At 44.9% G+C, this 72089-nt stretch overlaps 2 protein-coding genes across 3 annotated transcripts; one reads left to right on the forward strand and one right to left on the reverse strand.

Moving 5' to 3' along the window:
* The first annotated feature begins 16316 nt into the window (after positions 1-16316).
* On the forward strand, positions 16317-19576 carry LOC125510281 (PRKR-interacting protein 1 homolog). 2 transcript variants are annotated; one of them, XM_048675421.1, is made up of 3 exons: positions 16317-16566; positions 17315-17625; positions 18932-19576. In XM_048675421.1, the coding sequence occupies exons 2-3, from the start codon at positions 17341-17343 to the stop codon at positions 19238-19240; spliced, it is 594 nt and encodes a 197-aa protein (XP_048531378.1). In that variant the 5' UTR covers positions 16317-16566; positions 17315-17340; the 3' UTR covers positions 19241-19576. The 2 variants fall into 2 exon arrangements, with proteins under 2 accessions (XP_048531378.1, XP_048531379.1); XM_048675422.1 differs by having other exon boundaries at positions 16319-16566; positions 17311-17625.
* Positions 19577-22623: 3047 nt separating this feature from the next.
* On the reverse strand, positions 22624-25623 carry LOC125510280 (protein CWC15 homolog). Its single transcript, XM_048675420.1, has 7 exons — positions 25336-25623; positions 24226-24332; positions 24037-24078; positions 23851-23935; positions 23220-23310; positions 23021-23127; positions 22624-22921 (listed from the first exon to the last, which is right to left on the reverse strand). Exons 1-7 carry the CDS (start codon positions 25464-25466, stop codon positions 22798-22800), a joined length of 687 nt encoding a protein of 228 aa, XP_048531377.1. The 5' UTR covers positions 25467-25623; the 3' UTR covers positions 22624-22797.
* Positions 25624-72089: the final 46466 nt, after the last annotated feature.

A 72089-nucleotide genomic window follows, 5' to 3' on the forward strand; every position in this document is an offset into this window, starting at 1 on the left:
CGAACGGCTATGCATTAATGTCGGTTCGTGTTGAACCTTTAGTACCGGTCCGTGCCACGAACCGGTACTAAAGGGGTGGTGGCAGGCTGGCGTCAGGCTGGGGCCCCACGATCACCTTTAGTACCAGTTCGTGGCACAAACCGGTATTAAAGGGCTAACCTTTAGTACCGGTTCGTGCCATGAACCGGGACTAAAGGGGTCTGACCTATAGTCCTGGTTGGAGATGTAGGGAAACGTAGCAATAATTCAAAATTTTCCTACGGGTCACCAAGATCAATCTATGGAGTCATCTAGCAACGAGGGAGGAGTGGATCTACATACCCTTGTAGATCGCGCGCGGAAGCGTTCAAGAGAACGGGGTTGATGGAGTCGTACTCGTCGTGATTCAAATCACCGATGATCCTAGCGCCGAACGGACGGCACCTCCGCGTTCAAGACACGTACGGAGCAGCGACGTCTCCTCCTTCTTGATCTAGCAAGGGGGGAGGAGAGGTTAATGGAGATCCAGCAGCACGGCGGCGTGGTGGTGGAAGTAGCGGGATTCCAACAGGGCTTCGCCAAGCGCTGCGGGAGGAGGGAGATGTGTCACGGGAGGGAGAGGGAGGCGCCAGGGCTTAGATGCGGCTGCCCTCCCTTCCCCCCACTATATATAGGGCCAAGGGAGAAGGGGGGCGCAGCCTTGGCCCTTCCTCCAAGGAAGGGTGCGGCTAGGGAGGAGTCCCTCCTCCCCAAGGCACCTAGGAGGTGCCTTCCCCCTTTAGGACTCTTCCTTTCCTTATCTCTTGGCGCATGGGCCTCTTGGGGCTGGTGCCCTTGGCCCATATAGGCCAAGGCGCACACCCCTACAGCCCATGTGGCCCCCCGGGGCAGGTGGCCCCACCCGGTGGACCCCCGGGACCCTTCCGATGGTCCCGGTACAATACCGGTGACCCCGAAACTTGTCCCGATGGCCGAAATAGCACTTCCTATATATAATTCTTTACCTCCGGACCATTCCGGAACTCCTCGCGATGTCCGGGATCTCATCCGGGACTCCGAACAACATTCGGGTTACCGCATACTAATATCTCTATAACCCTAGCGTCACCGAACCTTAAGTGTGTAGACCCTACGGGTTCGGGAAGCATGCAGACATGACCGAGACGTTCTCCGGTCAATAACCAACAGCGGGATCTGGATACCCATGTTGGTTCCCACATATTCCACGATGATCTCATCGGATGAACCACGATGTCGAGGACTTAATCAATCCCGTATACAATTCCCTTTGTCTAGCGGTACGATACTTGCTCGAGATTCGATCGTCGGTATCCCGATACCTTGTTCAATCTCGTTACCGGCAAGTCTCTTTACTCGTTCCGTAACACATCATCCCGTGATCAACTCCTTGATCACATTGTGCACATTATGATGATGTCCTACCGAGTGGGCCCAGAGATACCTCTCCGTCACACGGAGTGACAAATCCCAATCTTGATTCGTGCCAACCCAACAGACACTTTCGGAGATACCCGTAGTGCACCTTTATAGCCACCCAGTTACGTTGTGACGTTTGGCACACCCAAAGTATTCCTACGGTATCCGGGAGTTGCACAATCTCATGGTCTAAGGAAATGATACTTGACATTAGAAAAGCTTTAGCATATGAACTACACGATCTTTGTGCTAGGCTTAGGATTGGGTCTTGTCCATCACATCATTCTCCTAATGATGTGATCCCGTTATCAACAACATCCAATGTCCATGGTTAGGAAACCGTAACCATCTATTGATCAACGAGCTAGTCAACTAGAGGCTTACTAGGGACATGGAGTTGTCTATGTATCCACACATGTATCTGAGTTTCCTATCAATACAATTCTAGCATGGATAATAAACGATTATCATGAACAAGGAAATATAATAATAATCAATTTATTATTGCCTCTAGGGCATATTTCCAACAGTCTCCCACTTGCACTAGAGTCAATAATCTAGTTCACATCGCCATGTGATTAACACTCACAGGTCACATCGCCATGTGACCAATATCCAAAGAGTTTACTAGAGTCAATAATCTAGTTCACATCACTATGTGATTAACACTCAATGTGTTCTGGGTTTGATCATGTTGCTTGTGAGAGAGGTTTTAGTCAACGGGTCTGCAACATTCAGATCCGTATGTACTTCGCAAATCTCTACGCTATATTTGGAGCCATTTCAAATAACTGTTCTACTTGGAGCTATTCCAAATTGTTGCTCCATTATATGTATCCGGTATCTCTACTCAGAGCTATCCGGATAGGTGTTAAGCTTGTATCGACGTAACTCTTTACGTCGAACTCTTTTACCACCTCCATAATCAAGAAAATTCCTTAGTCCACTAGTTACTAAGGATAACTTTGACCGCTGTCTTGTGATCCATTCTTGGATCACTCTTGTACCCCTTGACTGACTCATGGCAAGGCACACTTCAGGTGCGGTACACAGCATAGCATACTGTAGAGCCTATGTCTTAAGCATAGGGGACGACCTTCGTCCTTTCTCTCTATTCTGCCGCGGTCGAGCTTTAAGTCTTAACTTCATACCTTACAACTCAGGCAAGAACTCCTTCTTTGACTGATCCATCTTGAACACCTTCAAGATCACGTCAAGGCATGTGCTCATTTGAAAGTACTGTTAAGCGTTTTGATCTATCCTTATAGATCTTGATGCTCAATGCTTAAGTAGCTTAATCCAGGCTTTCCATTGAAAAACACTTTCCCAATAACCCTATATGCTTTCCAGAAATTCTACATCATTTCTGATCAACAATATGTCAACAACATATACTCATCAGAAATTCTATAGTGCTCCCACTCACTTCTTTGGAAATACAAGTTTCTCATAAACTTTGTATACACCCAAAATCTTTGATCATCATCAAAGCATACATTCCAACTCCGAGATGCTTACTCCAGTCCTTAGAAGGATTGCTAGAGCTTTGCATACCTATCAGCATCTTTTAGGATTGACAAAACCTTTCGGTTTGTATCACATACAACCTTTCCTCAAAAACCGTCGAGGAAATAATGTTTTGACATCCTATCTGCAAGATTTCATAAATAATGCAGTAATCGCTAATATAATTCCAACAGACTCTTAGCATCGCTACGAGTGAGAAAGTCTCATCATAGTCAACTCTTTGAACTTGTCGGAAAACATCTTAACGACAAGTCGAGCTTTCTTAATGGTGACATTTACCATCATTGTCCGTCTTCCTTTTAAAATCCATCTGTGCTCAATAGCCTTACGACCATCAAGTAGTTCTTCCAAAGTCTACACTTTGTTTTCATGTATGGATCCTCTCTCGGATTATATGGCCTCGAGCCATTTATCGGAATCCGGGCCCACCATCGCTTCTCCATAGCTCATAGGTTCATTGTTTTCTAGCAACAAGACTTCCAAGACAGGATTACGTACCACTCTGAAGTAGTACACATCCTTGTCATCCCACGAGGTTTGGTAGTGACTTGATCTGAAGTTTCATGATCACTATCATAAGCTTCCACTTCAATTGGTGTAGGTGCCGCAGGAACAACTCTTTGTGCCCTGCTATACACTGGTTGAAGTAACGGTTCAATAACCTCATCAAGTCTCCACCATCCTCCCACTCAATTCTTTCGAGAGAAACTTTTCCTCGAGAAAGGACCTGATTCTAGAAACAATCCCTTATTGCTTTCGAATCTGAGACAGGAGGTATACCCAACTGTTTTTGGGTTGTCCTATGAAGATGCATTTATCCGCTTTGGGTTCGAGCTTATCGGCCTGAAACTTTTTCACATAAGCGTCGCAGTCCCAAACTTTTAAGAAATGACAGCTTAGGTTTCTCTAAACCATAGTTCATACGGTGTCATCTCATCGGAATTACATGGTGCCCCCTTTTAAAGTGAATGTGGTTGTCTCTAATGCCTAACCCATAAACTATTGTGGTAATTTGATAAGAGACATCATGGTATGCATCATATCCAATAGGGTGCAGTTATGATGTTCGGACACACCATCACACTATGGTGTTCCAGGCTGTATTAGTTGTGAAACAATTTCCACAATGTCTTAATTCTGTGCCAAATTCGTAATTCAGATATTCATCTCTATGATCATATCATAGATCTTTTATCCTCTTGTCACGACGATCTTTCAACTTCACACTGAAATTACTTGAACCTTTCAATAATTCAGACTCGTGATTCATCAAGTAAATGTACTCAACATCTACTCAAATCATCTGTGAAGAAAGAACATAACGATATTCACTACATGCCTCAGCACTCATTGGACTGCACACATCAAAATGTATTACTTCCAACAATTTGCTTTCTAGTTCCACTTTACTGAAACCGAGGCTTTCAGTCATCTTGCCCATGTGGTATGATTTGCATGTCTCAAGTGATTCAAAATCAAGTGAGTCCGAACGGTCCATTTGCATGGAGTTTCTTCATGCATATACACCAACAGACATGGTTCGCATGTCTCAAACTTTTCAAAAATGAGTGAGTCCAAAGATTCATCTACATGGAGCTTCTTCATGCGTTTTATACCGATATGACTTACGTGGCTGTGCCACAAGTAGGTGGTACTATCATTACTATCTTTTGGCACGAACATGTGTATCACTACGATCGAGATTCAATAAACCATTCATTTTAGGTGTAAGACCATTGAAGGTATTATTCAAATAAACAGAGTAACCATTATTCTCCTTAAATGAATAACCGTATTGCTATAGACATAATCCAATCATGTCTATGCTCAACGCAAACACCAAACTCGATGGTAGAGGGAGCGTGCGATGCTTGATCATATCTGCATTGGAAATACTTCCAACACATATCGTCAGCTCACCTTTAGCTAGTCTCCGTTTATTCCGTAGCTTTTATTTCGAGTTACTAACACTTAGCAACCGAACCGGTATCTAATACCCTGGTGCTACTAGGAGTACTAGTAAAGTACACATTAACATAATGTATATCCAATATACTTCTATCGACCTTGCCAGCCTTCTAATCTACCAAGTATCTAGGGTAATTCTGCTCCAGTGGCTGTTCCCTTCATTACAGAAGCACTTAGTCTCGGGTTTGGGTTCAACCTTGGGTTTCTTCACTAGAGCAGCAGCTGAATTGCCGTGTCATGAAGTATCCCTTCTTGCCCTTGCCCTTCTTGAAACTAGTGGTTTCACTAACCATCAACAATTGATGCTCCTTCTTGATTTCTACTTTTGTGGTGTCTAACATCGCGAATATCTCAGGGATCATCATATATGTCCCTGATATATTATAGTTCATCACGAAGCTCTAGCAGCTTGGTGGTAATGACTTTGGAGAAACATCACTATCTCATCTGGAAGATCAACTCCCACTTGATTCAAATGATTGTTGTACTCAGACAATCTGAGCACAAGCTCAACAATTGAGCTTTTCTCCTTAGTTTGCAGGTTAAGAAAATCGTCGGAGGTCTTATACCTCTTGACGTGGGCACGAGCCTGAAATCCCAATTTCAGCCCTCAAAACATCTCATATGTTTTGCGACGTTTCAAAAACCGTCTTCGGTGCCTCAACTCTAAACCGTTTAATTGAACTATCACGTAGTTATCAAAACGTGTATGTCAGATGTTCACAACATCCACAGACAACGTTCGAGGTTCAGCACACTGAGCGGTGCATTAAGGACATCAGCCTTCTATGAAGCAATGAGGACAATCCTCAGTTTACGGACCTAGTCCGCATAATTGCTACTATCAACTTTCAACTAATTTTTCTCTAGGAACATATCTAAACAGTAGAACTATAGCGTAAGCTACGACATAATTTGCAAAAATCCTTTTGACTATGTTCAGGATAATTAAGTTCATCTTATGAACTCCCACTTAGATAGACATCCCTCTAGTCATCTAAGTGATTACATGATCCGAGTGAGCTAGGCCGTGTCCGATCAACACGTGAGACGGACTAGTCAACGTCGGTGAACATCATCATGTTGATCGTATCTTCCATACGACTCATGTTCGACCTTTCGGTCTCTGTGTTCCGAGGCCATGTCTTCACATGCTAGGCTCGTCAAGTTAACCCTAAGTGTTTTTGCATGTGTAAAACTTCTTACACCCGTTGTATGTGAACGAAAGGATCTATCACACCCGATTAACACGTGATGCTTCGAAGCGACGAACTGTAGCAACGGTGCACAGTTAGGGGAGAACACTTCTTGAAATTTTAATGAGGGATCATCTTATTTACTACCGTCGTTCTAAGCAAATAAGATGTATAATCATGATAAACATCACATGCAATCAAATAGTGACATGATATGGCCAATATCATGTAGCTCCTTTGATCTCCATCTTGGGGCTCCATGATCATCTATTACAAGAACATGATCAATCTCATACATTACATATATCATTCATCACATCCTTTTTGGCCATATCACATCACATAGCATACCCTGCAAAAACAAGTTAGACGTCCTCTAATTGTTGTTTGCATGTTTTACGTGGCTGCTATGGGTTTCTAGCAAGAACGTTTCTTACCTACGCAAAACCACAACGTGATATGCCAATTGCTATTTACCCTTCATAAGGACCCTTTTCATCGAATCCGATCCGACTAAAGTAGGAGAGACAGACACCCGCTAGCCACCTTATGCAACTAGTGCATGTTTGTCGGTGGAACCGGTCTCACGTAAGAGTACGTGTAAGGTTGATCCGGGCCGCTTCATCCCACGATGCCGCCGAATCAAGATAAGACTAGTAACGGCAAGCATATTGAACAAAATCAACGCCCACAACTACTTTGTGTTCTACTCGTGCATAGAATCTATGCAATAGACCTAGCTCATGATGCCACTGTTGGGGAACGTAGCAGAAATTCAAAATTTTCCTACGTATCACCAAGATCTATCTATGGAGAAACCAGCAACGAGGGGAAGGAGAGTGCATCTACATACCCTTGTAGATCGCTAAGCGGAAGCGTTCAAGTGAACGGGGTTGATGGAGTCGTACTCGTCGTGATTCAAATCACCGATGATCAAGTGCCGAACACACGGCACCTCCGCGTTCAACACACGTACAGCCCGGAGACGTCTCCCATGCCTTGATCCAGCAAGGAGGAGGGAGAGGTTGATGGAGATCCAGCAGCACGACGGCGTGGTGGAAGTAGCGGGATTCCAACAGGGCTTCGCTAAGCGCTGCGGGAGGAGGAAGATGTGTCACGGGAGGGAGAGGGAGGCGCCAGGCCTTAGATTGGTTTGCTCCTCCTTTTCCCCACTATATATAGGGCCAAGGGAGAGGGGGAGGGCAGCCCTTGCCCCTTCCTCCAAGGAAGGGTGCGGCCAAGGGTGGGGAGGAGTCCATCCTCCCCAAGGCACCTCGGAGGTGCCTTCCCCTTTTAGGACTCTCCCCTTTTTCTCTTCTCTTGGCGCATGGGCCTCTTGGGGCTGGTGCCCTTGGCCCATATAGGCCAAGGAACAACCCCTACAGCCCATGTGCCCCCCCGGGGCAGGTGGCCCCACCCGGTGGACCCCCGGGACCCTTCCGGTGGTCCCGGTACAATACCGGTGACCCCGAAACTTGTCCCGATGGCCGAAATAGCACTTCCATATATATAATTCTTTACCTCCGGACCATTCCGGAACTCCTCGTGACGTCCGGGATCTCATCCGGGACTCCGAACAACATTCGGGTTACCGCATACTAATATCTCTACAACCCTAGCGTCACCGAACCTTAAGTGTGTAGACCCTACGGGTTCGGGAGACATGCATACATGATCGAGACGTTCTCCTGTCAATAACCAACAGCGGGATCTGGATACCCATGATGGCTCCCACATGTTCCACGATGATCTCATCGGATGAACCACGATGTCAAGGACTTAATCAATCCCGTATACAATTCCCTTTGTCTATCGGTATGTTACTTGCCCGAGATTCGATCGTCGGTATCCAATACCTTGTTCAATCTCGTTACCGGCAAGTCTCTTTACTCGTTCCGTAACACATCATCCCGTGATCAACTCCTTGGTCACATTGCGCATATGATGATGTCCTACCGAGTGGGCCCAGAGATACCTCTCCGCTTACACGGAGTGACAAATCCCAGTCTCGATTCGTGCCAACCCAACAGACACTTTCAGAGATACCTGTAATGCACCTTTATAGTCACCCAGTTACGTTGTGACGTTTGATACACCCAAAGCATTCATACGGTATCCGGGAGTTGCACAATCTCATGGTCTAAGGAAATGATACTTGACATTAGAAAAGCTATAGCATATGAACTACACGATCTAGTGCTATGCTTAGGATTGGGTCTTGTCCATCACATGATTCTCCTAATGATGTGATCCCGTTATCAACGACATCCAATGTCCATGGTCAGGAAACCGTAACCATCTATTGATCAACGAGCTAGTCAACTAGAGGCTTACTAGGGACATGGTGTTGTCTATGTATCCACACATGTATCTGAGTTTCCTATCAATAGAATTATAGCACGGATAATAAACGATTATCATGAACAAGGAAATATAATAATAACCAATTTATTATTGCCTCTAGGGCATATTTCCAACAGTTTTACACATGCAAAAACACTTAGGGTTAACTTGACGAGCCTAGCATGTACAGACATGGCCTCGGAACACAGAAGACCGAAAGGTCGAGCATGAGTCGTATAGAAGATACGATCAACATGAAGATGTTCACCGACGTTGACTAGTCCATCTCACGTGATGATCGGACACGGTCTAGTTAACCCGGATCATGTAATACTTAGATGACTAGAGGGATGTCTAATCTGAGTGGGAGTTCATTAATAATTTGATTAGATGAACTTAATTATCATGAACTTAGTCTAAAATCTTTACAATATGTCTTGTAGATCAAATGGCCAACGTAGTATTCAATTTCAACGCGTTCCTAGAGAAAACCAAGCTGAAAGACGATGGCAGCAACTATACGGACTGGGTCCGGAACCTGAGGATCATCCTCATAGCTGCCAAGAAAGATTATGTCCTACAAGCACCGCTAGGTGATCCACCCGTCCCACAGAACCAAGACGCTATGAACGCTTGGCAGACACGTACTGATGACTACTCCCTCGTTCAGTGCGGCATGCTTTACAGCTTAGAGCCGGGGCTCCAAAAGCGTTTTGAGAGACATGGAGCATATGAGATGTTCGAAGAGCTAAAAATGGTTTTTCAAGCTCATGCCCGGATCGAGAGATATGAAGTCTCCGATAAGTTCTTCAGCTGTAAGATGGAGGAAAATAGTTCTGTCAGTGAACACATACTCACTATGTCTGGGTTACATAACCGCTTGACTCAGCTGGGAGTTAATCTCCCGGATGACGCGGTCATTGACAGAATCCTCCAGTCGCTTCCACCAAGCTACAAGAGCTTTGTGATGAACTTCAATATGCAGGGGATGGTAAAGACCATTCCTGAAGTATTTGCTATGCTAAAATCAGCAGAGGTAGAAGTCAAGAAGGAACATCAAGTGTTGATGATGAATAAAACCACTAAGTTCAAGAAGGGCAAGGGTAAAAAGAACTTCAAGAAGGACGGCAAGGAAGTTGCTGCGCCCGGCAAGCAAGCTGTCGGGAAGAAGTCAAAGAATGGACCCAAGCCTGAGACAGAGTGCTTTTATTGCAAAGGGAAGGGTCACTGGAAGCGGAACTGCCCCAAATACTTAGCGGACAAGAAGGCCGGCAACACCAAAGGTATATTTGATATACATGTAATTGATGTGTACCTTACCAGTACTCGTAGTAACTCCTGGGTATTTGATACCGGTGCCGTTGCTCATATTTGTAACTCATCGCAGGAGCTGCGGAATAAACGAAAACTGGAGAAGGACGAGGTGACGATGCGCGTCGGAAATGGTTCCAAGGTCGATGTGATCGCCGTCGGCACGCTACCTCTACATTTACCTACGGGATTAGTTATAAACCTCAATAATTGTTATTTAGTGCCATGTTTGAGCATGAACATTGTATCAGGATCTCGTTTAATACGAGATGGCTACTCATTTAAATCCGAGAATAATGGTTGTTCTATTTATATGAGAGATATGTTTTATGGTCATGCTCCGATAGTCAATGGTTTATTCTTAATGAATCTCGAGCGTATTACTACACATGTTCATAGTGTGAGTACCAAAAGATGTAAGGTTGATAATGATAGTCCCACATACTTGTGGCACTGCCGCCTTGGTCACATAGGTGTCAAACGCATGAAGAAGCTCCATGCAGATGGACTTTTAGAGTCTCTTGATTATGAATCATTTGACACGTGCGAACCATGCCTCATGGATAAAATGACCAAGACTCCGTTCTCAGGAACAATGGAGCGAGCAACCAACTTATTGGAAATCATACATACTGATGTGTGCGGTCCAATGAGTGTTGAGGCTCGCGGTGGCTATCGTTATGCTTCTCACCCTCACTGATGACTTGAGTAGATATGGTATGTCTACTTAATGAAACACAAGTCTGAAACCTTTGAAAAGTCAAGGAATTTCAGAGTGAGTTGAAAATCAACGTGACAGGAAAATCAAGTTTCTTGCGATCACATCGTGGAGGAGAATACTTGAGTCACGATTTGGCACACACTTAAGAAAATGTGATTAGTTTCACAACTCACGCCGCCTGGAACACCTCAGCGTAACGGTGTGTCCGAACGTCGTAATCGCACTCTATTAGATATGGTGCGATCTATGATGTCTCTTACCGATTTACCGCTATCTTTTTGGGGCTATGCTTTAGAGACTGCTGCATTCACTTTAAATAGGGCTCCGTCGAAATCCGTTGAGACAACACCGTATGAATTATGGTTTGGGAAGAAACCTAAGCTTTCGTTTCTAAAAGTTTGGGGATGCGATGCTTATGTCAAGAAACTTCAACCTGAAAAGCTCGAACCCAAGTCGGAAAAATGCGTCTTCATAGGATACCCTAAAGAAACTATTGGGTATACCTTCTACCTAAGATCCGAAGGCAAGATCTTTGTTGCCAAAGACGGACTCTTTCTGGAGAAAGAGTTTCTCTCGAAAGAAGTAAGTGGGAGGAAAGTAGAACTTGATGAAGTATTGCCTCTTGAACCGGTAAATGGCGCAACTCAAGAAAATGTTCCTGAGGTGCCTGCACCGACTAGAGAGGAAGTTATTGATGATGATCAAGATACTTCTGATCAAGCTCCTACTGAAATTCGAAGGTCCACGAGGACACGTTCCGCACCAGAGTGGTACGGCAACCCTGTCTTGGAAATCATGTTGTTAGACAACGGTGAACCTTCGAACTATGAAGAAGCGATGGCAGGCCCGGATTCCGACAAATGGCTAGAAGCCATGAAATCCGAGATAGGATCCATGTATGAAAACGAAGTATGGACTTTGACTGACTTGCCCGTTGAACGGCGAGCCATAGAAAATAAATGGATCTTCAAGAAGAAGACAGACGCGGATGGTAATGTGACCATCTATAAAGCTCGGCTTGTCGCTAAGGGTTATCGACAAGTTCAAGGAATTGACTACGATGAGACTTTCTCACCGGTAGCGAAGCTAAAGTCCGTCCGAATCATGTTAGCAATTGCCGCATTCTACGATTATGAAATATGGCAAATGGACGTCAAAACGGCATTCCTTAATGGTTTCCTTAAGGAAGAGTTGTATATGATGCAGCCGGAAGGTTTTGTCGATCCTAAGAATGCTGACAAGGTGTGCAAGCTCCAACGCTCGATTTATGGGCTGGTGCAAGCATCTCGGAGTTGGAACATTCGCTTTGATGAGATGATCAAAGCGTTTGGGTTTACGCAGACTTATGGAGAAGCCTGCGTTTACAAGAAAGTGAGTGGGAGCTCTGTAGCATTTCTCATATTATATGTAGATGACATACTTTTGATGGGAAATGATATAGAACTCTTGGACAGCATCAAGGCCTACTTGAATAAGAGTTTTTCAATGAAGGACCTTGGAGAAGCTGCTTATATATTAGGCATCAAGATCTATAGAGATAGATCGAGACGCCTCATAGGTCTTTCACAAAGCACATACCTTGATAAGATATTGAAGAAGTTCAATATGGATCATTCTAAGAAGGGGTTCTTACCTGTGTTACAAGGTGTGAAATTGAGCTCGGCTCAATGCCCGACCACGACAGAAGATATAGAAGAGATGAGTGTCATCCCCTATGCCTCAGCCATAGGTTCTATTATGTATGCCATGCTGTGTACCAGACCTGGTGTAAACCTTGCCGTAAGTTTGGTAGGAAGGTACCAAAGTAATCCCGGCAAGGAACACTGGACAGCGGTCAAGAATATCCTGAAGTACCTAAAAAGGACTAAGGAAATTTTTCTCGTTTATGGAGGTGACGAAGAGCTCGTCGTAAAGGGTTACTACGACGCTAGCTTCGACACAGATCTGGATGACTCTAAGTCACAAACCGGATACGTGTATATGTTGAATGGTGGAGCAGTGAGCTGGTGCAGCTGCAAACAGAGCGTCGTGGCGGGATCTACATGTGAAGCGGAGTACATGGCAGCCTCAGAGGCAGCACATGAAGCAATATGGGTGAAGGAGTTCATCACCGACCTAGGAGTCATACCCAATGCGTCGGGGCCAATCAAACTCTTTTGTGACAACACTGGAGCTATTGCACTTGCCAAGGAGCCCAGGTTTCACAAGAAGACAAGGCACATCAAGCGTCGCTTCAACTCCATTCGTGAAAATGTTCAAGATGGAGACATAGAGATTTGTAAAGTACATACGGACCTGAATATAGCAGATCCGTTGACTAAACCTCTCCCTAGGGCAAAACATGATCAACACCAGAATTCCATGGGTGTTCGATTCATCACAATGTAACTAGATTATTGACTCTAGTGCAAGTGGGAGACTGTTGGAAATATGCCCTAGAGGCAATAATAAAAGTGTTATTATTATATTTCTTTGTTCATGATAATTGTCATTATTCATGCTATAACTGTATTATCCGGAAATCGTAATACACGTGTGAATACATAGACCATAATATGTCCCTAATAAGCCTCTAGTTGACTAGCTCGTTGATCAACAGATAGTCATGATTTCCTGGCTATGGACATTGGATGTCATTGATAACGGGATCACATCATTAGGAGAATGATGTGATGGACAAGACCTAATCTTAAGCATAGCACAAAGATCGTGTAGTTCGTTTGCTAGAGCTTTTCCAATGTCAAGTATCTTTTCCTTTGACCATGAGATCGTGTAACTCCCGGATACCGTAAGAGTGCTTTGGGTGTATCAAACGTCACAACGTAACTGGGTGACTATAAAGGTGCACTACAGGTATCTCCGAAAGTGTCTGTTGGGTTGACACGGATCGAGACTGGGATTTGTCACTCCATATAACGGAGAGGTATCACTGGGCCCACTCGGTAATGCATCATCATTATGAGCTCAAGGTGACCAAGTGGTTGATCACGGGATCATGCATTACGGTACGAGTAAAGTGACTTACCGGTAACGAGACTGAACAAGGTATTGGGATACCAACGATCGAGTCTCGGGCAAGTAACATACCGATTGACAAAGGGAATTGTATACGGGGTTGATTAATCCTCGACATCGTGGTTCATCCGATGAGATCATCGTGGAGCATGTGGGAGCCATCATAGGTATCCAGATCCCGCTGTTGGTTATTGACCGGAGAGTCGTCCCGGTCATGTCTGCATGTCTCCCGAACCCGTAGGGTCTACACACTTAAGGTTCGGTGACGCTAGGGTTGTGAAGATATGTATATGCAGTAACCCGAATGTTGTTCGGAGTCCCGGATGAGATCCCGGACGTCACGAGGAGTTCCGGAATGGTCCGGAGGTAAAGTATTATATATAGGAAGTACTGTTTCGGCCATCGGGACAAGTTTCGGGGTTATCGGTATTGTACCGGGACCACCGGAGGGGTCCCGGGGGCCCACCGGGTGGGGCCACCTATCCCGGGGGGGCACATGGGCTGTAGGGGGTGCGCCTTGGCCTATATGGGCCAAGGGCACCAGCCCCTATAGGCCCATGCGCCTAGGGTTTCCATATGGGAGGAGTCCCACTAGTGGAAGGCACCCCTAAGTGCCTTGGGGGGAGGGAAACCTCCCCTGGCCGCCGCACCTAGGAGATTAGATCTCCTAGGCTGCGCACCCCCCCTTGGACCTCCTATATATAGTTGAGGAGAGGGAGGACTTCAGACCTCAGCCTTTGGTGCTTCCCTCTCTCCCTGTTACATCTCTCCCTCGTAGTATAGGCGAAGCCCTGCTACTGTGACGCCCTGCATCCACCACCACGCCGTCGTGTTGCTGGATCTTCATCAACCTCTCCTTCCCCCTTGCTGGATCAAGAAAGGAGGAGACGTCATCCGTTCCGTACGTGTGTTGAACGCGGAGGCATCGTCCGTTTGGTGCTAAGATCTTCGGTGATTTGGATCACGTCGTGTTCGACTACATCATCCCCGTTCTTTGAACGCTTCCGCTCGTGATCTACAAGGTACGTAGATGCATCTAATCACTCGTTGCTAGATGAACTCCTAGATGGATCTTGGTGAAACCGTAGGAAAATTTTTGTTTTCTGCAACGTTCCCCAACACCGGTTGCAGCCCCAACGAACCGCCCAGCCGCCTCCCGCACCGGCCCAACTGCCCACCCCCTTTCCCCGCGTGCACTGCTGCGCAACCACGGATTATTGTTGCGCCCCCACACGCGCCATCTCCGACCAAGCACTGTGTTGGCGCTACTCCATCCCGTTGCTGCCTCCACCTACACTCGCTGGTCGGACATTGAAGACCCCTAACGCCGCCTCCTAGGCTCCAACGAGCAACCACCACAAGCAACACCCGTTGTAATCGACTGTGTCTCCAATGAGCTCCCCCCGGCATGCATGTTCCATTTGTATGCTTGTTAAATGGGAAACAGAAAAAAAATACTACCTCCAATCCATAACAAGTGTCGCATTTTTGAACTAACCCCAGTTCAAGTTGTGGCACTTACTTTGGATTGGAGGGAGTAGATTTTAGGGGAAGAAGTTTACGGGAACCGAGAAAATACATCACGAGACAACTTCTCTAAATTATGTGGACATTTTATGAGGAGTTTTTTACATAAACTGTTGGAGATGCTAGTAATATGGAGCGTACTTTCCCTCGAAGGCCCCTCGGGGTAAACTTCTGTGCTGGCTTCTTCTTCTCCTGCTCGACCTGTAGCCTAGGCAAAACTAGCCCTTTTCCCATCTTCTCGCTCATATGGATTTGCCCAAGCAACAACAAAAAGAACAAATCAGTATGTATTAGAAATTTAGAACTGAATCTGCCCTCACACCCCCCTACCACCTCATGGATGACCAAAATAGCAAAATCAGATGATGTTTTTTCATGCATTAGGGCATCTTCAATGGCATACCTTAAACCAGACACTAACGTCCATGGACGCGTCTGCGAACACTGATACAAAAGCCGGTCATCCAACCTTGTGCACCAGACGTCCGCCTCTATTTTCTTTTCTCTATGTCCGCAACACTCAAAATAACTATAGATATATAGCATAAATAATTCTTCAAGCAGTGCAAATATTCAAATGCAACAATAGTTCAAATATAAATATTACAATCCAGACATCAAGTTGTCAAATAAAATAATTCAAGTTGCACATTTTTACTCGTTCATTATCGATAGATGAGGGCTCATGTTCGGCGCCTTAAGCACTAAGTTTCTCAACTGGCGCTCATGCGCCTCCTTGCGTGGGCCGACCCAACACACCCGAATTCCTTGATTTGGGAAAAGGTTCACAAATTTTAAAAATCATGAATTTGAAAAAAAATGTGGATTTGGGAAAGATTCGCCATTTTTTAAAAAAAATCGTGAATTGGAAAAACTTCTTGGATTTGAAAAAAATTCATGAATTGGGAAAAAGTTCATGAATTTGAAAAAAAAAATAATTTAAAAAATGTTCACAAATTTTAGAAAAGTTCATGTATTTGAAAAGTAAAAACAAAACCCAACCTGAAAAACCCAGAGAAAACCGCCTAAAAAAGGGTGAAACCTTCTAGAAGGTTCCTGAAACCGGTGTAAAGAAACCTACATGGGCCGGGCCATATAGCATCTATTGTCTACGAGTTAGCTGGCGCGGGGGGTCTGGAAGAGGAGATAAAGAAGTAACTGGGCCGAGCCCAAATGTGAAGAGGGGAGGAGTGTGCGTCATTTGGCAGAAACGGGCACTCGTGCCCTGGCACGGCCCAATTGTAAACGTCCCGGCCCATTTGGCTTTGATCCTGGCTCTCCGCCCCTGCCTCCTCTTTCCTGTTGGTTGGGTCCTCCTATCCGTCGTCCTCCAACCAGCCGCCGCCCGTCGCCCTCCTCCACGCCCCCACCGGCGGGCCTCCGCCGCGTTCCCCACCGCGTCCACATCTTGAGCTCATCGATCCCATCCCGTCCGCGGCGGTGACCAGCTGCAGCCTCCTCCTCCCAGGGGCCGCGCCTCTCTCTGCTCAGCTGCACTGGACTGGGCAGGGGATCCATTCAGCCTGATTTATCTTCTCGGCGGTACGAAAGCCCTAACACTCTACGATTCTTTTCTCTCCGGGTTGCTTCAGGCCATCCCTCAGGTGGTGGCGGCCTGACCTGACTGCTCTGATAGAAGCTCGTTTTCTTTCTGAATAAGTAGTTTAGGAATCCCTCAGGCCTTGCGCTTCTCATTTAGCCAGCATGTGAACTTGAATCAAGTTGAATTAGGGATGCTTTGCCTGGTTAATGTGATGCCTCTCCTCTCTAATTGTGCACCACGCTGCAAATCTTGTGCTTGCTGGATGCAATTGCAGTTATAAATTAGTACAAACCAGGGATCTTGAATTTCATTGCCACATATAGTTTACTTCTAGTCCAGATGTAACAAGGCTCAGAGGACAGATAGGTAGGGTCACATCTTAGGTACATTAGGAGAGGGTACCTGCTTCATCTGCGTTGGACATGGTCCATGTCTTAATGTGTATTTGCTGGCTGTACTAGCCAGAACAAATTATTCCATTTTTCACGAGGTTGGAGGATGGAAACGTATTAGTTGTTACTGTACACTCATTTGATACTTAGATTTTGTTATGTTCAGTACATTGCTCCCTCCCAGTCATCAATCTATTCTTGCTATTTCCAGGTCCATTATGGCATCTGTTATCTTCTGTAGCCCCCAAAGACAACTAGGAATTTCAATTGCATAAAAGAACATGTCCCACATAAACTTTGAAGTGAAAATTCCTATCCTTAGCTCATGCTTTAACACTCTGTTCTATCTAGGCAGATCCACAGGTGGAGCTAGTATCAACAATGTCAGATCCTGGTAAGGATGGCAATATGCAGCAGCTAGTCCCAATGGCACCACCACCGGCAAGGGCTTCTGGTGGTGAACTAGTGGCAAAGGCTGCTGTTGGTGACAGTGGAAAGCAGCTGGTGCTGGTGGAGGGTGGAGGAAAGAGCTCGGGAGGGGTCAAGCTACGGGAGGATGTGGAGGACATAGAGGTGAAGCTGAAGCGCATCATGGACAATGTCCCTGTCCGTGCCAGCAACACCTCTGGGTCCTCTGCTGGTTCTGGCTCTGGCGACTTCCACCAGGTACTCTTTCTCTCTCCCACCCTCGTACAAGTGGAGAATTCAGCTAAAATGAGTGTCAGGGTGAACCATTTTTTTCTTTTCCTTATTATGCGGATAGGACTCACACATAACTCTACATTATGGCTATGATGAGATTTATTTGTCAATTAGCACTTGAGTAGATGGTTCAATGTTTTGGTGAAGTTGCCATTTTATTGAACTTTGTCTTAAAGGAAATTTTGGGTCTATGGTTCATCTGAACATGAATTATTGATTCTAAATAGTTCTGGTGTCTATATAGGAAGAAAACACATTGTGCTTGCGTTAAAAAATGCATTTACAGAAGTCCCTTTACCTGTCGATGTTCTTAAGAATACTGACAGTAGAAAACACTTGAGTAAATTTTGTGTATGCTGTTATGCAGTTGACTATACCAAAACAATAAGACGTTTAAAATTTGCTCGATTCATGAATCTCTAGAACGCAAGTTGCTGTGGATATTAAGGTAGCATCATTGAATATAAATGAAAAGAATATGTTTTGCTGCATCACTTAATCAAATGGGAGGTTAAAAGGCTGACGAATGACCACTGTTTGATAAAATGTGAAGGTCTATTAAGTTATGATGTGATATAAGAGAAGGGATCAGATACAAGATCTTTGTATTTGTGGCTTAGCTGCGATCATAGGCACCATCACATGATAATCAGAAGTTCCAGTGGCTTATGAGTGCTGCAATAGAACTGAGGCCAGATCAAATTGCTATCAGCCTACCAGGAGAAGATTTAGTGTTTTGCCACTCATAACTCTTCATTTGAGTTATTAAAATGAAGTACTGCTGTTGGCTTGTGGGCACGATCCTAGCTTAACTTTAGAACTGCTATTGACTTGTGTGTGGGTTCAGATTGATGCATACAATCACCGTCAGTAACTGGGTGGGACAAAGGTTATCATAGTGGAGATTGTGTTGCTGAGACTGTACACAAGTTAATTCAAATTCTGCTTTCTTTGAGAATTGTGATAATAATAAATTCAAGTCATATTTTGTCCATCATGTTTCTTCACCAGTATTCTTGGGTAACATGATAGCAGCGGAAAATCATGATGTTTGTATTTGGTTCCTCCTGTTCCAGCATTCACAGAGCTAGAGCAAACTTTTTCTTGATGTGTTCTCAACTAATTTACTAGTTTTTTGTATGTACAAATCTAGCTAGCTCCAGTTTTCTCAAGTTTCATGACATGGATAGTTTTGAGAACTTGAATGGAAACACACTGGTGGTTAATAATCTGATTGTTTAACTAATTGTAAGCACTCTTGTTTTGACAGTATCGGCAAATGAGGAGAAGGGAACAGGACCGAATAACGAGGATGGAGACTGATTACGAAAAGAGGAAGCAGGTCGCCGAGTTCAATCTGCGGAGGGAGGAAAGGCTAAAAGCAGCCGAGGAGCGTACATCCAAGAAGCGCCTGAAGCGCCAAAAGAAGAAGCAGCGTAAGAATGAAAAGCGGGCCAAACCAAGCGGCGGTGGCGAGGAACCCAATAGCGAAGCAGTGCCTAAGCAGGTGGAGGAGTCAGACGATGACGATGAGGGTTCGGATTACGAGGGCGACGACAAGTTTAAGCAATGCAAATGAAGTTGTTATTATACTGTAGACCACCATTCATGGATATTACTTTTCATCACTAGTAGGGATTTAAGTAAGACGGGGGGCATGAACTGACATCGGGTGCTTGTTTTTGTAGTGATAGACTCGGAAACATACATGCTAGATTGGGTGCATTGGGCGCCCTGTTAGTTTGTTTTGGAAACGCTTGTCTGCTGTAAGATGGCAAACGGATGCCAGTGGGTGCTCATTCTCCTGGACGGTAGATGGGGACGGCGCATTGGTTTCTCGTTATGCAATATTATGTACCTTTTCCTGATGACATGGCCATGCATGAAACTTAGTGTTGAGGCTCTTTTTCGTCAACACCTAATGTTTCTTTTTTTGTAGTTAGTCTCTGAAACATATTGTATGAACTTGATTGCCTAATGTTTCTTTCTCTCACCTTATGTTTCTTTTTGGAATCACAACTCAATCCTGTGAGCATCAGATGAATTGCACCAACTGTGACTTTGGTGGGTTTCGCTTATTTTGACTCAGATTTTATGTAAGCAGAAGAAATACTCTCGTTTCTTGCCGTGCTTTGGTCAACATGTTGGTTATTATTTAACTTGCTTGGTGTTGTAATGGAAACCTCCCATCTTGGTTATCTTTGAAGGTTATTAGCATCTGAAGAACATATGTGTCAGTTTTTACTTCACCCAATTACCTCAAATGACAGAACTTTTTCTCCAAAAAATAAATAATGAGCACTCACGGAACCTCCCTGTTCCATTATCATTAATTAATACAGTACCAAACATCTACTACCTCTCTCTCAGTTTACAGGGCGTGCGCGTGCTCCTAGGTCGTCAATTTAACCAACCTAATACAAGTCATATATTACAAAAAATATACCAATATAAACTTCAAATGTTCTATTTTCAAACCGTATAATTTTTGTGTTATATAGTTTATATTAAGGTGATAAAATTGACAACCTAGATATACGCGTAGGACTTGTAAACTGAAACGGAGGTAGTAGCAAGCATAATCCCTCTTATATTACTCCCTCCGTTCCTAAATATAAGGTTTTTTTAGAGATTCGAGTAAGGAATAAATATGGAGCAACACTCTAAACTATGTATATATACATCCATCTGTAATTCATATTAAAATCTCTAAAAAGACTTGTATTTAAGAACAGAGGGAGTACATGATAGAATTCAAACGTAGCTTTTACAAGTTGGCACAAACACAGAGCAAAAGAACATCACCATCAACCATCATAATTAGTAAAACCATTAACTAATCATCGTTAAGAAAATAAACCAAAGACATGGATGGTTCACAGGGACAAAACCAATATCCCACCGCCCTTCATTGCTCCAGCATATATCATAGAGGATAATATGGGTCTTGGCATTTCTAATCCCAGCAGATATTCTGCCAAACAAAGGCGGCCCGGTCTGTTCAAAAGGCTAACAGCCGCTACTGGATGTTCAACAGGGAGCAAACACTAACTGCACTTGCATGCACAGGCCGTTATCTCCTCTCATCTCTGTAGAGTGATTTTACTTAGTTTCTTTGTGATGCGGTTAACATTATGCGACTAATCTAAACAAAAATTAATTGTATAACAACTACAGGAGCAGTCAAACTGCTGTTCTGCCTTCGGAACGGGGTTAGAGTATCACCATCGTGTGCATTCATTTCATCCTAATTTGATCTATGGACAATACGGCCCAATCTCTTCAGGGACAGGGTTGATTGCACCCATATGAATGCAGCAGCAAGAACGGGTGCAACGAAATAGTGCAACCGGAGCAGCAAGTATTCTTTCAGTTTGATTTGCAGGCAGGCAGCTGAAGATGGTAGGCGGACCAGGAAAGAACAGGATCAACTGCATTTGATAACAAGCGACCGTCTCAATCAACAAGAACAACAGAATTAACAGCACCTCGATCTTGATCTTGGTCCAACACGAATTAATACACGCAGAATCAACTCAACACAATGAAAAGAGGAAATTAATATTACCCTAGCCTCTCGACCAAACCCATAGTGGAGTGGGCATGGACAGTGGAGAGCTAGGAGTGGTGGATTTCCGAGCAGCACAACGACTCCAATGCCATGGGAAACAAAGGCGGGCAACCTGCCATTTTGCTCACATGAAATCCCACAACTTCAGTCTAGTCTAATCAGAAATTAACCAACTAACCAAGTGTCCAACAAACCAAAAAATAAATGGAAAGAAAAACATGATCAGGAGGAGCGACAAAGTAGTACGTAGTAGATAGCAATAACCTGAGCATAACAACCGACGAAATTGAAAAAAACAGCAGATAACTTCAGCCATGGTAACAAAAACAGATCTCAATCACAGGGCAACAGGAAAACTGCAGAGCAAGGAGGACAACTTACTAGTGCAAACAAAGAGAATATGTCCACCTAGCCTCACTCACCAGCCCCAAGGTAATTAAGTAGCCAGCAACAGTGTGAAGAACCAGGAGTGATGGGTCTCCGAGCAGCACAACGACCCAGATGCCATGAGAAACTGAGGCATAAGGTAACCTGCCATTTTGCTCGGCTAAAACTCTTAACTACTTCTACACTAATCACAAATCAGGCAGTAACCAGACAGCAAGAAACAAATCAAGAACATAACTTCAATTGCAGGCTCACGTAAGACCTTTTTCCCCTTAGGGGGCAGCACGCAAATAGAAGTTCAATTTGCGTGTAACAAAAGAAAAATCCAAAGTAGAACAGAGAAAATGTTATAAGGAAAATATGCTACCTACTTCATTTGAATTTGATAACAAGCAACATTACCTCAACATCAATCGACAAAATCAAGACAGCAGATTCTGCAAAAGTAAGACTACAGCAGATGCAACCATGCAAGCAGAACTCACTGGGCAATTAAACAAGGAGAGAAAATAAATGTTATCCTTAGCCCCTCCCAACCAGCCATGGAAAAAGTGGCCAGCCAACAATGGAGAACCAGGATGTCAATCTCCAAGCAGTACAACGACTCCAATGCCATGAGAAACAGAGGCAAAGGGTAACCTGCCAATTTGCTCGGCTAAACTCTCACTGGCAATCAAATAGAGAAGGACTTTGGCTGCTAATTCAGTTAAAATCATTTTCCCAAGAGAAGGCCGACCAGAAAATTGGTGTTTCAAGCACTAAATGAATTCAGCTAAAAATATAAACATTTTCCAAGACACTGCCGGGCGGTCACACAAACTGAGAGTACACCACAAATATGCATATTTTCCAGGTCAAAGTGGGTCTGGAAGAATTCAAATACTCCCTCCGTCCCATATTAATTGTCGCTGAAACGGATACTTCCATTTGAGCGACAATTAATATGGGCCGGAGGGAGTAGTAAATACTAACAGAAAGATGCTGAGGTCACGGCAAAGCATCAGTAAAACACAACCAGTGGGTTCTTCTCTTTACTCTTAGGAACAGGGTAAACATATCACCGTACAGGTAACATAGATGTTACAGTTATGTCATACAAATTGATCTTCAGAATTCAGAAACATCACAGGCTCCTCTTCCAGCATGCATACTGTCCAGACAACAAAGCATACAGCACATCATTTCATGTACCTATGCAGAAACTTGCGGTGGAAATCACTTCTGATGGTGTCGTTGATGAACCGTTTCGGTGTCTTAGTCTCTCCACGAGCTTGGTTCTTGAATACAACATCATCATCCCACCTGCGCCAACACACATATATGAACAAGATTAAGCTCAGGATAAAGCATGGCAGCATTCTTTTGTTAAAAAAAAGGCCACCAAGGCATCACTGTCTTCACCTTCTCTTCACATTGAAGGAGCCAGAGTTATTCATATTGATCAGTGGGTTTCCTCGCATCAGCTCAGCCTCCTTCATCTTGGCCTCTTCTTCTGCTTGCTGACGCTCCTGGAGCAAACAGATGGGACTTCACATTAATTCTCTAAACCTAAAGAAGAAGAGCACCTCAAAATGATAATACAGAGAAGAAAACAACAAACCTTTCTAAGCCTGTCCTCAGCTCTTTCTTTTTTAATCCTTTCGAGCTCTGCCATGAGTGCCTCAGTGTCATCGTCGTCGTCGTCATCATCACTGAATAAAAGTTTCAATTTGATGAGTAAGACATAGAATAAGTTGAGATAATCAGCTGAACTACAAATCTGGGCCCAGATAAACAGCTCTGTCCCAAAAAAATACCGGGACAATTGCTGCATTATTCTTTTTTGCTATTTTACCATATGTATTGTTGTAAACATAAACATACCACATCCAATAACAAAGTTTAAGGTAGATAACTAACACATATTGAACAGTTTCAGCCGGCCCCAGTCTACAATACAATTTATTCATGCAGATAGAAGATGTACTCCCTCCGTTCCCAAATATAAGTCTTTCTAGAGATTCCAACAAGTGACTACATACGGAGCAAAATGAGTGAATCTACACTCTAAAATATGTCTACATACATCCGCATGTTGTAGTCCATTTGAAATGTCTAAAAAGACTTATATTTAGGAACGGAGGGAGTATCAGTTAATCCCATCCATGCAAGTGCAACAGCAAGTAGAGTCTGGTCAGCATTTTGAACAGGTGTGATTGATAAACTACTGAGCAAGAACTAACTAAACAGACCTTTCATCATCACTTTTGAGCTCCACGTCAGAGTCGTCTGCATCAATTTCACGTGGAACTATCTTATCCTCATCCCGTTTTGAACCTGTGAATGTGGTTACCAGAAGAACAAAGTAAATCAGTATGCTGCCTTGAACATAAACAACACTAAACAGACTTTGCTAAAGCTTTAAGGTTGTCACCAACCTTCTAAGAGCAGGCTCGAACTTTTTCGTCGGTCCCTCTCATCTGCGAGAAAAAAGAGGTTGAACTAATCAATCACGACTCACAGGTACAAGGAAACAACGAAAGACAAACATCACGGAAGAAAGGATATGTCAAAGCACTATTTGCACAAATTGACGAAGAAAGCGCAGATGGGCCCAGAGGTATTACCAACATAGGACTTATCCTTGGATGAGAAGTGCTTGCGTTCACGCTCCTCAAGTTCGTCCCTGAGATTCCTCTTCTGTACCTCCTCTTGAGTTTGCTGGCCCTCTTTTCTGCACACAAGAGGGGGCGAGTATTGAGAGGAAGATAGTAAGAAAAAATATATATAAACTATCAGCTAATATCATTCATGGTTGACAGGGGCAAGAAATAAATTATTAATCGTGTGAAGCCTGATGCAACAGTTCGGCCATATAGTGTTAGTTACTGACTATGGTTAAGAAGGGGAGCCTTGGCGCAGCGGTAAAGCTGTTGCCTATGAGGTCATGGGTCGAGTGCTGGAAACAGCCTCTTGCAGAAACACAAGGAAAGGCTCGGATCCTTCCCCTAACCCTGCGCAAGCGGGAGCTACGTGCACCGGGCTGCCCTTTTTACTGATTATGGTTAACTAATAAACCTACCCCACAATGAGGAACATATGAAGCATGATAAGCCATTTGCTTCCGGATTCACTCTCTTGATGGAGCCTGCCGGAGCAGACAAAATAGTTGTTTGTTCTATGTAGGATGAACATTGCGAACAGCTACATTTTGTTCGACTATCCCAGGTTAGTGCACGTAAACAGACTCGCTCACGTTACTACATATATGTTGGTTGACAACTACAGTAACTAATTGTGTCGGTCGTTGCAGCAAACAGGTACTACCTACCTGGGTTTATTGGGTTGGAATTGACCTGATCCAGGTGACCCCTAACACCAACCAAACCAAACCAAACGGCAGGTGGTGCATCCATCCATTCACACGCGATTAGCGGCAGGGCCCAATTCAGGCCCCAAACAACAGATGCAGAAGCACTACACACATCGCTGGCGGTACACGAGGTTGCTAGCGACGTCGCCAGCAATCCTACGGTGCGGAGATCTGGAGAGCATGTCTCCGAGGCCGACGAACCCTAGCACCCTTTCCCCGGCCCCAATCCCAACGACGGACGGCGTGGGCGCGGAACCAGACGAGGCGGGCGATTCGAACCACGAGCGAGGGCGCGGAATCGGAATCGGAATCGGGATCGGAGCGCGGGTAGGGGAAGACGATTGTTGAATTTGAAGTTGCCTACCTGGGCTTGAGGGAGGTGTGGGCGGCGAGGTCGCGGGACGAGTACTTCCCGGAGGGACCGAAGATGCGCGTGCCCCCCTGCTCGTTCCCGCCCTTGGCCGGCGCCCACGTCGGCCGCGCCGCCGTCGTCATCCTTCAACCGGGGGATTGCTTTGCTCTGCTCTGCTTTGGTTTGGAGGATTATTGCGGAGAGGACCCTCCAGAAGCGCCTTTTCGTTTTTGTTTGTTTTGACCGGGCCAGGCCAGACCAGGATGTGGTAGCGCGATGCGTGCTGGGCTACAAACTGGATGGACGGTGGCCTCACGGTCTTCATTAGTTACCACCAGCCCTTAAAACAGGATAATTGTCTCAACAAAAAAAGACGCTTTGCCAAAAAAACACGAATATTATATTAAAAATATTTTTTAGGGGAAAACTTCGGATCTTTGCATGGCAGTACAAAAAAAAACAGAAGTAACAAAATTTCATTCAGCTCCGTAGACCACCTAAAGACGACTAAATTTTGACTAGGATTTGAAACTTTTGGAGTTTATTGAATATTATAATGAGGGGTAATAAAAGTACTTTCCCTAATATTTATTTTGGAACTTATTTGGACTTTTATATTTAAAACAAATCCAACTCAAAAATAAAATCAAAGGAGATAATGTAATCTGAACGCTTCAATAAAAAGTTGGAAATTATTTAAATATTATTTGGTTATTTATCTTATGTAAAACCATTTTTGGGGGAACTATTTAATATCCTAAATTAACTTTTAGGTAATTGTTTTAAATTTCAAAATGGATTATATAACAATATTATTTGCATTTTATTTTATATTTGATGCAAATATTACTCCTAAGCTCTAAATATTATATAAGGTTTATGTGAATTTTCTAGTATTTTTGTTTGAAGAGTTTTGTCATTTTAACTACCAAAAACATTTTCTATATATTACTATATTAGTATCTTTTTACTAATATTGCTATATTATACTTTTACTATATTTCTTTAGGCAATTACTATATTACTCCATCCGTTCCTTTATGTCAGACCAAGGCAGCATATCTGCATGCGGCGGTCAAATCAGTGGAGGCTCACGCTAATTGATTTCTAATGCTAAACTAATATCAGGGGTAGTATTGTCCCTGTCCCGGAGGCTTCAAAAAATGCTACCTTGGTCACCGAGCTGGAAATAATGCACCTAACATAAAGGAACGGAGGGAGTAGTAGCCATATATTGTTGTCCAGTTGGGCTGCACAATGCCCAGTGCAGCAATAGACGATATTGTTGTGAATAATTAGCATATAGTATTAATTAGAAGGAAAGTCTCCTCTTGTCTAACAGTGTGTGTGGTTTTCTATAGCAACCGACGCGTCTTCTTTTCTCAACCGTCGTGATTTTTAGCCTATGACGGTTCATGTAAAGATGCCTCCTCCTTGCTACTCTATCAACACAAAGATCAGTGGATCATTTTTCACTCAAACATGTTATCAAGCACGCTCTGCCAAGAGCACTGAAGGGCCTCACCGACGTTCTCTACGGTGACAATCCAATGGAAGAGGAATTATGCCTTGTGGATAGTGCAACCACAAACTCCATACCGAGGGAGATGAATTATTTTCAAACTCTGAAAAAGATGAATGGAGATATTCTAACTATCGCTGGACGCGATACGGTAATCGTTGGCACTGGATGTGCCATATTTACCCTCCCAGGCGGTACACAAGTGACAATTAAGGATGCTTTGTTGTATCCCGACTCATCACATACCCTGATCAGTTATCAAGATATTCGTAAAAATGGCTTTCACATTAAAACCCATGAAGACAACAAAGAGGAGTATCTACTCTTCACCAAAGATCATGGATATGGCAAGCAGGTACATGAAAAATTTCCTTCTCTATCGCCTGGTTTGTACTATACGTACATCAAACCCGTAGAACATGTTGCATACAAAGTAATTTTTCAAAATGTTGACGCGGTTCAAACCTGGCATGATCGCCTAGGCCATCCCGGGATCGGGATGATGAGAAAAATTACTAGCAATTCCATTGGTCATAATTTGCTTGAGTCAAAATTTCCTCAATCTTTAGACTTTGCGTGCACATCTTGTGCCACGGGAAAGCTAATTTTGAGACCTTCTCACCTCAAAATACAAGTTGAACCACTTCAGTTTCTTGAACGTATTGAAAGCACATTTGTGGTCCCATCCAACCATTATCTGGACCTTTCCGGTACTTCATGGTTCTAATTGATGCATTTACACGATGGTCGCACGTGTGTCTTCTATCCACGTGAAACCATGCATTTGCCAAGATAATGATGCAAGTCTTTAAATTACAAGCCGAAATAGGGAAAGACAAAAGATAGAATAGAACTTAAAAGGATAATTGAAGTGACTCGTCTTCGAATCTACTTTGGTTGGAGTTCGAAAAAGGAATAAAAATAAAGTAAATTCAAGGAAGAGCTTTCTTTTTTTAAACAGCCCCTTGGCAGGTCGTGGAATGCTTTTGTTCTCCTCTTATTCCATATGGAATACAATCAGTTAAAATAAGAAGGAATAGGGGAATATTCGATCGTTCACTCCAAAAAGAGGTCCTATTGAAAAAGAAATTATCCAAAATAGAAAGAAGTCTTTTTTTCAAATTCAATTGTTTATCCAGAAAGTCGAATTAAGTCAATTCGCATGGACAATGTTGTAGAATTCTCCTCACGTGCTTTTAATGATTATTGCATGGCTTGGGGATTGAAGTTCAGCACTCCGTTTCATATGTCCGTACACAAAATGGTTTGGCTGAATCATTGATTAAAAGGATCAAACTCATTGCAAGACCTTTGTTAATGAATTGCAACTTGCCAACCTCTTGTTGGGGTCATGCGGTTCTACACGCTGCTGACTTGATACAATTGAGGCCTACTGCATATCACAATACTTCCCCTCTGCATTGGTATGTGGAAATCCTCCTAGCATTTCCCATCTACGTAAGTTCGGATGTGATACATACATCCCGATCTCACCACCACAGCGGACATCCATGGGCCCACATAGGAAACTGGGGATCTATGTGGGGTACAAATCGCCGTCGATTATTAAGTACCTGGAACCCCTTACTGGGGACCTGTTCACCGCCCGTCATGCTGATTGTATATGAGGAACACTTTCCGACATTAGTGGGAGACTTCAAGTACCAGAAAGAATGTCCGAAAATTGATTGGAATGCTCTAGACATTTCGTCCTCTGATCCATGTACACAAGAGACCGAACTCCAAGTTCGGAAAATCATTAATTTGCAACATCTTGCAAATAACCTACCAAATTCATTTACTGATCTAAAAGGTGTTACAAAGTCCTTAAATCCAGTCAGAAATGTGCCCGAAAGAGTGGAGGTACCAATAAAAACCACTCAACTCCCTGTTCCTAAAAAGAGGGGGAGTAGTACGGCCTCTGACCTGGAACAAGCTTCCAGCAAGCAACAAAGGAAATCGAGGAGAAAAACCTCGGAGTCAGTAAATGCAAGTCAGCTCAACGTTGACAAACACCTTATGGGTAGTATACACCCAGTGGAAGGGAAACCTCCACAACCTAGCTTTAGTTTACACACACTGGCTGGGCCATCAGAACACCCAGACTCACGCATATTGGGAAATCATGAAGAGTCACTAGGGGTGCAGGAAATTTCCATCAACTATATCGATTCTGGAGAATCTTTATCGTAAGTCTATGACTGTCGACATATATTTTGCTGAAAAAATTACAGATATCCTTCTCACTGATCATGATCCAAAGACTATCGTTGAGTGTCAAAAACGCTCCGACTGGCCTAGATGGAAAGACACAATACAAGCAGAAATTGCATCGCTGAACAAAAAAAAAGGTATTCACTGAAGCAATACCGACACCTCCCAATGTTTTCCCTGTCGGATACAAATGGGTTTTTCTTTGGAAACGGGATGAGAACAATGAGGTGGTGAGATACAAAGCAAGGCTCGTAGCACAAGGGTTCACGCAGAGACCCGACATTGATTTCAATGAGACATATTCTCCTGTAATGAGTGGATCATTTTTCACTCAAACATGTTATCAGCACGATTAGAGATGACGACGACGACGATGCAACCTGGACAATCTTTTGAGATGATGATGCAACCTGGACAATCTTTCAAGATGACGATTCTACCTGATGATCATATGCCGATTCTACATGGACAAGCGTAGATTAGGGGGAGTGTTGTGATTAATTAACATATATTAATTAGAGGGAAAATCTCCTCTTGTCTAACAGTGCGTGCGGTTTTCTATAGCAACCGATGCATCTCCTTTTCTCAACCGTCGTGACTTCTAGCCTATGACTGTTCATGTAAAGACACCTCCTACTTGTGTCTCTTTTTTTATTCATATAAATAACTAATCTATCAATACAAAGATGAGTGGATCATTTTTCCCTCAAACAGATACTAAGCCCAGCCGAAGCCCAGTGCTCTCTCTTCTCGAAGCTGGCCAAGGCCCATTTCCAGCCGCAACCTGGGGATCATAGAGGTGACAAGTGCTTGCTCTCGCCTTACACTGCTACACAGGTGGATGAATTTGATAAATTAGTCCACTGGAAACACAAGAATCAAGCATATATAGTCGTCCTCAACGCCGCGACACCGGAGTTATCTCGAATGGATTTGCCGCCGCACTTGAAAGACATGGAATCCACAGAATTCAGGCTTGGCCTGACCAAGGATGGGAACCTCTCTATGGTTTTCATGGATCACTTGTCTGCAAACAAATTTACGCTTGCGGTTTGGTTTTGGGGAGCCGATGGTGATGGTGCTGAGAAATGGAGTGATGGCCGGCAACATGAAAGATCTTTGTGGCTAGCTCAATATGATGACTACTTGATAGTTTAGCTCACCCTCGCGACAGCTTTCCTCTGGTTAATCACATCTATGTGATATCTCTGGGACATCGAAAGTATGTCTCGTTTTCTAGCGAACGCTCGCAGGTATTGGTGTCGGCTAGTTCAATTGGAGATTTGGTCTTTTATGGTGACGCCTCAGTGTATGGAATAGTTAATATAAGGGTATTTCCAAATAGCCATGCTGCCTCTGCTAGTGCTCCTGTAGGAGTGCATTTGTGAAGTCAATCTGCGCGAACAGAGTGTCTATAGTCATCAAAGTGCGTGCTGCGGGCAGAGAATGTACAGACGTTGATCACAAGCATAGCATCCCGTGAGCTGTGTTACAATCTGATTTCTCAGTGGCTGGCCTCGCTTCTCTAATATGCACCAGGGTGAACTTGTGGCTTCCAAGATCTGCGTTTGCTCTCATTTGTGAGGTGAAGTGTAGAAATCTATACTTCGCGAGGCGCGATTGACGATTAAGTGTGCATATAGAACTCTGCGAATCTCTAGTCCCAATTCCACTTCTACAGTTATATGTGAGCATATGCGTGTGATGGTTCACAGGGTGTTTATTTGAGGTATTGGGCAGATTGGACGTATCGCATGGTGAACATTAATATCTCTCGAATCTATTTTCGCGCTTATGTACCTTTGAGATGATTGAGACATCGTAGTTATTGAAAGGTTAAGTTACAATTCATACGAGAAAGAATTTATTTCAGGCAAGGTCACAGGATTCAAGTGTTTTTGTTATTTGTATCCTCCAGATATACCATAGCTGGTTCTCTCAGAGAAATAGGGCAAAGGGGATGCAGAGATAATGGCGAGACTTTCAGCCGGAAGAACCGGCAAGCAAGTTGTGCTCAAGTGAAGAAGCCCATATTTACTTTGTGACTCTGAGCCTGAGACTACGTAGCTTGGACTCTACATGATAGCAATATAGAGGCGGAAAGAATGGAAGAGCTGCTACTGTGGCGAGTCGCGCGGAAGGAGCATTTCCTTGGCGTTGGGAAGGGCTGTCCCAAAGCTAGTATTTTGGGCTCCGAGTATACAGAATAGAGATGGTGAGAATGCTGGAACAACACTGGACTACTATTTTGGTTATACAGACATTAGTATCGTACTTGTGTATGTTTATACCTCTAAGTCCTCTTTCCGATCTCTATAGCACAAAACCGGCACGGCCCTTTGCTCAGTCCGAGTATTGAACTGGTAGGTTCAGTTGCTAAGACTATCGTCTGGAGTAAGCTATGTATGAGACTCAATGGGACCGTGCGCTTAGAGACTAGGTTGTTTGCTTCGATAGAGAGGCTCGACAGTGATGATGTGGTGTTGGAAGTGGGTTCCAAGATTTAATTCTTATGCATGCATTGCATTAGCTACCACCTCCATCATCAATATCATCAAACGGCAACATAGGTTATACTTTCTTTACCTCCATCAAGAGGGGGCCTCTCCTTAGTGGTGGTGAACCCGTGCGATAAGTGTTATGTTCCCCGCGTGGTGCTTTGTGTTGAGCATTGGTTATTCTAATTCGCATTAGTTATCATGTGTGTTATTGACCGCATAGACGGTTGCTGGGTAACTCCCTCTCTACGCTAACAGGCAGCAGGGTAAGAATTTTGCCACCTCTGGTTCTTTTTTGTACCTAGATTAACCTTCGTGTATACTTGTCGATTTAGAACGCTATCCTGCAATGGTTCTTGTTGTGCGTTATCACTGTTCTTAGGGCCCGGATGTGCTGCCTCGTCGGATACATCACATACTCTCAAACTAGTTCGGAATCAATGCCAAGCGAGGCAAAGTTAAATCCTCATGAGGTGAGAGTGCAACCTTATATTTCTCCTCGCCCACAGCTGCATCTTTTTAGGTCGTAATGGAGGGTGAGCGAGTGCATGAGACTTAATGCTACCTCGTGGCGTGAGCGCGCCATTCCTGGCATCATTGGCCATCTGGTGTACTATATGGACATCAATCGGTTAAGTATTATCGCCGCCCCTGTGGCGACGCGCAGGTCATGTGTTGGAAAAGTGGTGTCGAAAACGATGTACATAAGTTCTGCGCGCGACCTGTTCCTCCGCGACCGCAAGTAGCTAGGCACATTACATCTGACGCTCTCAGTTGGAATAATACCTACTATCGGTATAGCCGCAATGCCGCCGGGGCGTATGAATGTTAGAGTCACGGCCGCCGGGTATCATCTGATTTCACTTTCTGACCATTGCAAGAGTATTGACTGATGCGTGGCCTGATGGACCGAACAGTCCGAGCCGCAGCCGAGCGTGCCGCACTGTCACGATGGGCATGATCTAGCTCTGCCGCCGAACAGTGCCCTGGAGGCCGCACCCGCATCAGCTCCGACCCTTAATTCGGAGCCAACTGCGCCAATCGAGGATGGGTGGTTGGACACCGCCTTGGGGGCTGCAATCTCTACGGCGATCGAGCCGAACACCAGCCCTATTCTCTGCGAAGCCCGTGACTCCAAGGAGCCGGACTCCTCTCCAGACTCCGAGCCCTCCGCGCCCCTACCGATCGAACCCGATTGGGCGCGGATCATGGAGTTCACCGTCGCGGACATCTTTTAGCACTCGCCCTTCGACAATATTCTGAATTCACTAAAGTCTTTCTCTTTATCAGGAGAGCCCTGGCCGGACTATGGTCAGCAAGGTTGGGATGCGGATGATGAAGAAATTCAAAGCCCACCCACCACCCACTTCGTAGCCACTATCGATGATTTAACCGACATGCTCGACTTCGACTCCGAAGACATCAACGGTATGGACGCCGATGCAGGAGACGATCAAGAACCAGCGCCTATAGGGCACTGGAAAGCCACCTCGTCGTATGATATATACATGGTGGACACCCCAAAAGAAGGCAATGGCGATGGAACAGAGGAGGATGACCCCTCCAAGAAGCAGCCTAAGCGCCGGCGTCAGCGGCGCCGCTCTAAATCCCGCCAAAGCAAAAACGGTGATTCCGGCACGGGAGATAATAACACCCCGGACAATGCCGAAGACAACCACCTCCAGCAAGATTCAGCACAGGAGGATGGAGAAGCCAGCCCTCATGAGAGAGCGGCAGACAGAGAGGTCGAGGACGATAATTATATGCCTCCCTCCGAAGACGAGGCAAGCCTCGACGACGACGAATTTGTCGTGCCGGAGGATCCCGTCGAACAAGAGTGTTTCAATTGCAGGCTTATGGCCACGGCGAGCAGCCTCAAAAAAAACAGCAACAACTTAGAGCTGATCAAGATTTGCTAGCCGACAGATGGACTGAAGTCCTTGCGGCCGAAGAGTATGAACTTGAACGCCCCTCCAAGAGCTACCCAAAGCGCAGGTTGCTACCCCGATTAGAGGAGGAAGCACCTAAACCTACATCACCAGTGCATGATGCGGCCGACCGGCCACCCCGTGGCCGCGACAGAGAGGCCTCTCGGCCCTCCACTCAAGCCGCACCCCGGCACCGCTTAAAAAATACCAAGGAACGGGAAAACGCGCCAGACCTGCGGGATATATTGGAAGACAAGGCAAGGCAAACAAGATCGATCTACGGATCGCGTGGGCGCCCCACGACAAGAGACGGTACTCGTCACGCCGGATATAGTAAATCCGGCCGGGCCGAACACAGTAGACAAAGCTCGTCTGATCTACGTCGTGATATAGCCCAATACAGAGGCGCCACACACCCACTATGCTTCACAGATGAAGTAATGGATCATCAAATCCCCGAGGGTTTCAAACCCGTGAACATCGAATCATACGATGGCACAACAGATCCCGCGGTATGGATCGAGGACTATCTCCTTCATATCCACATGGCCCGCGGTGATGACCTACACGCCATCAAATACCTCCCACTCAAGCTTAAAGGACCAGCTCGGCATTGGCTTAACAACTTGCCAGAAGAATCAAGTGGTTGTTGGGAGGACCTGGAAGCCGCATTCCTCGCCAATTTCCAGGGCACTTATGTGCGACCACCAGACGCCGATGACCTAAGCCACATAATTCAGCAGCCAAAGGAATCGGCCAGACAATTCTAGACACGGTTCCTAACCAAGAAAAATCAAATCGTCGACTGTCCGGACGCAGAGGCCCTAGTAGCCTTCAAGCATAACATCCGCGACGAGTGGCTTGCACGGCACCTAGGACAGGAAAAGCCAAAATCTATGGCAGCCCTCACGACACTTATGACCCGCTTTTGCGCGGGAGAAGACAGCTGGCTAGCTCGCAGCAATAACATGACCAAGAGCCCTGGTAATTCGGATACCAAGGACAGCAGTGGCAGGTCGCGTCTCAACAAGCAAAAGCGCCGCATTAACGGCGACAATGCTGAGGATACAACAGTTAATGCCGGATTCAGAGGCTCTAAACCCGGCCAGCGGAAAGAGCCATTCAAAAGAAATACTCCGGGCCCGTCCAGTTTGGACCGAATACTCGACCGCTCATGCCAGATACATGGCACCCCCGAAAAACCAGCCAATCACACCAACAGGGATTGTTGGGTGTTCAAGCAGGCAGGCAAGTTAAATGCCAAAAGCAGAGACAAGGAGCTGCATAGCGATGACGAGGAGGAGCCCCGGCCGCCAAACAACAGTGGACAGAAAGGTTTTCCCCCACAAGTGCGAACGGTGAACATGATATACGCAACCCACGTCCCCAAGAGGGAGCGGAAGCGTGCGCTAAGGGACGTATACGCGATGGAGCCAGTCGCCCCAAAGTTCAACCCATGGTCTTCCTTCCCGATCACTTTTGATCGAAGGGACTACCCCACTAGCATCCGTCATGGCGGATTCGCCGCATTGGTTCTAGACCCAATTATTGACGGATTTCACCTCACTAGAGTCCTTATGGATGGCGGCAGCAGCCTGAACCTGCTTTACCAGGATACAGTGCGGAAAATGGGCATCGATCCCTCGAGGATTAAACCCACTAAAACAACCTTTAAAGGCGTCATACCAGGCGTAGAGGCCAACTGTACAGGCTCAGTTACACTTGAAGTGGTCTTCGGATCTCCGGATAATTTCCGAAGCGAGGAGTTAATCTTCGACATAGTCCCGTTCCGCAGTGGCTATCACGCACTGCTCGAGTGAACTGCATTTGCCAAGTTCAATGCGGTGCTGCACTACGCATACCTCAAGCTCAAGATGCCAGGCCCTCGAGGAGTCATCACGGTCAATGGAAACACCGAACGCTCTCTCCGAACGGAGGAGCATACGGCGGCTATCGCAGCGGAAGTACAAAGCAGCCTCTCAAGGCAATTCTCCAGTCCGGCCATTAAACGTCTGGACACCGTCAAGCGCGCCCGGAGTAACCTACAACAAGACCGCCTGGCATGTTCCGAGCAAGCGTAGCAATGCGGCCCCAACCCCAGCCCTCGCGAACTTGCGAAACCAGTGTTGCACGTACATAACTACGCTCTGGAAATACCATGGGCACAGGGGGAGGGGCACCATCACGGCACGCCTTAAACGCGGCTTAAACCGCACTAGGGGCTGCCGATTTCTTAATTTTCTCTTATTTTCAGGACTCCATTCTTCGGAAGGCTTGTCCGGCAGTACAATTGCCGCACAAACTATACAATCAGGGAAGCAGAAAGCTACGCCGCACTATGGAACTCTAAGGTGGTCTCTATAACGAGCAGTATACCTGTTTCACATAACATTCCGCAGCTCGCCCCTGGAAAGGACATGTTAAATAGTCCCATCTTTTGCTTATTGCACTATTTGTATCGTTCTGCTTTGATCGCAGCTTTTTTAAATAAACAATGCATAGCTTCCGTCTATTATTGCATTACTCTTTTTTACGAATATATGTTCATTAATGACATGTTGCACCCGTACACTTTGGTACGGCCAATACGCCATGGGCTTAAGTACCCCTCAATACGGTGTGAGAAGTTCGAACACTTTCACAAGTGCGGCACCCCGAACTTATAGCATTATATGCATCGGCTCCGAATCATGTCTTGGGTCAATAGTTGGGTTTGCCCGGCTCCTATGTTTTGGTACCTTACGTTCCGTCATATCGGCTAAGGTAGCACTAGGAGAACTACTGTGATTGTGCCCCAGTTGAGCTGGGCTAAGCACCTCAGTAGAGAAAGCTAAAACTGACCGTCATGATGAGGCGAGAGCTGGTCGCTGTTCGAGAGGTTTTCGAGTCCCTAAAGACTTATGCCGCTTAGAGCGAGGAGTCGGCTTTGTCCGGCCTAGGCATGGATAGCGCCCCGAACTCGGTCTTCCGAACACTAGGGGCTTCGCCGAAATTTAAAATTATAGAATTCTATGGCTAAGTGAGAGTGTTCAAGCATTATAGTCTGATTGCCTTGTTCGTTGTGTTGAGCGCCTCCCTCGAAGGACCCAAGAATGGGAAAAAGAGCGCTCATGTTTATCCCGAACACCCCAGCACTCGTGGCATGGGGGCAGAAGCCGACGACTCGCCATCTCTCAAATTTGATAAACGGCCGCACAGAAGGTAATATTTTAAATTCAAAAGCGTTGCTTAGCGCATATGAACAAGTTTTCAGCGTACAGGATCACAAATGCGAGTTTACTCAAAAACTACATCTTTGGAGCATTCATCTGCTATAAGGCGGGCACCCTTCAGGACGCCCTCATAATACGCTTCCGGGACACGATGCTCCTTGCCCGGCGGTGGCCCGTCCTTCACCAGCTTCTCCGCATCCATCTTGCCCCAGTGCACTTTAGCACGGGCAAGCGCCCTACGGGCACCTTCGATGCAGACGGAGCGCTTGATTACTTCAAGCCGTGGACAGGCATCCACCAGCCGCCTCACCAGCCCGAAGTAGCTCCCAGGTAGAGCCTCTCAGGCCAAAGCCGAACTATGAGGCCCTTTATGGCCTGTTCGGCCACCTTGTGGAGCTCGACCATTTGCTTCAGGTGGTCGCTCAAAGGCACCAGGTGTCCGGCCTCAGCATACTGAGACCAGAACACCTTCTCCGTCGAGCTCCCCTCCTCGGATCGGTAGTAGGCGGCGGCATCAGACGCACTGCGGGGCAAATCTGCGAATGCTCCTGGAGAGATCCGGACTCGGGTAAGTAACAAGTAATTCACTTTCACGTGCTTGCTTTGCATAATGAATGCCTTACCCGCCGCTATCTTCTTCATTGCTTCAATTTCTTGGAGGGCTTTCTGGGCTTCGGCCTTGGCAGACTTCGCGCTTTCGAGGGCTGCCGCAAGATCGGACGCTTGCGTCTTTGAGTCAAGCTCCAAACTCTCGTGTTTTTTCATGAGGGCCTGGAGCTCTTTCTGCACCTCCTCCACCCGCGCCTCCTGCTTCCCTCTCTCTGTGCGCTCTGCGGCCGCTCTGTTTTCGGCCTCGGACAGCGCTTTCTTAAGGGTTGCCACCTCGGTCGTGGCCCCTATAATAGCACATTGATCCTGTCATTTTTTGCAACCACATCTTCTCTATATACTTGCGCAAGGTATTACTTACCTTCCTTCTCCTCAAGTTGCCTCTTGGCATGGCCGAGCTCGTTCTCGGACCGCGCGAGGTTTTGCTTCAGCGTCTCCACCTCCGCAGTCAGTGCGGCGGAGGCCAGCAGCGAAGCCTGCATACGCATATTGACTTGATTATGTTAGACTCCTGCGAATGTTATTAGATCCTCTATTCGGCTTTTCTTTCCGAACGCCGAACAGAGCATCAGGGGCTACTGTCTATGCGGTAATATTTTTACATATTCTTTACTTACCTCAAAGCCTGTTAGAAGGCTGGCACAAGCTTCATTCAGTCCGCTCTTGGTGGACTGAACCTTCTGGATCACCGCACTCATAATAGTGCGGTGCTCCTCGTCGATGGAGGCGCCATTAAGCACCTCCAGCAAATTGTCCGATGCCCCCGGTTGGACGGAGGTCACCGGCTCGGTAGGCTTGCTCCTCTTGGAAGGAGGCTGCCTACCGGAGTCCGGAACCGTTGAATGTTCCGGCGCGGTGTCTGGCTCAAGGCCGGACTCGGAGCCCTTGGGGGTTTTATCCCCTTTGCGCCTGGAGTCCGGGAGGTCGCCTTGCGGCGCCTCCGGGACCACCTCCTCCTGGCTTGGAACCTATTGGGACAGCACCTCAGCGTCGTCCGTAGGGTGGGGGGAGGTAGCGGGCGGAAGTGAATTCACGTCTGACGAATCTAGGGAGCTGCTCGACGACTCGTCGAGCCCGGCCTTGGGCGGACTGCATAGTCATATTCGGCGTAAGGAGGAGCTGTGCAAGAAAGGAGCACTATGAATTGCTCTGGTGTCCGAATACTTACGATCTTGCCAGGGGCTTGGCCCTGTGCGGCCACTCCTCTTCGCCGTCGTTGGCGTTGGTGGAGTAGTCCGGAGGAAGGGTCTTCCCCTTCTTGGACCCTTCGGCCTCCCCAGTTGGGGCGGCCTTCCTTTTCTTCCCTCCCCCCGCTGGAGGGGGAGAGGTCTCTTCTTCCTCCTCCTCGTCTTCACGGGAGGAGTGCGCCTTGGAGTCGTCGGATGATAAATCCGACACCTCCAGGCGCCGGGCACTCTTTCGAGTCCCCGTGGCCTTCTTCTTGGCCTTCTTCTCCGGCACCACATAGGGTGCCGGAACCAGCAGCTGCGCCAAGCGAGCGTCCGCTGGGCCTTCGAGCAAAGGAGCCGGACAGTTGATCTGTCCAGACGTCTCCTGCCAATCCTGTCAAAGGTAAGGGAGCTTAGATCCCTCATGGAGTCAAACTATGAAAAACTAATACCCTGTAAAAGGTAAAAACAGCTTACCGCACTAGCGTGACGCTGCGTGCTGAATCCGTGATCCTCGGTAGCGGATGCGGGGGCCTCGGCGCCCTTGAAAAGCACCTTCCAGGCATCTTTGTACGTCGTGTCGAAGAGCCTGCTCAGAGTTCGGTGCTGCGCCGGGTCGAACTCCCACAGGTTGAAAGCCCGTTGTTGACATGGGAGGATCCGGCGGATGAGCATAACCTGGACTACGTTGACAAGTTTGAGCTTCTTGTCCACCAGGGTTTGGACGCATGTTTGGAGTCCGGTCAGCTGTCCTTTTTTACCCCACGACAGGCCCGTCTCTTTCCAGGAGGTGAGCCGCGTAGGGGGTCCAGATCAGAACTCGGGGGCTGCGACCCATTCAGGGTCGCGCGGCTTGGTGATGTAAAACCACCCCGATTGCCACCCCTTTAGGGTATCCACGAAGGAGCCATCGAGCCATAGGACGTTGGGCATCTTGCCCACCATGGCGCCTCCGCACTCCGCCTGGGTGCCACGCACCACCTTCGGCTTGACATTGAAAGTCTTGAGCTATAGGCCGAAATGGGGGCGGATGCAGAAGAAAGCCTCGCACATGACGATAAACGCCGAAATGTTGAGGACAAAGTTCGGGGCCAGATCGTGGAAATCCAGGCCATAGTAGAACATGAGCCCCCGGACAAATGGGTGGAGAGGGAAGCCCAGTCCGCGGAGGAAATGGGGGAGGAACACCACCCTCTCATGGGGCCTAGGGGTGGGGATGAGCTGCCCCTCTTCGGGAAGCCGGTGTGCAATGTCGTTAGATAAGTATCCGGCCTTCCTCAGTTTTTTGATGTGTCCCTCCGTGACGGAGGAGGCCATCCACTTGCCTCCCGCTCCGGACATGGCTGGAGAAGGTTGAGGTGGGGTGTGCGGACTTGGGCGCTGGAGCTCGAGTGCACGGAAATGGATAGGCAAAGGAGGAAGAAGGCGTGGATGAAAAGGTGGATCCTTATCCCCTTATATGGGCGGACGCGATTATGCGTCCCCACCAACCTGGTAAAACTCGCTTATCTCCCCAGCGCCGTAATCAATGGTGCGGTTGGGTTACCCACGCCGTATTGATGAGAATCCCGGAATAAGGGGACACTATCTCTTCTTTGACAAGACGTGCCAAGGAAACCGCCTCGCTAAACGCGCTGAGGTGGGACAGTAAAACGATTCGAATAAAGACTTGGCCGTGGTGTGATGTCACACTATGGAATACGTTAGCAGATTAGATTTGTGTAAATATTATTCTCTCTATGGCAATATGTGGAAACTTATTTTGCAGAGCCGGACACTACCTTTGTGTTCAAAATCTTCTATGAAGTACTTGGAGGAGGAACCCGCCTTGCAATGCCGAAGACAATCTGCGCGCCGGACTCGTCGTCATTGAAGCCTGGTTCAGGGGCTACCGAGGGAGTCCTGGATTAGGGGGTGTCTGGATAGCTGGACTATACCTTCGGCCGGACTCCTAGACTATGAAGATACAAGATTGAAGACTTCGTCCCGTGTCCGGAAGGGACTTTCCTTGGCGTGGAAGGCAAGCTTGGCGATACGGATATGTAGATCTCCTACCATTGTAACCGACTCTGTGTAACCCTAGCCCTCTCCGGTGTCTATATAAACCGGAGGGTTTTAGTCCGTAGGACGAACAACAATCATACCATAGGCTAGCTTCTAGTGTTTAGCCTCCTTGATCTCGTGGTAGATCTACTCTTGTACTACCCATATCATCAATATTAATCAAGCATGACGTAGGGTTTTACCTCCATCAAGAGGGCCCAAACCTGGATAAAACATTGTGTCCCCTGCCTCCTGTTACCATCCGCCTTAGACGCATAGTTCGGGACCCCCTACCCGAGATCCGCCGGTTTTGACACCGACACCGATGAATTGTGGGTTTATGATCAAGTCTATCTATGAATAATATTTGAATCTTCTCTGAATTCTTTTATGTATGATTGGTTATCTTTGCAAGTCTCTTCGAATTATCAGTTTGGTTTGGCCTACTAGATTGATCTTTCTTGCAATGGGAGAAGTGCTTAGCTTTGGGTTCAATCTTGGGGTGTCCTTTCTCGGTGACAGTAAGGGCAGCAAGGCACGTATTGTATTGTTGCCATGGAGGATAACAAGATGGGGTTTTCTTCATATTGCATGAGTCTATCCCTCTACATCATGTCATCTTGCTTAAGGCGTTACTCTATTTTTAACTTAATACTCTAGATGCATGCCGGATAGTGGTCGATGAGTGGAGTAATAGTAGTAGATGCAGGCAGGAGGCAGTCTACTTGTCTCGGACGTGATGCCTATATACATGATCATACCTAGATATTCTCATAACTATGCTCAATTCTGTCAATTGCTCAACAGTAATTTGTTCACCCACCGTAGAATACTTATGCTCTCGAGAGAAGCCACTAGTGAAACCTATGGCCCCCGGGTCTATCTTTATCATATCAATCTCCTACTACTTAGTTATTTACTTTGCTATTTACTTTGCCTTTATTTTACTTTGCATCTTTATCATAAAAATACCAAAAATATTATCTTATCATATCTATCAGATCTCACTCTCGTAAGTGGCCCTATAGGGATTGACAACCCCTATTTGCGTTGGTTGCGAGGATTTATTTGTTTTGTGCAGGTACGAGGGACTCGCGCAGTAGCCTCCTACTGGATTGATACCTTGGTTCTCAAAAACTGAGGGAAATACTTACGCTACTTTGCTGCATCATCCCTTCCTCTTCGGGGAAAACCAACGCAGTGCTAAAAGAGGTAGCAAGAAGGATTTCTGGCGCCGTTGCCGGGGAGGTCTACGCAAAAGTCAACATACCAAGTACCCATCACATACCCTTATCTCCCGCATTACATTATTTGCCATTTGCCTCTCGTTTTCCTCTCCCCCCTTCACCCTTGCCGTTTTATTCGCCCTCTCTCTCTCTATCCTCCCTCTCTTTCTCTATTTGCCTCTTTTTGTCGCTTTTTTTTGCTTGTGTGTTAGTTTGCTTGTTTTGTCGCGATGGCTCAAGATAATACTAAATTGTGTGACTTCACCAATACCAACAACAATGATTTTATTAGCACTCCGATTGCTCCTCTTACCGATGCTGAATCTTGTGAAATTAATACTGCTTTGCTGAATCTTGTCATGAAAGATCCGTTTTCCGGCCTTCCTAGTGAAGATGCCGCTACCCATCTAAATAGCTTCGTTGATTTGTGTACATGCAAAAGAAGAAAGATGTGGATAATGATATTGTTAAATTGAAGCTATTTCCTTTTTCGCTTAGAGATCGTGCTAAAGCTTGGTTTTCGTCTTTGCCTAAAAATAGTATTGATTCATGGAACAAGTGCAAAGATGCTTTTATCTCTAAGTATTTTCCTCCCGCTAAGATCATCTCTCTTAGAAACGATATTATGAATTTTAAGCAACTTGATCATGAACATGTTGCACAAGCTTGGGAGAGAATGAAATTAATGATACGTAATTGCCCTACTCATGGTTTAAATTTGTGGATGATTATACAAAATTTTGCCGGATTGAATTTTGCTTCTAGAAATCTTTTAGATTCGGCCGCGGGAGGCACTTTTATGGAAATCACTTTAGGAGAAGCTACTAAACTCCTAGATAATATTATGGTTAATTATTCTCAATGGCATACTGAAAGATCTACTAATAAAAAGGTGCATGCGATAGAAGAAATTAATGTTTTGAGTGGAAAGATGGATGAACTTATGAAATTATTTGCTAATAAGAATGTTTCTTCTGATCCTAATGATATTCCCTTGTCTACTTTGATTGAGAATAATAATGAATATATGGATGTGAATTTTGTTGGTAGGAACAATTTTGGTAACAACTCGTATAGAGGAAATTTCAACCCTAGGCCTTATCCTAGTAATTCCTCTAATAATTATGGTAATTCCTACAACAATTCTTATGGAAATTATAATAAGATGCCCTCTGATTTTGATTCTAATATTAAAGAATTTATTACTTCGCAAAAGAATTTTAATGCTATGATTGAATAAAAATTGCTTAAGATTGATGATTTGGCTAGGAACGTTGATAGAATTGCTCTTGATGTTGATTCTTTGAAACTTAGATCTATTCCACCTAAGCATGATATCAATGAGTATCTCAAAGCCATGAGAATTTCTATTGATGAGTGCAAAGAAAGAACCGCTAGGATGCGTGCTAAGAAAGATGCCTTTATAAAAGCGTGTTCTTCTAGTTCCTATGAAACTAATGATGAAGATCTAAAAGTTATTGATGTCTCCCCTATTAAATCTTTGTTTTGCAATATGAATCTTGATAATGATGGGACTGAATATGATCCACCTTTACCTAGAAGGCACGTTCCAAGAATTCTGAATCTTTTGATCTTGATGCTAAATTTGATAAAAGTGGGATTGAAGAAATTAAAACCCTAGATGTTGCTAAACCCACTATTATAGATTTCAAGGAATTTAACTATGAAAATTGCTCTTTGATTGATTGTATTTCCTTGTTGCTGAAAGTGCTAGTGATCGACTAGAGGGGGGTGAATAGGCGATTTTTATGAAAGTCTTCAAAACATGGAAGTTTCGAAGACAAACGATAGAAATAAACCTATTACCATGCAGCGGAAGGTAGACTACACTAGGCAAACCATAGTCAAGTATTCAATGGAGTGAAAGCACAATGACTAATAGCAGCTAGGCAGTAAAGATCAGGTAGGAAGATATTGTGAAGCCAATCAGAACAAGCAGTCACTCAGTGAAGACAAAAGATAAAGCAATCATACAATGACTTCACAAGGACCAACAGTAAGTAAAGGGAAGGGAAGGATGAAACCAGTGACTCGTTGAAGACAATGATTTGTTGGACCAGTTCCAGTTGCTGTGACAACTGTACGTCTGGTTAGGGAGGCTGAGATTCAACTCAGAAGACCTCGTCTTCACCTTATTCCCCTTGAGCTAAGGACACCCAGTCCTCGCCCAATCACTCTGGTAAGTCTTCAAGGTAGACTTCCAAACCTTCACAGACTTCGTTCACCGGCGATCCACAATGACTCTTGGATGCTCAGAACGCGACGCCTAACCGGCTGGAGGATTCACAGTCCTCAAGTGTAATAAGTCTTCAGATCACACAGACAGGAAGACTTAAGTGATGCCTAACACTCTTTGGCTCTGGGTGTTTAGGGCTTTATCCTCGCAAGGAATTCTCTCTCAAAGGCTTCGAGGTGGGTTGCTCTCAAACGACAAAAGGAGTGCACTAACTCTGAGCAGCCAACCGTTTATGGTTGTAGGGGGTGGGCTATTTATAGCCACTAGGCAACCCGACCTGATTTGTCCGAAATGACCCTTGGTCACTAAGGAACTGACACGTGTTCCAATGGTCAGATTTCAAACACACACAACAACTTTACTTGGGCTACAAGCAAAGCTGACTTATCCAACTCTAGACAAGATTTGCTCTCATAGTCTTCACTCAAAGACATAGGATTTGGTTAAGCATCACTTCAGTCATTCTGACTGGTTCACTTGGACCCCACTTAACAGTGCAGTGGTTCCTATGACTCAACAAAGAAAAACACAGAACGAGAAAACTTCTAAGTCTTCGCGCTCCATAGTCTTCACGCGATGTATTCTCTTGTCATAGTCTTCAATGTGAATGTCTTCACATGCCACCTTTGACTTGAATGTCTTCATACATTTTTAGGGGTCATCTCTGGTAGGAAAACCGAATCAATGAGGGACTTCTACCTGTGTTATCCTGCAATTCTCACAAAAACATTAGTCCCTCAACTAGGTTTGTCGTCAATACTCCAAAACCAACTAGGGGTGGCACTAGATGCACTTACAATCTCCCCCTTTTTGGTGATTGATGACAAACTAGTTGAAGTTTTCAACGGGGAATAAAATATGTGAAATTGTAATGGATAGGGTATTGTCTTCATAAGTGGCAAAGGCTCCCCCTGAAGATGTGCATATAAGTAATTTTCTTTTAGTATGCAAATGCACATGGCAGGTTGTACTTGTGGAGATCCTCTTCAATTTATGATGACAAGTCATTATGCAAGATATGATGTAACGAAGATAATGACATGCATAATGAAAAATGGATGTCTGCAAAATGATCTAAGTGCGGAATTTATCGTCGCACATGCGGAATTTATCATCGCACCACAGAATAGCAAATAAGTAGCAGAACCAAATGTATCGAAAACGAGAGTTGTAAGCACTTGGCAAAAGTAGCAAAAAAAATCAACCACCCATATAGACCCGCTTGAAGACTATCAACTCATATGCTTCTTCCCCTTTTGTCAGTGAGGACCAAAAAGGTTTGAAGACATAGAGCGCCTACTCATTCCCATGAGGTGCAGGCGAGGCAGCAGGGTCGTCGGTGAGATCCGGTGGTGCAGAGGAACCTAGTGCAGTGTCGTCACGTGCTGAAGTTGGAGGAGGGGAAGTTTCATCATCTTGGTCATCGATGACTCTGGCATTTACGGTCGTAGCTGAGGACGAGTATTCAGAGTCTTCAAGTGAGGGAGTCCGATGCAAGTGAGCATTTCTGGGAGGAGTTGAGTCAAACTTGAAGCGTTCGGTGAAGCCATCATCGTGCAGGTCAGCTTCAGCACTCAGTAGGGTCAAACTCTTCCACGACCTCCGACGGGTTTCATGAGTGACAAAGGCATTCTTGGTGGCAAGATTGCGAATGCGGTTGACATCCACCAAGAGGCTTTGCATCTGACTCTTAAGCCAGTCGTGATGTTTGTCCTGTTTCTGATGCAGCGCGACGAGAAGCTCTCGGTCATTGAGGACACGAGATCGTCTTTGAGGCCTTTGCGCAATGGTGCTACCAGTGGCATCAGTTTGAGCACGAGGCACGTGTGTTTCCAGCAAGGGGATAAACACGAGACACTGCTGGAATTCCTTCAATGGGCTGGGTGAAGCTTTGGTGATCAGCATTGTGAAGATAAATGGGATCCTTAGCAGGCTCTGGGTAAATGGCTTCAACTGACAGATCAACCTCGGGCAAGAATATAAGATGATTGCACGCGACGGCTGATAGTTGAAGGCTGAGTGACGCTTGATCAGACGCATGACCCATGGAGCATAGAATTTCAACCCAAAGATGTCGGAGCCAGACGCAGCCAACTGCCTGATGAAGAAGTCTTGAGCATTGAAGCTGATGCCATTGAAGATATAGAAAACCAAAGTCTTCATTGCTCCTTCAAGCTTCGCTGCAGATGAGTGTCCTTTGACAGGCCATAGAGTCTTCCTAGATGATGTGGTAAATGGTGCGAGGCAGGTACTCTAGGTCTTCAACAAAGAACTCAGATGGGTATTCAGCGTCGTGAGGCAGAGGCTTCATCATGCTCAGCATTTGACTCATGTTGGGTTCTGGCTTCTGAAAGATGCTTTCCAAGGCATTTTGATGTTGTTGACAACCTGGTTCATAGTATTCACCAGGAGTGTGCAGGCCATGTGAGCTCAATGATATCAAGAGCTTTAGCTTCATGATGGACATTGCCTGTCATCCACCCAAGGACCCAAGTCTTCGGTGTTGGAAATATGCCATAGAGGCAATAATAAATTAGTTATTATTATATTTCCTTGTTCATGATAATCGTTTATTATCCATGCTAGAATTGTATTGATAGGAAACTCAGATACATGTGTGGATACATAGATAACACCATGTCCCTGGTAAGCCTCTAGTTGACTAGCTCGTTGATCAATAGATGGTTACGGTTTCCTGGCCATGGACATTGGATGTCATTGATAACGGGATCACATCATTAGGAGAATGATGTGATGGACAAGACCCAATCCTAAGCCTAGCACAAGATCGTGTAGTTCGTATGCTAAAGCTTTTCTAATGTCAAGTATTGTTTCCTTAGACCATGAGATTGTGCAACTCCCGGATACCGTAGGAGTGCTTTGGGTGTACCAAACGTCACAACGTAACTGGGTGACTATAAAGGTGCACTACGGGTATCTCCGAAAGTGTCTGTTGGGTTGGCACGAATCAAGACTGGGATTTGTCACTCCGTGTGACGGAGAGGTATCTCTGGGCCCACTCGGTAGGACATCATCATAATGTGCACAATGTGATCAAGGAGTTGATCACGGTATGATGTGTTACGGAACAGGTAAAGAGACTTGCCGATAACGAGATTGAACAAGGTATCGGGATACCGACGATCGAATCTCGGGCAAGTGTCGTACCGATAGACAAAGGGAATTGTATACGGGATTGATTAAGTCCTTGACATCGTGGTTCATCCGATGAGATCATCGTGGAACATGTGGGAGCCAACATGGGTATCCAGATCCCGCTGTTGGTTATTGACCGGAGAGTCATCTCGGTCATGTCTGCATGTCTCCCGAACCCGTAGGGTCTACACACTTAAGGTTCGGCGACGCTAGGGTTATAGAGATATTAGTATGCGGTAACCCGAAAGTTGTTCGGAGTCCCGGATGAGATCCCGGACGTCACGAGGAGTTCCGGAATGGTCCGGAGGTAAAGAATTATATATAGGAAGTGCTATTTCGGCCATCGGGACAAGTTTTGGGTCACCGGTATTGTACCGGGACCACCGGAAGGGTCCCGGGGGTCCACCGGGTGGGGCCACCTGCCCCGGGGGGCCACATGGGCTGTAGGGGGTGCGCCTTGGCCTATATGGGCCAAGGGCACCAGCCCCAAGAGGCCCATGCGCCAAGAATCAAGGGAGAAGGAAGAGTCCTAAAGGGGGAAGGCACCTCCGAGGTGCCTTGGGGAGGAGGGACTCCTCCCTGGCCGCACCCTTCCTTGGAGGAAGGGCCAAGGCTGCGCCCCCCCTCTCCCTTGGCCCTATATATAGTGGGGGGAAGGGAGGGCAGCCAACCAAGCCCTGGCGCCTCCCTCTCCCTCCCATGACACATCTCCCTCCTCCCGCAGCGCTTGGCGAAGCCCTGTTGGAATCCCGGCTACTTCCACCACCACGCCGCCGTGCTGCTGGATCTCCATTAACCTCTCCTCCCCCCTTGCTGGATCAAGAAGGAGGAGACGTCGCTGCTCCGTACATGTGTTGAACGCGGAGGTGCCGTCCGTTTGGCGCTAGGATCATCGGTGATTTGAATCACGACGAGTACGACTCCATCAACCCCGTTCTCTTGAACGCTTCCGCACGCGATCTACAAGGGTATGTAGATCCACTCCTCCCTCGTTGCTATATGACTCCATAGATTGATCTTGGTGACACGCAGGAAAATTTTGAATTATTGCTACGTTTCCCAACAGTGGCATCATGAGCTAGGTCTATGCGTAGTTACTATGCACGAGTAGAACACAAAGTAGTTGTGGGCGTTGATTTTGTTCAATATGCTTACCGTTACTAGTCCAATCTTGATTCGGCGGCATTGTGGGATAAAGCGGCCCGGACCAACCTTACACGTACGCTTACGTGAGACCGGTTCCACCGACAAACATGCACTAGTTGCATAAGGTGGCTGGCGGGTGTCTGTCTCTCCCACTTTAGTCGGATCGGATTCGATGAAAAGGGTCCTTATGAAGGGTAAATAGCAATTGGCATATCACGTTGTGGTTTTTGCGTAGGTAAGAAACGTTCTTGCTAGAAACCCATAGCAGCCACGTAAAACATGCAAACAACAATTAGAGGACGTCTAACTTGTTTTTGCAGGGTATGCTATGTGATGTGATATGGCCAAAGGATGTGATGAATGATATATGTGATGTATGAGATGATCATGTTCTTGTAATAGGAATCACGACTTGCATGTCGATGAGTATGACAACCGGCAGGAGCCATAGGAGTTGTCTTAATTTATTTATGACCTGCGTGTCAACATAAACGTCATGTAATTACTTTACTTTATTGCTAACCGATAGCTGTAGTAGTAGAAGTAATAGCTGGCGAGACAACTTCATGAAGACACGATGATGGAGATCATGATGATGGAGATCATGGTGTCATGCCGGTGACGATGATGATCATGGAGCCCCGAAGATGGAGATCAAAAGGAGCAAAGTGATATTGGCCATATCATGTCACTATTTGATTGCATGTGATGTTTATCATGTTTATACATCTTATTTGCTTAGAACGACGGTAGTAAATAAGATGATCCCTCATTAAAATTTCAAGAAAGTGTTCCCCCTAACTGTGCACCGTTGTGACAGTTCGTTGTTTCGAAGCACCACGTGATGATCGGGTGTGATAGATTCTAACGTTCACATACAACGGGTATAAGACAGATTTACACACGCGAAACACTTAGGTTGACTTGACGAGCCTAGCATGTGTACAGACATGGCCTCGGAACACAGAAGACCGAAAGCTCGAGCATGAGTCGTATAGAAGATACGATCAACATGAAGATGTTCACCGAGGTTGACTAGTCCGTCTCACGGGATGATCGGAGGGTTCATGTTAGCAGATTAGATTTGTGTAAATATTATTCTCTCTATGGCAATATGTGGAAACTTATTTTGCAGAGCCGGACACTACCTTTGTGTTCAAAATCTTTATGAAGTACTTGGTGGAGGAACCCGCCTTGCAATGCCGAAGACAATCTGCGCGCCGGACTCGTCGTCATTGAAGCCTGGTTCAGGGGCTACCGAGGGAGTCCTGGATTAGGGGGTGTCTGGATAGCCGGACTATACCTTCGGCCGGACTCCTAGACTATGAAGATACAAGATTGAAGACTTCGTCCCGTGTCCGGAAGGGACTTTCCTTGGCGTGGAAGGCAAGCTTGGCAATACGGATATGTAGATCTCCTACCATTGTAACCGACTCTGTGTAACCCTAGCCCTCTCCGGTGTCTATATAAACCAGAGGGTTTTAGTCCGTAGGACGAACAACAATCATACCATAGGCTAGCTTCTAGGGTTTAGCCTCTTTGATCTCGCGGTAGATCTACTCTTGTACTACCCATATCATCAATATCAATCAAGCAGGACGTAGGGTTTTACCTCCATCAAGAGGGCCCGAACCTGGGTAAAACATTGTGTCCCCTGCCTCCTGTTACCATCCGGCCTAGACGCACAGTTCGGGACCCCCTACCCGAGATCCGCCGGTTTTGACGCTGACAGCGTGGTTTCTGTAGATTTAGGGATGGCAGTTTTGCCCATGGGTATATGTACCCGCGGGTACCCTACCCGAAAACAATGGGTATGGGCAAGACTTGAAGAGATTTTCTATCCATGGGTAATGGGTACCTGTTCCCGCAAAATATATGGGTAGGGCATGGGTAAGAAATTTTGCCCATGGGTAACCCAATGGATACCAAGAAAAAATTAATAAGTAAAAATAACTCCTATAACATGTGGGGTTAACATCCGACTCATATGGTCCAACCTTAAATCTCGTATACCTTAAACAAGTCATAGCTCATAGGCTCATAATCACCTGCTCGACACTCCTCATACATCCTATGTGACTCCTCAAAAAGATGAAATATCGACTCTTCGCTACCAGACTCTTGTCGAACAATCGATTCAGTGATCCCCAATTCCCTCCACCGCCTTCCACTACGTCGGCCTTCCACCAACCGCTGCGCATACTCCCCTAATGCCTCCAAGAGGCCACCCATTGGAGGAGGTCACATATGTGCTATACTACTCTACCATGATCACTTGAATTTTGAACTCATTTCTCTACCTCTTAAGAATTTGAATGCTATATATTGTACCCAATGGATACCCATTAGGTATAGGATACCCGATGGGTATGGGCATGTGTGTCAATTTACCCATGGATATTGAAGTGGGTGGGTACAAAAAGTTTCTATGGGTATGGGTTTGGGTAGAAGGAGGTTGTACCCACCCATACCCTACCCATTGCCACCCCTAGATTACTGCATTGGCAGTATTTTAGGCTGGAAATTTGTCTCAACTAAATGTTGTCTACACAATGCTTTGTAATACTGACCACTGTAAGGCGTTAGGTGTTGGTTTAGCAATATCTTATGGGTTTCAGATCTAGTCTACCCCAACTTGTTTGGGATTGAAGGCTTTGTTGTTGTTGTTTTCGCTTCGGTCGGCACTAAATAAATGTATCATGTATTATCAAAATCTGTAGCCTTGCACAATATTTTATGCAAACATTTGAATTCTCACTTGCACCGAACTCATTTTATGTCTTAGGAGGACGGTTCCGCGGATGATGGTCCTGTAGGCACAGTGTCAAAGCATCTGTCACCAATTCCAGTTCCATGCCCTCCGCGGAGGCTACCGGTGAAAACCGTCCTTTGGCTATGGTCGGAGTCGTCGATGTCGGTGCCTACGGGTGTCGTCCCCTTCTTAGAGGCGTAGATGTGCAATCCTCATATGTCTCACCTTTCTTTTAATCATGATCTTGAGGAAACCCTAGATCTGGTCTCCTGAACCGGACAATGATGACGTTTAGCGCATGTCATCCCTTCCCGGTGTCGATGAGGTTGGTGAATATCCTCATGTTTATCGCGTGTCATGAGTTGTCGGCTTTGCTCATGTCTTGTATGTATTGTGGAGCTTTAGGCCTAGATTGCTAGGTGTGCCTTCCCGTTGTTCACGTTTTAGCCTGGTTTCCCTTTAAAAAAATCGAGCAGTTTGGGTCCTTGTATCATCTTCTTTTTTACAACGAATATAAGAGCTCTTTTGTTATCATTAAGAAAAAATAAGGTTCGTCTAGGCATCAGTCGGCTGATAAATAACGAAGTCTTAGTCGACCCCGCAGCTAGATTTGCCGTCTCCTCCCGTGCCATGTGATTGTAGGTTGACCTGGCTCATATTACTCACGTACATGGCTTGACATGACCTGGGCTCATATTACTCATGTACATGGCTTGACATGACATGGTCCAAGTTGCCCAGTGATTTTGGGCTACCTTGTCATATTTGCTCGGTACTGCTGCTCGTTGTGGGGGCATCAGCCGTGCAGTTAGCTTTTCCTTTGCCCTGTTCGCCTTCATTTTATGAAGATGAACATGGCAAAGAAGAATCAGCACAATGCTCTTAAGTTGGACATGATGAAGGCCTATGACAGAGTTGAATGAGCATATCTGAGGGCGATCATGTTAAAACTTGGTTTTTCGAAAAGGTGGGTAAACATCATCATGGACATGGTCAGTTCGGTTAAATTTTCTGTTTTGATGAATGGGAGGAAGTTGGAACAGTTTTCGCCTTCACGAGGTATAAGGCAGGGGGCCCTGTATCCCCATACTTGTTCTTGATTGCGGCAGAGGGCCTTTCGTGCCTATTGAGATCAAAAAGTGAGTCATCAAACCTTCATAGTCTAACTGTGGCACCTACGCCACTGCAGTAAACCATTTACTCTTCGTAGATGATAGCCTGCTGTTTTTAAGGCCAACAGTATGGGAGCTATGGAGGCCCACCAAACCTTGGATGTGTATTGTCAAGCTTCGGGTCAGCGTATAAATTATGATAAATCGTCAATCTTTTTCAGCAAAGGAGTTCCTGATAGTGTGCGCCAGCAAATCAAAGATATATTACAAGTACCCAATGAAACTCTTAATGAAAAGTATCTTGGGATGCCAAGTGATATTGGTGCTTCTAAGAATGGAGCGTTCAAATATCTGAAGGATAGGCTTTGGAACAAAGTCCAAGGATGGATAGAGAAGAACTTGTCCATGGCAGGCAAGGAAGTCTTGGTCAAAGCGGTAGCACAAGCAGTCCCGGTCTATTGTGAAGGAAATATGCCCTAGAGGCAATAATAAAGTTATTATTTATTTCCTTAATCATGATAAATGTTTATTATTCATGCTAGAATTGTATTAACTGGAAACTTAGTACATGTGTGAAAACATAGACAAACAAAGTGTCACTAGTATGCCTCTACTTGACTAGCTCGTTGAATCAAAGATGGTTAAGTTTCCTAGCCACAGACATGAGTTTTCATTTGATTAACGGGATCACATCATTAGAGAATGATGTGATTGACTTGACCCATTCCGTTAGCTTAGCACGATGATCGTTTAGTTTGTTGCTGCTGCTTTCTTCATGACTTATACATGTTCCTCTGGCTATGAGATTATGCAACTCCCGAATACCGGAGGAACACTTTGTGTGCTACCAAACGTCACAACGTAACACTAGTGCAGAACCGGGCAATAGCACCGGTTCGTAAGGCCCTTTAGTGCCAGTTCGGTAACCGGCACTAAAGTGTGGGCACTAAAGGCCCCCCCTTTAGTACCGAGTTCGGCATGAACCGCTACTAAAGGCCCACCACGTGGCGTGAGCTCGCGTCGTGGTATGGGGGACCTTTAGTACCGGTTGGTGTTACCAACCGGTACTAAAGGTTTTTTTTTGAAATTTTTGGATTTTTTTTTCAATTTTTGATTTTCTGAATTATTTGATGTTTAGTCTCTAATCACCCCTCTTAACTGCTCAAAGTGTGGATCACTCATTCCAAATCATCTAACTTCCCGACCGGTCACCTATCCTCTCACTCCCCCAGCCTGAGCACGCTTAACTTTGGAGTTCTATTCCCCCTACTTTCCAAGTCCGCACTTGTTGTTTTCCTAACAAATGTAAGCTGTCAATCCTATTAACCCTCAGCAGTTTAGCTTGAGCATTAGGTCACACGTTTCACCGTTTGAGTTTGAAACTATTATTCTAAAAAACAGTAATTATTTAGTAACACTAATATTTCTTGAATAAGTTTGACCATAGTTTGACCAAAGTTTGACCAGATTTGACCAAAATTCAAAAAATTGAAATAATTATTTAGTAACACTAATATTCTTGACTAATTATGTAGTAACATTAATACTTCTTGAATAAGTAGTTTGACTAGATTTAACCAAAATTAAAAAAGACTAAAATTTGGGCATATCTTTTTTTCTTTTGGAATTTGAGGATTCTAAAAAATTGCAAACTGGCCATAGGCCGTCAAAATCGGACGCGGGTTTTCGTGCTGAATTTTTTGATATATTATACGTTTTTTCCGACATCGTATGCAAAAGTTATAGCTGTTTTTCATTTTCCCTACACTTTTTGCAAAACATGTCCAAATTTAAGTTTTCAAATTTTCCTAACTAGTAGATGTAGTAATATAACTACCTCTCGAAGGATTTTATTTTTTGAAGTTTTTATCATTTTCTTTTGATTTTTTCAAAACTGAAATGGCGAACCACGGGGGGGGGGGGGGTAGAGTTTGAAAATTGCCTTAAGTCCCGTTTTGTGTCCTTCCTGTTGGAAATATGCCCTAGAGGCAATAATAAATTTTATTATTATATTTCCTTGTTCATGATAATCGTTTATTATCCATGCTAGAATTGTATTGATAGGAAACTCAGATACATGTGTGGATACATAGACAACTCCATGTCCCTAGTAAGCCTCTAGTTGACTAGCTCGTTGATCAATAGATGGTTACGGTTTCCTGACCATGGACATTGGATGTCATTGATAACGGGATCACATCATTAGGAGAATGATGTGATGGACAAGACCCAATCCTAAGCCTAGCACAAAGATCGTGTAGTTCATATGCTAAAGCTTTTCTAATGTCAAGTATCATTTCCTTAGACCATGAGATTGTGCAACTCCCGGATACCGTAGGAATACTTTGGGTGTGCCAAACGTCACAACGTAACTGGGTGGCTATAAAGGTGCACTACGGGTATCTCCGAAAGTGTCTGTTGGGTTGGCACGAATCGAGACTGGGATTTGTCACTCCGTGTGACGGAGAGGTATCTCTGGGCCCACTCGGTAGGACATCATCATAATGTGCACAATGTGATCAAGGAGTTGATCACGGGATGATGTGTTACGGAACGAGTAAAGAGACTTGCCGGTAACGAGATTGAACAAGGTATCGGGATACCGACGATCGAATCTCGGGCAAGTATCGTACCGCTAGACAAAGGGAATTGTATACGGGATTGATTAAGTCCTTGACATCGTGGTTCATCCGATGAGATCATCGTGGAACATGTGGGAGCCAACATGGGTATCCAGATCCCGCTGTTGGTTATTGACCGGAGAACGTCTCGGTCATGTCTGCATGTCTCCCGAACCCGTAGGGTCTACACACTTAAGGTTCGGTGACGCTAGGGTATGTAGAGATATTAGTATGCGGTAACCCGAATGTTGTTCGGAGTCCCGGATGAGATCCCGGACGTCACGAGGAGTTCCGGAATGGTCCGGAGGTAAAGAATTATATATAGGAAGTGCTATTTCGGCCATCGGGACAAGTTTCGGGGTCACCGGTATTGTACCGGGACCACCGGAAGGGTCCCGGGGGTCCACCGGGTGGGGCCACCTGCCCCGGGGGGCCACATGGGCTGTAGGGGTGTGCGCCTTGGCCTATATGGGCCAAGGGCACCAGCCCCAAGAGGCCCATGCGCCAAGAGATAAGGAAAGGAAGAGTCCTAAAGGGGGAAGGCACCTCCTAGGTGCCTTGGGGAGGAGGGACTCCTCCCTAGCCGCACCCTTCCTTGGAGGAAGGGCCAAGGCTGCCCCCCCTCTCCCTTGGCCCTATATATAGTGGGGGGAAGGGAGGGCAGCCCCATCTAAGCCCTGGCGCCTCCCTCTCCCTCCCGTGACACATCTCCCTCCTCCCGCAGCGCTTGGCGAAGCCCTGTTGGAATCCCGCTACTTCCACCACCACGCCGCCGTGCTGCTGGATCTCCATTAACCTCTCCTCCCCCCTTGCTGGATCAAGAAGGAGGAGACGTCGCTGCTCCGTACATGTGTTGAACGCGGAGGTGCCGTCCGTTTGGCGCTAGGATCATCGGTGATTTGAATCACGACGAGTACGACTCCATCAACCCCGTTCTCTTGAACGCTTCCGCACGCGATCTACAAGGGTATGTAGATCCACTCCTCCCTCGTTGCTATATGACTCCATAGATTGATCTTGGTGACACGCAGGAAAATTTTGAATTATTGCTACGTTCCCCAACAGTGGCATTCATGAGAGCTTAGGTCTATGCGTAGTTCTAATGCACGAGTAGAAAACACAAAGTAGTTGTGGGGGCGTTTGATTTTGTTCAATATGCTTACCGTTACTAGTCCAATCTTGATTCGGCGGCATTGTGGGATAAAAGCGGCCCGGACAACCTTACACGTAACTCTTACGTGAGACTGGTTCCACGACAACATGCACTAGTTGCATAAGGTGCTAGGCGGGTGTCTGTCTCTCCCACTTTAGTCGGATCGGATTCGATGAAAAGGGTCCTTATGAAGGGTAAATAGCAATTGGCATATCACGTTGTGGTTTTTGCGTAGGTAAGAAACGTTCTTGCTAGAAACCCATAGCAGCCACGTAAAACATGCAAACAACAATTAGAGGACGTCTAACTTGTTTTTGCAGGGTATGCTATGTGATGTGATATGGCCAAAGGATGTGATGAATGATATATGTGATGTATGAGATGATCATGTTCTTGTAATAGGAATCACGACTTGCATGTCGATGAGTATGACAACCGGCAGGAGCCATAGGAGTTGTCTTAATTTATTTATGACCTGCGTGTCAACATAAACGTCATGTAATTACTTTACTTTATTGCTAACCGATAGCTGTAGTAGTAGAAGTAATAGCTGGCGAGACAACTTCATGAAGACACGATGATGGAGATCATGATGATGGAGATCATGGTGTCATGCCGGTGACGATGATGATCATGGAGCCCCGAAGATGGAGATCAAAAGGAGCAAAGTGATAATTGGCCATATCATGTCACTATTTGATTGCATGTGATGTTTATCATGTTTATACATCTTATTTGCTTAGAACGACGGTAGTAAATAAGATGATCCCTCATTAAAATTTCAAGAAAGTGTTCCCCCTAACTGTGCACCGTTGCGACAGTTTGTTGTTTCGAAGCACCACGTGATGATCGGGTGTGATAGATTCTAACGTTCACATACAACGGGTGTAAGACAGATTTACACACGCGAAACACTTAGGTTGACTTGACGAGCCTAGCATGTGTACAGACATGGCCTCGGAACACAGAAGACCGAAAGGTCGAGCATGAGTCGTATAGAAGATACGATCAACATGAAGATGTTCACCGAGGTTGACTAGTCCGTCTCACGGGATGATCGGACACGGCCTAGTTGACTCGGATCATGTAATCACTTAGATGACCAGAGGGATGTCTATCTGAGTGGGAGTTCATAAGATGAACTTGTTTATCCTGAACATAGTCAAAAAGGATTTTGCAAATTATGTCGTAGCTCGCGCTTTAGTTCTACTGTTTAGATATGTTCCTAGAGAAAAAATAGTTGAAAGTTGATAGTAGCAATTATGCGGACTAGGTCCGTAAACTGAGGATTGTCCTCATTGCTTCTTAGAAGGCTTATGTCCTTAATGCACCGCTCAGTGTGCTGAACCTCGAACGTTGTCTGTGGATGTTGCAAACATCTGACATACACATTTTGATAACTACATGATAGTTCAGTTAAACGGTTTAGAGTTGAGGCACCGAAGACATTTTGAAACGTCGCGAAACATATGAGATGTTTCGAGGGCTGAAATTGGGATTTCAGGCTCGTTCCCACGTCAAGAGGTATGAGACCTCCGACGATTTTCTTAGCCTGCAAACTAAGGGAGAAAAGCTCAATTGTTGAACTTGTGCTCAGATTGTCTGAGTACAACAATCACTTGAATCGAGTGGGAGTTGATCTTCCAGATGAGAAAGTGATGTTTCTCTGAAGTAATTACCACCAAGATGCTAGAGCTTCGTGATGAACTATAATATATCAGGGACATATATGATGATCCTTGAGATATTCGCGATGTTTGACACCACAAAAGTAGAAATCAAGAAGGAGCATCAATTGTTGATGGTTGGTGAAACCACTAGTTTCAAGAAGGGCAAGGGCAAGAAGGGATACTTCGTGAAACGGCAAATCAGCTGCTGCTCTAGTGAAGAAACCCAAGGTTGAACCCAAACCCGATACTAAGTGCTTCTGTAATAAGGGGAACAGCCACTGGAGCAGAATTACCCTAGATACTTGGTTGATGAGAAGGCTAGCAAGGTCGGTAGAAGTATATTGGATATACATTGTGTTAATGTGTACTTTACTAGTACTCCTAGTAGCACCAGGGTATAAGATACCGGTTCGGTTACTAAGTGTTAGTAACTCGAAATAAAAGCTACGGAATAAACGGAGACTAGCTAAAGGTGAGCTGACGATATGTGTTGGAAGTGTTTCCAATATTGATATGATCAAGCATCGCACGCTCCCTCCACCATCGAGATTGGTGTTAAACCTAAATAATTGTTATTTGGTGTTTGCGTTGAGCATAGACATGATTGGATTACGTCTATCGCAATACGGTTATTCATTTAAGGAGAATAATGGTTACTCTGTTTATTTGAATAATACCTTCAATGGTCTTACGCCTAAAATGAATGGTTTATTGAATCTCGATCATAGTGATACACATGTTCATGCCAAAAGATATAAGATAGTAATGATAGTACCATCTACTTGTGGCACTGCCACGTAAGTCATATCGGTATAAAACGCATGAAGAAGCTCCATGTTGATGGATCTTTGGACTCACTCATTTTTGAAAGGATTGAGACATGCGAACCATGTTTGTTGGTAGATATGCATGAAGAAACTCCATGCAAATGGACCGTTTGGACTCACATGATTTTGAATCACTTGAGACATGCAAATCATACCACATGGGCAAGATGACTGAAAGCCTCGTTTCCAGTAAAATGGAACTAGAAAGCAACTTGTTGGAAGTAATACATTTTGATGTGTGCAGTCCAATGAGTGCTGAGGCGTGTAGTGGATATCGTTATGTTCTTACTTCACGGATGATTTGAGTAAATGTTGAGTATATTTACTTGATGAATCACGAGTCTGAATTATTGAAAGGTTCAAGTAATTTCAGGGTGAAGTTGAAAGATCATCGTGACAAGAGGATAAAATATTTATGATATGATCATAGAGATGAATATCTGAATTACGAGTTTGGCACAGAATTAAGACATTGTGGAAATCGTTTCACAACTAATACAGCCTGGAACACCATAGTGTGATGGTGTGTCCGTACATCATAACTGCACCCTATTGGATATGATGCATACCATGATGTCTCTTATCGAATTACCACAATAGTTTATGGGTTAGGCATTAGAGACAACCACATTCACTTTAAAAGGGGCACCACGTAATTCTGATGAGATGACACCGTATGAACTATGGTTTAGGGAAACCTAAGCTGTCATTTCTTAAAAGTTTGGGGCTGCGACGCTTATGTGGAAAAGTTTCAGGCTGATAAGCTCGAACCCAAAGTGGATAAATGCATCTTCATAGGACACCCAAAACAGTTGGGTATACCTCCTGTCTCAGATCCGAAAGCAATAAGGGATTGTTTCTTGAATCAGGTCCTTTCTCGAGGAAAAGTTTCTCTCAAAAGAATTGAGTGGGAGGATGGTGGAGACTTGATGAGGTTATTGAACCGTCTCTTCAACTAGTGTGTGGCAGGGCACATGGAGTTGTTCCTGTGGCACCTACACCAATTGAAGTGGAAGCTTATGATAGTGATCATGAAACTTCAGATCAAGTCATTACCAAACCTCGTAGGATGACAAGGATGCGTACTACTTCAGAGTGGTACGTAATCCTGTCTTGGAAGTCATGTTGCTAGACAACAATGAACCTACGAGCTATGGAGAAGCGATGGTGGGCCTGGATTCCAAAATGGCTCGAGGCCATATAATCTGAGAGAGGATCCATATATGAAAACAAAGTGTAGACTTTGGAAGAACTACTTGATGGTCGTAAGGCTGTTAGGTACATATGGATTTTAAAAGGAAGACGGACAATGATGGTAAATGTCACCATTAAGAAAGCTCGACTTGTCGTTAAGATGTTTCCCGACAAGTTCAAGGAGTTGACTACGGTGAGACTTTCTCACTCGTAGCGATGCTAAGAGTCTGTTGGAATTATATTAGCAATTACTGCATTATTTATGAAATCTTGCAGACAGGATGCAAAAAACATTGTTTCCTCGATGATTTTCTTGAGGAAAGGTTGTATGTGATATAACCGGAAGGTTTTGTCAATCTTGAAAGATGCTAACAAGTATGCAAAGCTCCAGCAATCCTTCTAAGTACTGGAGTAAGCATCTCGGAGTTGGAATGTATGCTTTGATGAGATGATCAAAGATTTTGGGTTTATACAAAGTTTATGAGAAACTCGTATTTCCAAAGAAGTGAGTGGGAGCACTATAGAATTTCTGATGAGTATATGTTGTTGACATATTGTGGATCAGAAATGATGTAGAATTTCTGGAAAGCATATAGGGTTATTTGGAAAGTGTTTTTCAATGGAAAGCCTGGATTAAGCTACTTGAGCATTGAGCATCAAGATCTATAAGGATAGATCAAAACACTTAATGGTACTTTCAAATGAGCACATACCTTGACATGATCTTGAAGGTGTTCAAGATGGACCAGTCAAAGAAGGAGTTCTTGCCTGAGTTGTAAGGTACGAAGTTAAGACTTAAAGCTCGACCACGGCAGAACAGAGAGAAAGGACGAAGGTCGTCCCCTATGCTTAGACATAGGCTCCATAGTATGCTATGCTGTGTATCGCACCTGATATGTGCCTTGCCACATGTCTGGCTAGAGGGTACGAAGGTGATCTAGGAGTAGATCACCAGATAGCGGTCAAAATTATCCTTAGAGGAATAAGGATATGTTTCTCGGTTATGGAGGTGATAAAGAGTTCGACGTAAAGAGTTACGTCGATACAAGCTTAACACCTATCCGGATAGCTCTGAGTAGAGATACCGGATACATATAATGGAGCAACAATTTGGAATAGCTCCAAGTAGAACAGTTATTTGAAATGGCTCCAAATATAGCGTAGAGATTTGCGAAGTACATACGGATCTGAATGTTGCAGACCCGTTGACTAAAACCTCTCTCACAAGCAACATGATCAAACCCAGAACACATTGAGTGTTAATCACATAGTGATGTGAACTAGATTATTGACTCTAGTAAACTCTTTGGATATTGGTCACATGGCGATGTGACCTGTGAGTGTTAATCACATGGCGATGTGAACTAGATTATTGACTCTAGTGCAAGTGGGAGACTGTTGGAAATATGCCCTAGAGGCAATAATAAATTGATTATTATTATATTTCCTTGTTCATGATAATCGTTTATTATCCATGCTAGAATTGTATTGATAGGAAACTCAGATACATGTGTGGATACATAGACAACTCCATGTCCCTAGTAAGCCTCTAGTTGACTAGCTCGTTGATCAATAGATGGTTACGGTTTCCTAACCATGGACATTGGATGTTGTTGATAACGGGATCACATCATTAGGAGAATGATGTGATGGACAAGACCCAATCCTAAGCCTAGCACAAAGATCGTGTAGTTCATATGCTAAAGCTTTTCTAATGTCAAGTATCATTTCCTTAGACCATGAGATTGTGCAACTCCCGGATACCGTAGGAATACTTTGGGTGTGCCAAACGTCACAACGTAACTGGGTGGCTATAAAGGTGCACTACGGGTATCTCCGAAAGTGTCTGTTGGGTTGGCACGAATCAAGATTGGGATTTGTCACTCCGTGTGACGGAGAGGTATCTCTGGGCCCACTCGGTAGGACATCATCATAATGTGCACAATGTGATCAAGGAGTTGATCACGGGATGATGTGTTACGGAACGAGTAAAGAGACTTGCCGGTAACGAGATTGAACAAGGTATCGGGATACCGACGATCGAATCTCGAGCAAGTATCGTACCGCTAGACAAAGGGAATTGTATACGGGATTGATTAAGTCCTCGACATCGTGGTTCATCCGATGAGATCATCGTGGAATATGTGGGAACCAACATGGGTATCCAGATCCCGCTGTTGGTTATTGACCGGAGAACGTCTCGGTCATGTCTGCATGCTTCCCGAACCCGTAGGGTCTACACACTTAAGGTTCGGTGACGCTAGGGTTATAGAGATATTAGTATGCGGTAACCCGAATGTTGTTCGGAGTCCCGGATGAGATCCCGGACATCGCGAGGAGTTCCGGAATGGTCCGGAGGTAAAGAATTATATATAGGAAGTGCTATTTCGGCCATCGGGACAAGTTTCGGGGTCACCGGTATTGTACCGGGACCATCGGAAGGGTCCCGGGGGTCCACCGGGTGGGGCCACCTGCCCCGGGGGGCCACATGGGCTGTAGGGGTGTGCGCCTTGGCCTATATGGGCCAAGGGCACCAGCCCCAAGAGGCCCATGCGCCAAGAGATAAGGAAAGGAAGAGTCCTAAAGGGGGAAGGCACCTCCTAGGTGCCTTGGGGAGGAGGGACTCCTCCCTAGCCGCACCCTTCCTTGGAGGAAGGGCCAAGGCTGCGCCCCCCTTCTCCCTTGGCCCTATATATAGTGGGGGGAAGGGAGGGCAGCCGCATCTAAGCCCTGGCGCCTCCCTCTCCCTCCCGTGACACATCTCCCTCCTCCCGCAGCGCTTGGCGAAGCCCTGTTGGAATCCCGCTACTTCCACCACCACGCCGCCGTGCTGCTGGATCTCCATTAACCTCTCCTCCCCCCTTGCTAGATCAAGAAGGAGGAGACGTCGCTGCTCCGTACGTGTCTTGAACGCGGAGGTGCCGTCCGTTCGGCGCTAGGATCATCGGTGATTTGAATCACGACGAGTACGACTCCATCAACCCCGTTCTCTTGAACGCTTCCGCGCGCGATCTACAAGGGTATGTAGATCCACTCCTCCCTCGTTGCTAGATGACTCCATAGATTGATCTTGGTGACCCGTAGGAAAATTTTGAATTATTGCTACGTTTCCCTACATCTCCAACCAGGACTATAGGTCAGACCCCTTTAGTCCCGGTTCATGGCACGAACCGGTACTAAAGGTTAGCCCTTTAATACCGGTTTGTGCCACGAACTGGTACTAAAGGTGATCGTGGGGCCCCAGCCTGACGCCAGCCTGCCACCACCCCTTTAGTACCGGTTCGTGGCACGGACCGGTACTAAAGGTTCAACACGAACCGACATTAATGCATAGCCGTTCGAACCGGCATTAATGGTACCATTAGTACCGGATCAAAATCAAACCGGGACTAATGTGTCTCACATTAGGTCCTTTTTCTACTAGTGTAACTGGGTGATTATAAAGGTGCTCTACAGGTGTCTCCGATGGTACTTGTTGAGTTGGCATAGATCGAGATTATGATTTGTCACTCCGATTTTCGGAGAGGTATCTCTGGGCCCTCTTGGTAATGCACATCACTATAAGCCTTGCAAGCAATGCAACTAATGAGTTAGTTGCGGGATGATGCATTACGGAAACGAGTAAAGAGACTTGCCGGTAACGAGATTGAACTAGGTATTGAGATATCGATGATCGAATCTCGGGCAAGTAACATACCGATGACAAAGGGAACAACGTATGCTGTTATGCGGTTTGACCGATAAAGATCTTCATGGAATATGTAGGAGCCAATATGAACATCCAGGTTCCGCTATTGGTTATTGACCGGAGACGTGTCTTGGTCATGTCTACATAGTCCTCAAACCGTAGGATCCGCACGCTTAACGTTCAGTGACGATCTGTATTATGAGTTTATGTGATTTGATGTACCGAAGGTAGTTCGGAGTCTCGGATGAGGTCGGGGACATGACGTGGAGTATCAAAATGGTCGAGACATAAAGATCGATATATTGGATGACTATATTTGGACATCGGAAAGGTTCCGAGTGATTCAGGTATTTTTGGAGTACCGGGGATTTAAGGGAATACGGGGAAGAAGTATTGGGCCTCATGGGCCAAGTGGTGGAAGAGCGGAGGCAGGGCGCGCGGCCCCCTAGCCCAAACCGAATTGGACTAGGGGCGGCCCCCCTTTCCTCCTTTCCTCCCTCTCCTTCATTCTTCCCTTCCCCCTTCCTTTCCTCCTCCTAGTAGGAGTAGGAAAGGGGAGTCCTACTCCTACTAGGAGGAGGACTCCTCCTCCTGGCGCGCCCTAGGAGGGACGGCCGGCCTCCCCCTTGCTCCTTTATATACGGGGGCAGGGGGTACCCTAGAACACACAAGTTGATCTTTGATCCCTTAGCCGTGTGCGGTGCCCCCTCCACCATAATCCACCTCGATCATATCGTAGCGGTGCTTAGGCGAAGCCCTACGTCGGTAGCAACATCATCATCGTCATCACGCCGTCGTGCTGATGGAACTGTCCCGTGAAGCTGTGCTGGATCGAAGTTCGTGGGACGTCATCGAGATGAACGTGTGCTGAACTCGGAGGTGTCGTGCGTTCGGTACTTGGATGGTCGGATCTTGAAGACGTTCGACTACATCGACCGCGTTCTCATAACGCTTCTGCTTACGGTCTACGAGGGTACGTGGATGACACTCTCCCCTCTTGTTGCTATGCATCACCATGATCTTGCGTGTGCGTAGGATTTTTTGAAATTACTACGTTCCCCAACAGTGGCATCCGAGCCAGGTTTATGCGTAGATGTTATATGCACGAGTAGAACACAAGTGAGTTGTGGGCGATACAAGTCATACTGCTTACCAGCATGTCATACTTTGGTTCGGCGGTATTGTTGGATGAAGCGGCCCGGACCGACATTACGCGTATATGATGACCCACAAGTATAGGGGATCGCAACAGCTTTCGAGGGTAGTATTCAACCCAAATTTATTGATTCAACACAAGGGGAGCCAAAGAATATTCTCAAGTATTAGCAGCTGAGTTGTCAATTCAACCACACCTGGAAACATAATATCTGCAGCAAAGTGTTTAGTAGCAAAGTAATATGATAGTGGCGGTAGCGGCAACAAAAGTAAAGACAACAAAAGTAATGTTTTTGGTATTTTGTAGTGATTGTAACAGTAGCAGCGGAAAAGTAAATAAGCAAGAACTAGTATATGGAAAACTCGCAGGCACTGGATCAGTGATGGATAATTATGCCGGATGCGGTTCATCATGTAACAGTCATAACATAGGGTGACACAGAACTATCTCCAATTCATCAATGTAATGTAGGCATGTATTCCGTATATAGTCATACGTGCTTATGGAAAAGAACTTGCATGACATCTTTTGTCCTACCCTCCCGTGGCAGCAGGGTCCTATTGGAAACTTAGGGATATTAAGGCCTCCTTTTAATAGAGAACCGGAACAAAGCATTAGCACATAGTGAATACATGAACTCCTCAAACTATGGTCATCACCGGGAGTGGTCCCGATTATTGTCACTTCGGGGTTGCCGGATCATAACACATAGTAGGTGACTATAGACTTGCAAGATAGGATCTAGAACTCTCATATATTGATGAAAACATAATAGGTTAGATCTGAAATCATGGCACTCGGGCCCTAGTGACAAGCATTAAGCATAGCAAAGTCATAGCAACATCAATCTCAGAACATAATGGATACTAGGGATCAAACCCTAACAAAACTAACTCGATTACATGATAAATCTCATCCAACCCATCACCGTCCAGCAAGCCTACGATGGAATTACTCACGCATGGCGGTGATCATCATGAAATTGGTGATGGAGGATGGTTGATGATGGCGCGGCGATGAATCCCCCTCTCCGGAGCCCCGAACGGACTCCAGATCAGCCCTCCCGAGAGGTTTTAGGGCTTGGCGGCGGCTCCGTATCGTAAAACGCGATGATTTCTTCTCTCCTATTTTTTTTCTCTCCGAAAGCGAATATATAGAGTTGGAGTTGGCGTCAGAGGGTTTCCAGGGGCCCACGTGGTAGGGGGCGCGCCCTAGGGGGGGCCCACCCTCGTGGAAAGGGTGTGGGCCCCCTGGTCTTCATCTTTGGCGAGGATTTTTTATTGTTTTTTCTAAGATGTTCCGTGGAGTTTCAGGTCATTCCGAGAATATTTGTTTTCTGCACATAAAACAACATCATGGCAATTCTGTTGAAAACAACGTCAGTCCGGGTTAGTTCCATTCAAATCATACAAGTTAGAGTCCAAAACAAGGGCAAAAGTGTTTGGAAAAGTAGATACGATGGAGACGTATCAAGTCCCCCAAGCTTAAACCCTTGCTTGTCCTCAAGCAATTCAGTTGACAAACTGAAAGAAAGAAAGAAAAACTTTTACAAACTCTGTTTGCTCTTGTTGTTGTAACTATGTGAAGCCAGCATTCAAGTTTTCAGCATAGATCATAACTAACCACATTTGCAATAATTCTCAGGTCTCATAATTATTCATATCAATAGCATAATCAACTAGCAAGTCATAATAATAAATCTCGGATGACAACACTTTGTCAAAAAAATCATAATATGATATAACAAGATGGTATCTCGCTAGCCCTTTCTGAGACCGCAAAACATAAATGCAGAGCACCTTTAAAGATCAAGGACTGGCTAGACATTGTAATTCATGGTAAAAGAGATCCAATCATAGTCATACCCAATATAAATTAACAGTGATGAATGCAAATGACAGTTGTGCTCTCCAGCTAGTGCTTTTTTATAAGAGGGTGATGACTCAACATAAAAGTAAATGGATAGGCCCTTCACAGAGGGAAGCAGGGATTTGTAGAGGTGCCAGAGCTCGGTTTTGCAATAGAGATAAATTGTATTTTGAGTGGTATACTTTCATTGTCAACGTAACGACTAAGAGATGGCGATATCTTCCATGCTAAACACATTATAGGCGGTTCCCAAACAGAATGGTAAAGTTTATACCCCCCTCCACCAACAAACATCAATCCATGGCTTGCTCGAAACAACGAGTGCCTCCAACATACATTAGGTCCCAGGGGGAGTTTTGTTTGCAGTTAATTTTGATTTAGTTTGCATAAAGCATGGGACCGGGCATCCCGGTGACCAGCCATTTTCTCGTGAGTGAGGAGCGGAGTCCACTCCTCTTGAGAATAACCCGCCTAACACGGAAGATAAGGACCGCCTTGGTTGATACATGAGCTATCCGAGCATACAAAACATAATGTTTATTTGAAGGTTTAGAGTTTGGCACATACAAATTTACTTGGAACGGCAGTTAGATACTGCATATAGGAAGGTATAATGGACTCATCTGGAATACCTTTGGGGTTTAAGGGATTGGATGCACAAGTAGTATTCCCGCTTAGTACAAGTGAAGGCTAGCAAAAGACTGGGAAGCGACCAACTAGAGAGCGACAATAGCCATGTACATGCATTAAAATTAATAAACATTGGATGCAAGTATGAGTAGGATATAATCCACCATGAACATAAATATCGTGAAGGCTATGTTGATTTGTTTCAACTACATGCGTGAACATGTGCCAAGTCAAGTCACTTAAATCATTCAAAGGAGGATACCACCCCATCATACCACATCATAACCATCTTAATAGCATGTTGGCACACAAGGTAAATCATTATAACTCATAGCTAATCAAGCATGGCACAAGCAACTACAATCTCTAATTGTCATTGCAAACATGTTTATTCATAATAAGCTGAATCAAGAACACGGGACTCATCATATTTACAAAAACAAAAGAGGTCGAGTTCATACCAGCTTTTCTCATCTCAGTCAGTCCATCATATATCATCATAATTGCCTTTCACTTGCACGACCGAACGGTGTGAATAATAATAAGAGTGTACGTGCATTGAACTAAGGTGGAATCTACAAGCATTAAATAAACAGGAGAAGACAAGGCAATATGGGCTCTTGGGTTAATTCAACAATAATGCATATAAGAGCCACTTCAACAATTTAATTATGGTCTTCTCCTACTGACCCCCAAAGAAAAGAGAGGAAATAAAAACTATTTACATGGGAAAGCTCCCAACAAGCAAAAGAAGAACGGGAAATATTTTTGGGTTTTCTTTTTAATTATTACTACATGCATGGGAAGTAAATTAATTAAAAGCTACAACTAATTTTTTTGTTTTTTCTTAAGGTTTATTAAACACACAAGAGGAAAGCATAAAAAGGAAAATAAACTAGCATGGATAATAAAATGAAAAAGTATGAGCACCGACATCTGGCAATGAGTGTTTGTGAACATAAATGTAATGTCGGTGAGAAATACGTACTCCCCCAAGCTTAGGCTTTTGGCCTAAGTTGGTCTATGGCCACGGCTGGCCTGGAGGATATCCATAATAATAGCTGTTGGGGTCGTACTGTGATGAGGAAGAAGAAGGCTCATATTGTTGTGCAGAAGTTATCGCCTGCTGAGCTGCAGCGTGGAGTCGAGCTGCCTCCGCTCTCCTCTCGTACTCTTCTGCCTCCTCTCTGGTAATAACATATCTTGTTTTTGCCTGTGAATCAAAGAAGGCAGGAGCAGGGAGAGTAATACGGAAAACACGTCGTTTATCAAAAATTAAACGATATAAGAGAGGTGATTCAGACCTCTCGACCAACTAGTGCGAAGCCATAGAGTTATAATCTAAATATGCAGGAGGCAACTCCGTATCACCCTCACAAATGTCTATTTCAAGAAAATGAGCTAAGCAGGTTGCATAAATTCCTCCAAAGAAATCTCCATTATGTCTATTATGATGCAACCTACGAGCTACAATAGCTCCCATGTGATAAGATTGGTCTCCTAACACAACACTCCTAAGAATGCTAAGATCAGGGACACACATGTGACATGCTTCATCCTTAGCATTTATGCATCTACCGATGAAGAGAGCAAAATAATGTATAGCAGGAAAGTGAATGCTCCCTATGGTAGCCTGCGTTATATCTCTAGATTCCCCCACAGTTATACTAGCAAGAAAGTTTCTAAATTCAGATTTAGGGGGATCCCTAACACTACCCCATGATGGAAGTTTGCAAGCAGAAGTGAAATCCTCTAAGTCCATGGTATAAGATTTGTCGTAACTGTCAAACATGACTGAAGGAGAATTACGCAAAGATGAATACTCAAACCTCCTCACAAATGAACTTGTGAGATCATGATACTGGGGGCATTTGTTAGCCTCAAAATCCTCAAGACCGGCATTGCAAAATATACTTTGAATTCTTCTTTAATTCCCGCACGGTCCATAAAATTTTCCGACGGCCATTCGCTAGGCCGTACTGGAGCGTCTCTTGGTGGATCCTCGTCAGCATCGCGCATAGCAATCCTGGGTCCTTGCTTCTTAGAGGAACCACCTTGGAACATCTTCCTAAACATATTGTTTTTCTCTGAAAAATTCTGAATTTTTTAGTAACTTAAAAAAAGTGAATCAAACTCAATAATATTGATAGCAACTACTCCTACAAGTGCCTAAGTCCTATATCATGCATCAAAACGACTCTTGACCATATAAATTTGACATGCAAGCTTAAGAACATGGTCACCTAAGCAGCAAAAATTTGCAATGAATAAAGCACTAGAACAAAAACTAATTGGACCAATGGAGGAGTCACATACCAAGGAACAATCTCCCCAAGCAGTTTTGCGAGAGGTGCTTTGAGCAAGGAGATCGAAAATCACAGCAAAAGTGGCTGGAACTCGTGCTTGAGTTGGTTTTTCGGGTTTGTGTGAGGCAGAGGAAGAAGATGGGTGCTGGGATAAATGGAGGAGGGCCACCATGGGCCCATGAGGCAGGGGGCACACCTTATAGGGGGGGGGGGGGCGCCGGGGGGGGGGGGGGGCGCCCACCACCCTCGTGGCCAGGTGGCAGCTCCTCCCGCGGTAATTTTTGCACAACAAATCCTCAAATATTCTCGAAAAAATCATATTAAATTGGCATGGCATTCCGAGGACTTTTATTTTCGGGATATTTTTATATTGCACGGATAAGTCAGGAAACAGACAGAAAATACTGTTTTTACTTTATTTCTACTAAATAACAGAAAATATAGAGAGGGTACAGAAGTTGGTGCTTCTAGTTTCATCCATCTCATGCTCATCAAAAAGAATCCACTAACAAGGTTGATCAAGTCTTGTTAACAAACTCATTCCGATAATCATGAAACCGGAGAAATTTCGAATAAAACTAAGTTACCTCAACGGGGATATGCACATCCCCTATAATAAGTATATCATATTTCTTCTTGACAGTAGGAAGAGGAAATTCAAAACCTCCAATTATAATCAATGGAATTTTTCCAATGGAGTTGATACTATGAACTTGAGGTTGTTTCCTCGGAAAGTGTACCATATGCTCATTACCATTAACATGAAAAGTGACATTGCCTTTGTTGCAATCAATAACAGCCCCTGCAGTATTAAGAAAAGGTCTTCCAAGAATAATAGACATACTATCATCCTCGGGAATATCAAGAATAACAAAGTCTGTTAAAAATAGTAACATTTGCAACCACAACAGGCACATCCTCACAAATACCGATAGGTATAGCAGTTGATTTATCAACCATTTGCAAAGATATTTTGGTAGGTGTCAGCTTATTCAAGTCAAGTCTACGATATAAAGAGAGAGGCATAACACTAACACCGGCTCCAAGATCACATAAAGCAGTCTTAATATAATTTCTTTTAATGGAGCAAGGTATAGTAGGTACTCCGGGATCTCCAAGTTTCTTTGGTATTCCACCCTTAAAAGTATAATTAGCAAGCATGGTGGAAATCTCAGCTTCCGGTATCTTTCTTTTATTAGTAATGATATCCTTCATATATTTAGCATAAGGATTTGTTTTGAGCACATCAGTTAATCTCATACGCAAAAAGATAGGCCTAATCATTTCAGCAAAGCGCTCAAAATCCTCATCATCCTTTTTCTTGGATGGTTTTGGAGGAAAAGGCATGGGTTTCTGAACCCAAGGTTCCCTTTCTTTACCATGTTTCCTAGCAACAAAATCTTTCTTATCATAACGTTGATTCTTTGATTGTGGGTTATCAAAATCAACAACAGGTTCAATTTCTACATCATTGTCATTACTAGGTTGAGCATCATCATGAACATCAGCATTAATATTTTCATTAGGTTCATGTTCATTACCAGATTGTGTTTCAGCATCAGACATAGATATATCATTTGGATTATCAGGTGGTTCAACAATAGGTTCACTAGAAGTTTGCACAGTTCTATCATTTTTATTTTTTTTATTTTTAGAAGAACTAGGAACATCAATATTATTTCTTTGAGAATCTTGCTCGATTCTCTTAAGGTGGCCTTCAGGATACAAAGGTTCCTGAGTCATTCTACCAGTTCTAGTAGCCACTCTAACAGCATAATCATTTTTCTTACTATTCATTTCATCAAGCACTTCTTTTTGAGCTTTAAGCACTTGTTCTACTTGAGTGGTAACCATAGAAGCATGTTTGCTAACAAGTTTAAGTTCACCTTTAATATCAGCCATGTAATCACCCAAGCATCTAATCATATAAGCATTTTCTTTTAATTGTCTACCAAAATAAGCATTGAAGTCGTCTTGCTTATACATAAAGTTATCAAACTCATCCAAGCACTGACTAGCAATTTTAGTAGGAGGAACTTCAGCTTTATCATATCTATAGAGAGAATTTACCTTTACTACCTGTGTCGGGATATCGGGGTCAGGAGGTTCTTCAATAAATAAAGAATTGAGATCATATGTTTCTTCAATAGGCGGTATATTAAAACCATGTATTTCTTCAATAGGAGGTAAATTCTTAACGTCTTCAGCTTTAATACCTTTCTCTTTCATAGATTTCTTTGCCTCTTGCATATCTTCGGGACTGAGAAATAGAACACCTCTCTTCTTCGGAGTTGGTTTAGGAATAGACTCAGTAATTGGAGCAGGAGCTGGCTCTGGAGGTGCCCAATTATTTTCATTTGTCAACATATTATTCAATAGAATTTCAGCTTCATCCGGTGTTCTTTCCCTGAAAAGAGAACCAGCACAACTATCCAGGTAATCTCTGGAAGCATCGGTTAGTCCATTATAAAAGATATCAAGTATTTCGGGTTTCTTAACAGGATGATCAGGCAAGGCATTAAGTAACTTGAGAAGCCTCCCCCAAGCTTGTGGGAGACTCTCTTCTTTAATTTGCACAAAGTTGTATATTTCCCTCAAAGCAGCTTGTTTCTTATGAGCAGGGAAATATTTAGCAGAGAAGTAATAAATCATATCCTGGGGACTACTCACACAACCAGGATCAAGAGAATTAAACCATGTCTTAGCATCACCCTTTAATGAGAACGGAAATATTTTGAGTATATAAAAGTAACGTGATCTCTCATCATTAGTAAACAGGGCAGCTATATCATTTAACTTACTAAGATG

This window comes from Triticum urartu, chromosome 5 (genome assembly GCF_003073215.2).
Source record: "Triticum urartu cultivar G1812 chromosome 5, Tu2.1, whole genome shotgun sequence".
Taxonomy (NCBI): domain Eukaryota; kingdom Viridiplantae; phylum Streptophyta; class Magnoliopsida; order Poales; family Poaceae; genus Triticum; species Triticum urartu.

Bases quoted from the DNA above. Each gene is read 5' to 3' on its own strand.
- LOC125510281 (XM_048675421.1), top strand. From the start codon at position 17,341: ATGTCAGATCCTGGTAAGGATGGCAATATGCAGCAGCTAGTCCCAATG. The intron at 17,626-18,931 runs GTACTCTTTCTC...TTGTTTTGACAG, and splicing joins GCTCTGGCGACTTCCACCAG to TATCGGCAAATGAGGAGAAG.
- LOC125510280 (XM_048675420.1), bottom strand. From the start codon at position 25,466: ATGACGACGGCGGCGCGGCCGACGTGGGCGCCGGCCAAGGGCGGGAAC. The intron at 24,333-25,335 runs GTAGGCAACTTC...TCTTGTGTGCAG, and splicing joins CACACCTCCCTCAAGCCCAG to AAAAGAGGGCCAGCAAACTC. The intron at 23,128-23,219 runs GTTTGTTGTTTT...TGTTTGCTCCAG, and splicing joins CTGAGGACAGGCTTAGAAAG to GAGCGTCAGCAAGCAGAAGA.